The following is a 72,089-nucleotide window of genomic DNA, read 5'->3' as shown; positions in this document are numbered from 1 at the left end:
GTTGGCTAGCTAGCAAGCAAGGGATAAGAACGTTGCCAGCTAGAGCCTTCCGAGTGGGGCAGCGGTATAAGGCACTGCATCGCAGTGCTAGAGGCATCACTACAGACCCGGGTTTGATCCCGGGCTGTATCACAACCGGCCGTGATCGGGAGTTCCATAAGCGGCGAACAATTGGCCCAGCGTCGTCCGGGTTAGGGGAGGGTTTGGCCGGGGAGGCTTTACATTTACATTTTACATTTTAGTCATTTAGCAGACGCTCTTATCCAGAGCGACTTACAGTTAGTGAATACATATTTTTTTATACTGGCCCCCCGTGGGAATCGAACCCACAACCCTGGCGTTGCAAACGCCATGCTCTATCAACTGAGCTACATCCCTGCCGGCCATTCCCTCCCCTACCCTGGACGACGCTGGGCCAATTGTGCGCCGCCCATGAGTCTCCCGGTCGCGGCCGGCTGCGACAGAGCCTGGATTCGAACCAGGATCTCTAGTGGCACAGTTAGCACTGCGATGCAGTGCCTTAGACCACTGCGCCACTCAGGAGACAGGAGGCTTTACTTGACTCATCGCGCTCTAGCGACTCCTTGTGGCGGGCCGGGCGCCTGCAGGCTGACTTCGGTTGCCAGTTTTACGGTGTTTCCTCCGACACATTGGTGTGGCTGGCTTCCGGGTTAAGCGAGCAGTGTGTCAAGAAGCAGTGCGGTTTAGCAGGGTCGTGTTTCGTAGGACGCATGGCTCTTGAACCTTCGCCTCTCCCGAGTCCGTACGGGAGTTGCAGCAATGGGACAAGACTGTAACTGCCAATTGGATATCACGAAATTGGGGACAAAAAGGGGTGAAAAGTTAAAAGAAATTAAACAAAAAAAAGAAAAAGCCAGATGTGGAGGTCCTGGGCTGGCGTGGTTATACATGGTCTGCGGTTGTGAGGCTGGTTGGACGTACTGCCAAATTCTCTAAAACAACGATGCATTATCTTGGCAAAGGATAAATGCTCGCTAACAGGGATGTAAACATTTTTGTGCACAACATTTGAGAGAAATAAACTTTTTGTACATATGGAACATTTTACATGAGTATGTATAAAAAACTCAGCAAAAAAAGAAACTGCCTTTATTTTCAGCAAACTTAACATGTGTAAATATTTGTATGAACATAACAAGATTTAACAACTGAGACATAAACTGAACAAGTTCCACAGACATGTGACTAACAGAAACAACAAAGAGGGGGTCAAAATCTAAAGTAACAGTCAGTATTTGGTGAGGCCACCAGCTGCATTAAGCACTGCAGTGCATCTCCTCCTCATGGACTGCACCAGATTTGCCAGTTCTTGCTGTGAGATGTTACCCCACTCTTCCACCAAGGCACCTGCAAGTTCCCTGACATTTCTGTGGGGAATGGCCCTAGCCCTCACCCTCCGATCCAACAGGTCCCAGATGTGCTCAATGAGATTGAGATCCGGGCTCTTCGCTGTCCATGGCAGAACACTGACACTCCTGTCTTGCAGGAAATCATGCACAGAACGAGCAGTATGGCTGGTGGCATTGTCATGCTGGAGGGTCAGGATGAGCCTGCAGGAAGGGTACCACATGAGGGAGGAGGATGTCTTCCCTGTAATGCACAGCGTTGAGATTGCCTGCAATGACAACAAGCTCAGTCCGATGATGCTGTGACACAACGCCCCAGACAATGACGGACATTCCACCTCCAAATGGATCCCGCTCCAGAGTACAGGCCTCGGTGTAACGCTCATTCCTTCGACGATAAACACGAATCCGACGATCACCCCTGGTGACACAAAACCGCGACTCGTCAGTGAAGAGCACTTTTTGCCAGTTCTGCCTGGTCCAGCGACTGTGGGTTTGTGCCCATAGGCAATGTTGTTGCCAGTGATGTCTGGTGAGGACCTGCCTTACAACAGGCCTACAAGCCCTCAGTCCAGCCTCTCTCAGCCTATTGCGGACAGTCTGAGTACTGATGGAGGGATTGTGCGTTCCTGGTGTAACTTGGGCAGTTGTTGTTGCCATCCTGTACCTGTCCCGCAGGTGTGATGTTCGGATGTACTGATCCTGTGCAGGTGTTGTTACACGTGGTCTGCCACTGCGAGGACGATCAGCTGTCCGTCCTGTCTGCCTGTAGTGCTGTCTTAGGCGTCACACAGTACGGACATTTCAATTTATTGCCCTGGCCACATCTGCAGTCCTCATGCCTCCTTGCAGCACGCATAAGGCACGTTCACGCAGATGAGCAGGGACCCTGGGCATCTTTCTTTTGGTGTTTTTCAGAGTCAGTAGAAATGTCTCTTTAGTGTCCCAAGTTTTCATAACTGTGACCTTAATTGCCTACCGTCTGTAAGCTGTTAGTGTCTTAACGACCGTTCCACAGGTGCATGTTCATTAATTGTTTATGGTTCATTGAACAAGCATGGGAAACAGTGTTTAAACCCTTTACAATGAAGATCTGTGAAGTGATTTGGAGTTTATATGTGATGGGATGTATAGACATTATGGACAGTATGTGGATATACTATATATTCTATCTGAAGAACACGTGGATAGAATAGGATATGTACAGCAAGAGTTGACTAGGATGGACTTGACTAAAATACAGTATATACAGTTCATATGAAATGGGTAAAACAGTATGTAAACATTATTAAAGTGACCAGTGTTCCATTATTAAAGTGACCAGTGTTCCATGTCTATGTACATAGGGTAGCAGCCTCTAAGGTGCAGGAATGAGTAACTGGGTGGTAGCCGGCTAGTGACAGTGACTATGTTCAGGGCAGGGTACTGGGAGGAGGCCGGCTAGTGATGGCTATTTAACAGTCTGATGGCCTTGAGATAGAAGCTGTTTTTCATTCTCTCGGTCCCAGCTTTGATGCACCTGTACTGACCTCGCTTCTGGATGATAGCAGGGTGAAAAGGCAGTGGCTCGGGTGGTTGATGTCCTTGATGATCTTTTTGGCCTTCCTGTGACATCGGGTGCTGTATGTGTCTTGGAGGGCGGGTAGTCAGGAAGTCCAGGACCCAGTTGCACAGGGCGGGGTTCAGATCCAGGGCCTCGAGCTTTATGATAAGCTTGTAAGGTACTATGGTGTTGAATGCTGTGCTATAGTCAATGAACAGTATTCTTACATAGGTATTCCTCTTGTCCAGATGGGATAGGGCAGTGTGCAGTGTGATGGCAATTGCATCGTCTGTGGATCTATTGGGGCGGTAAGCAAATTGAAGTGGGTCTAGGGTGACTGGTAAGGTAGAGGTGATATGATCCTTGACAAGTCTCTCAAAGCACTTCATGATGACAGAGGTGAGTGCTACAGGGCGATAGTCATTTAGTTCAGTTACCTTTGCTTTCTTGGGTACAGGAACAATGGTGGCCATCTTGAAGCATGTGGGAACAGCAGACTGGGAAAGGGAGAGATTGAATATGTGCATGAACACACCAGCCAGCTGGTCTGCGCATGGTCTGAGGACACGGCTAGGGATGCCATAGGGCCGGCAGCCTTACAGGGGTTAACATGCTTAAATGTCTTAATCACGTCGGCCATGGATAAGGAGAGGCCACAGTCCTTGGTAGTGGGCCTCGTCAGTGGCACTGTGTTATCCTCAAAGCAGGCGAAGAAGGTGTTTAGCTTGTCTGGAAGCAAGACGTTGGTGTCGGCAACGTGGCTGGTTTTCATTTTGTAGTCCGTGATTGTCTGTAGACCCTGCCACATACGTCTCGTGTCTGAGCCGTTGAATTGCGACTCCACTTTGTCTCTATACTGATGTTTTGCCAGTTTAATTGCCTTGCAGAGTGAGTAGCTACACTGTTTGTATTCTGCCATATTCCCAGTCACTTTGCCATGGTTGAATGCGGGGGTTCGCGCTTTCAGATTTGCGCGAATGCTGCCGTCTATCCACGGTTTCTGGTTAGGGTAGGTTTTAATAGTCACAGTGGGCACAACATCACCTATACACTTCCTGATAAACTCAGTCACTGTTTCAGTGTATATGTCTAAATTATCTTCGGAAGCTACCTGGAACATATCCCAGTCCGCGTGATCAAAACAATCTTGAAGCGTGTATTCCGATTGCTCAGACCAGCATTGAATAGTCCTTGGCAAGGGTACTTCCTGTTTGAGTTTCTGCCTATAGGAAGGGAGAAGCAAAATGGAGTCGTGGTCAGATTTGCCGAAAGGAGGGCGGGGGAGGGCCTTATAACCATCCCAGAAGTTTGAATAGCAATGGTCGAGGATTTTAGCAGCGCGAGTACAACAGTCGATATGTTGATAGATCTTCGGCAGCCTAATCCTCAAATTTGCTTTGTTAAAATCCCTGGCTACAATAAATGCAGCCACATGATATGTGGTTTCCAGTTTGCATAAGGTCCAGTGAAGTTCTTTGAGGGCCGTCGTGGTATCGGCTTGAGGGGGGATATACATGGCCGTGACTATAACCGAAGAAAATTATCTTGGGAGATAATACGGTCGGCATTTGATTGTGAGATATTCTAGGTCGGGTGAACAGAAGGACTCGAGTTCCTCTATGTTACTACAATTGCACCACGAGTCGTTAATCATGAAACACACACCTCCGCCCTTCTGCTTCCCGGAGAGATATTTATTCCTGTCTGCGCGATGAACTGAGTACCCATCTGGCTGGACCGATTCCGACAGAATATCCCAAGAGAGCCATGTTTCCGTGAAACAGAATATCTTACAGGCCTTGATGTCTCTCTGGAAAGAAATCTTTGCCTGTAGTTCGTCGACTTTGTTAACTAAAGATTGAACATTAGTGAGTAGAATACTTGGAAGTGGTGGGTGGTGTGCGCACCTCCTAAGTCGGACCAGCAGGCCGCTCCGAGTGCCTCTCCTCCGCCGGCGATGTTTTGGGTCAGCCGCTGGAATCAGTTCAGTTGCCCTGGGGAGAGCAAACAAAGGATCTACTTCGGGAAAGTCATTTTCCTGGTCGTAATGCTGGTGAGTTACCGCCGCTCTGATATCCAATAGTTTTTCCCGGCTGTTTGTAATGAAGCAAAACACTTTCTGAGCTAATAATGTAAAAAATAATACATAAAAAAAACAAAATACTGCAAAGTTTCCTAAGAGCAAATCCCTCTACACGAAGAGAGTAGCAAGCTGACTACTTTCATCACCCCTTTTGGGAGATACTGCTTCAAACGTCTCCCAGTCGGGATAACTAGTGCCTCCGAGACTTTTCAAAGGAAAATGACGTCAACTCTGCAAGGGCTCGAGGGTGTGGCTATCTACATGGATGATGTACTAATCTATGCCAACTCTGAGCAGGAACATGACGAGCGTCATTCAAAGTCATTGAATCAACAGGCCTCAAGCTCAACAAGGACAACTGTAACTTCAAACAAAGCCAGCTTCTCTTCCTAGGGCACATCATTGACGCAAACGGCGTCAGGCAATACCCGGAAAAGGTCACAGGGATAAGCAACTTCCCCCAGCCCCAGAACATCAGCGAGCTGAAGCGTTTCCTCGGGATGGTTCAGTATCTGGGAAAATGCATTCCGGAGCTATCCACTGTGGGGCAGCCGCTCTACGAGCTCCTCAAAACAAAGGTAGAGTGGGCCTGGGGACCCACACAGGAGGAAGCATTTCAGAGACTTAAACACTCACTAACCACTGCTCCAGTGTTCACCTATTATGATTCCAGGAAGCCTACAGCAGTGTCAGCTGATGCCAGCAGCTACAGAGTAGGAGGCATCCTACTTCAACAGCATGGTGAGGACTGGAGCAGGCATCTGAGTCGGTTAGAGACAAGGTATGCTCAGATTAAAAAAGAGTGTTTAGCAAGCGTGTGGACTTGCGAACGCTTTGAGAAGTAACTCTATAGACTAGACAGCTTCAGGCTGGTCACCGACCACAAACCCCTTTTGCCCCTCATTAACAGCAAGGACTTGGACAATGTTTCTATCAGGTGTCAAAGACTGTTGATGAGGTTAGTGCCAAGCAGCTAGTGCCAAGCACAATGACACCAGACCAGGTCACAGAGACTGTGCCCATGACCTCTGAGGTGTCTGGTGAGTCAGGGGAGACACAAACTGTTTCTCCTCACAGGGACGTGACTCTTCCACAAACAGGAATAGGGACTAATGTCGCACGTTCAGGACAAGTGAGAAAGCCAGTTGAGAGACTGGACCTGTAAAACAAAGAAAGAGCACCTCTCCTATAGAAAAATCTAAAAAATGGTTAAAAGAGACATTGAATGATGTTTATTTTGTTTATGAGCTTACTTGTTGTTAGCCAAACACAGAACAGTTACGTTTAAGATGAAACTGTGGTGTTTAACGTTATAGTTACAGGTATAGATTTTAGAAGATTAGAAGTGACTTTATGGGTTATGCTCACAGTAAATGTTCACTTGTGATTGTAAATTGTCATCTTGATAGCTACATTATGTAATAACAGTAGACGGTTTGAATGTAAACATACTGTTGATTAACGATTGGGGAATGTTGATAACATTTAAATAAACGTTATTTAACTAGGCAAGTCAGTTAAAAACAAATTCTCCCCTAACCCCGACAACGCTGGGCCAATTGTGCGCCGCCCTATGGGACTCCCGATCACAGCCCGTTGTGATACAGCCCGGGATCGAACCCGGGTCTGTAGTGACGCCTCTAGCACTGCGATGCAGTGCCTTGGACCGCTGTGCCACTTGTTCCTATTAAAGGGTGGAGATGTGATGAATGGGTTAATTCATATTGTAACTTGTGTTAGAGTATGAGGGCAGTTGGGAACATGGCTACTTAGCATGACAGTCGACAGAGAGAGGAAGAGGCGAAGCGAGAGAGCGCTGAACTTTTCGGACGGGTTTGCCAAGAACAAGCTACGAAAATTGAGAGATAGGCAGCGATGCCGGAGTCCCCTGGTGCGAACTAGGAGTACGGTGGAAGTAACTTTAGACAAAGATTCGGTTGGAGAGCCTCGTAAATGGCGTCCCTTGAGAAAGCAAGAACAAGATGTATGTCAGGAGAAGTGCAGTGTTATAATAAGGAGACGTATTCTTGGAATACGGAGGAGGAATGGAGGGAAAAAGAGAGGCAGAGGAGGTCTAAGAGAGAAAGGGAGGAAGACTGTGAGTTTGAGTTGGTAAAAATTGGCGGGAAAAAAGGAGAAGGTTTGTTAAAGAAGAGTGGTAGGAAATGTAAGCAAAGTGAGCTGAAGACAGGAGTAGAAATGGAAGAGGGTGAAGTATCGGAGGTGGTAGGTGTGGTGAAGTGCTCGGAGCCAGAGGCTTGCGCAGAGGGTCAGGATAAAGATGAGTCTGTGATAGTAGGAGTGACGTTTGTGGAAAAAGTGGACCCTTGCCTTTTGGCTGATCCATTTGTGGTTTCAAGATGGGTGAAAAAAGCGTTGGGTATAGTGGAATCGGTGAGGGTAACCAGAAGTGGTCTAGTGATGATTGTTTGTGTTTCTGTTGGGCAGAGGGAGAAGGTGCTCAGAGTTAAACAAATGGGGGAAAGAATTGTGAATTGTTTCGCTCTTAAGAAAAGGGTGCCATTGAGAGGAGTGATTACTGGGGTAGCAGTAAATGTAAAAGTTGACCAACTGAAGGGGAAGATTCCCGGTGTTTGTGATGCTCGTCATTTGGTGCGACGCAAACAGGGTGGCGAGAGTGGGGAAACAGAAGAGTCATTGTCTGTTCTTTTGAGTTTTGAAGTTGAGTCTTTGCCCGAAAAAGTGAAGTTAGGATATATAAGTTATCTTGTACAAGCTTATGTGCCGAATACATTACGTTGTTACAGGTGTCAAACTTATGGGCATGTGGCGCAGTGGTCTAAGGCACTGCTTCGCAGTGCTAGCTTTTGGCTCAGCGTCATCCAGAGTAGGGGAGGGAATGGCCAGCAGGGATGTAGCTCAGTTGGTAGAGCATGGTGTTTGCAACGCCAGGGTTGTGGGTTCGATTCCCACGGGGGGGCCAGTATGAAAAATAAAATAATGTATGCACTAACTGTAAGTCGCTCTGGATAAGAGCGTCTGCTAAAATAACTAAAATGTAAAAAAAAAAAAAAAAAGAGTTACAGGGTGTGTTAAGTGGTGATGTCCCATCCTTTCAGGTTGAGGGCATGAGGTAGGAATAAAGATATTTAAATAGTGGTGTTAATTTTATTGTATAATTTGTTTTGAATTTTTAAGTGTAGTGTTAGATGGTAGGGTATTTCTTATTTTTTGTTATATTTTTTTTTCAAGCAAAATATAAGGGAGTTGTACTCCAGTCTAGTAGGTGGCGGTAATGCAACCTATTGGATGCCAACTGCAGTTAAACCTCATTGAAGAAGAAGAAGCTACTTAGCATACAGTCACATGTCGTTTGTTACTTGGCATTTATGTTATTAAATGTGGTAACATTGAAAATAACCTACGGATAAAAGTATCTTATATTTAGCTATAACCAAGGCCATTACAGTAAATTCATCAGTTATTCTGCACTCTGGCACACAGACGAGAGTGCTCTGAAATCGGAGTAACTTATATAGCCAGAGCGAATTTACTAATGCAAGAGATATGCTAACTAGATAAGTTCAGTACAAACCTATTATGTTTAATCATTAATGCATTCTTTCTAAGCTAGGCATCACATCTAGTTATAAGAAAATAGATCCCCACAATCCCCCTTTTCACACCCACTGGGTGTGAACCCAAAATAAGAAAACCCCAAATAAGAAATTTCTGGGAAATTCAGGAATCCCCCTATTGACACCCTCTAGGGTGTCACTCATTAAAATACAATACAAACAAAAATAATCACACTTTTATTAATAGGCAATAATGATAATAAAAAAGCCTTCAGTCCTTCCATCTACACCCAACTTGTACTAGGTTGGCTACCAGCCACCCAGGAACTTCAAACCTTCACGTAAGGAAAGACGAACATTCACAATGGTTAACTTGATTAATAAAGCATAAAACACAGGATTAATAAAACATAAAATACAAAGATTAATAAAACATAAAACACAAAGATTAATACAATTGTTGCCCCCTTTAGACACCCTCTAGGGTGTCACTCCACCACCTCACCAATAGCAAACCAAGGGTCATCCTTTGTCAACCCCATCTCAGTGTCTGCATCCCCTTCTTGAGCCCCTAGGAAGGGCATCATACCAGCCGTATGCACAACATCTGTAGCATACTTTCTCAGACAAGGAATTACACAGGCAGTACAGCACATTAATATTAGAAACACAACTACTAGGGTCAGAAATCCAGTAACCACCAATAGTTGAATACTTGCCAAACCAATCACCCAACCAGGAGAACAGTCCGTTTCCCTCCATTCCAGCCATGCTCTTCATTTCAGCTGATAGTTTATCTAAACCAACTAGTCAGGACTGGCATTGTTGGGGATAAATGTACAACAATGGCTTAACATTCTATAGACACCACCCCTTTCTGCCTGATCTAGAGCCAACCTCTTTTTACTAAGTCATAGGAATGAGATGGCGGATAATTGTTCAAAAGATCCCTTCTGTTGCATCCCTAGTCCAGCCAATAAATCGTTGTTGGTCGTAATAGATATAATTAATCCAATTCAAAATTGTGTTTATTGTCACCCACCAAAAGAACGTGGTAGTAAACCCTTCCCCTAATTGTTTCATAGCTCGGTATCCATCCGATACCCCCCTTGGTAGCCCAATCGCATCCATCTAAATAGGGCTATTCTCCTTCTTGTTAAAACTCTGTTTAATCATTGGTTCCTGGTGACTAATTCTAACTAGTTGTACCAGTATAACCAGGGCGCATGTATCTAGCCACCCCTTTGGAATTCTCTGCCTTACACTGCCTTTACTGGCACACGCCTACCACACATCGGTTACAGGGGCTGTAAGGTTCAGAATTCTCTCCTGTGCTTCCGAACTTAAGTCTCCAATTGATAATTGGTGATGTCTTTATTTCTCTTTACCCCCCATCTGGATGTTCAGTCCCCCTCGGTCTCATATCCCCATCCCCAAGTGTATTTAAACACTTGAGTCTAGGAACAATCCGCCGTGGGGGCCGAACACGAATATAATAGGATTTTATAATCCCAATTTGCTTATTGACATGTACCCCACCCATTGGCTACGTCCCCAACCCTTATTTTGAATCTGACAGTCTGCCCTTCTCTGACTCCCATTTTGTAGGCCACTCGTCCTTGACGGTCAGTATGTCGGGTCGCTTCTCTTCTCTTTTACTTCTTAACAATGGTAAGGGCATAGCATAATTGGTGGTGGATCTTGACATATCAAGACCATTACCGAGACTATGATGCAACTCAAGTTATCCATATTCCCAAAAACCGCCAACCCTCTCCTGTCCTCAGTCTTTCTGCTTGGTACTACCCCATACTCACACCTCTATAAACACCCCACAGTGATGAAAGGTCGGGGTAGGGTTTCTTCATTAACAGAGTTTACCCCCAGACCCTATTGGTTCCAGTTCTTCTCTTTAACTCTGTGTGTGTTCAACGGTGTTGGCATGTGGGCCTACCTTTTTGCAGTGGGTAACGTTGACCCAAGTGGCTCTCTCAGCTATTCTAATGGCAAAGGCAGTGACCAATATAACCTGATAGGGCCCTTCCCAACAGGCCTGCTTCCAGTTTTTCTTCTTTAGGGACTGGATGCTCACCAGTCACCTGGTTAGATAGAGTGGGTCACCTTCTCCTTTAGTTCACCTGTGGGGCACAAAACCTCTGACATACGGGTGTGGTTAATAAACTATCTTCACACATGTTCAGCTCTCAATTTCTATTTCTGACTTTCTTCTTTTTTCTAGACTGTATCTAAAAAATGTTTTTTAAAGTATTTTGTCCTCTCCTTCGTATATATTTATTATTTAATCCTACCATCTCCTATAATCCAACAATTTATTATTTAATCCTACCATCTCCTATAATCCTACCATCCCCCTTTTGACACATGTTTTGCTCATGTGTCAATATTACCACCTACTTAAACAATCACTTAGGTAATATTGGTAATTTATCATCAAATTGCCATCCCTTATTTATTTTTGAGACTGTCCCTTGCTTCTTTATTACTCCTATCTTCCTCTGACCTATCTTCCTGATCTCATTACTAAATAAATGATCTAGGTAATAGCTGTTTCGCATTAGATTGTGCCTTCCTCTGATTACTGCAGCTCATTGCATTAATTTAGTTTCAAATACCAACTTGTTGTTTATTAAAGCATACTAAAAATGAAATTTAAATGACAACATTTGATAATACCTCAATTTACTTCTATCCCGTAAAAGTAATCCAAGATTAGTACAATTTACTAGCAACAGGTATCCCTCATTCAGGGAAAGCTCTCTCTCTCTTCTGTTATTTTATGGTTCAAATCATATATATTATTACCAAATTATAATCTTCTTCACACTTTTCACAGTATTATAAATTACCCTCAACTTAGTAAAATAAACTATCTTAAAGTCCTCCTCTCATGCCTTTAGAATTTACTAGTGTGGATGATTAATTAACACCAGAAGGTTAAAACAGAGTTCAGAGGCAATTGAAATTATTCAACGAACTGTTCCATCCCATAGTATACCAAACATTACCAACATTAACATTTACCAAACATTATATTATTCTAAATATTTCATAAATGTTACTTATCCCAAGTGTTCATTAAGTCCTCATGACATTCATTCTCATAAGAAATCATATATACCCCAAACTCAGCCAAAACCGAAAAACTCCATAAAATTCACTGTGTGTGCTCCTCTAAGACCTATCACCCTTCACCTGCTGAAACCCCCCCAAAATTGAAACAACAAGGCTTTATAAACATCATACTAGATGTGTTGTTTTTTGTTTGAAACACCCAATTTGAAAAACAACAACCACAAATAGCCAGGCCTCACTTGATTTGGTAGCTCACTTTTATGACCTAAATACTGCCTAACTTCACTACTGCTCCCCCTAGCCCTGGGCAACATTCCAATGAGATAAGCTAATTCTCTTTCTCCTGGTTATAATTTTTGTTAACCTTCAATTACCATCAGTAATCTAAAGATGGTAGTACACACAAAACATGATACAGATATCCCCAGTCCTAACCCATCAATAATTGTTTGTATCAATCTAATTCCTCATAACTAATCCATAAAACCACTCAAAATTCCTAGAGTATACAATGATTATTTAATTGATTACCCTAAATCTGCTACATGTGATCTCATCTCAAATGATCCATTATCAATTATTTGATTAACCCCCTAGGAAAATCTGTCTCCCCTTCTATTGTTCCTGTCCCCCCTGTAAATGTCATTTCATTTTTTTTAGCCAATACAATCACGGTTACATCAAATGTTCCCTCCTTTGGCCATGATAATAACTGTAATAACTATTAATAATAATTGTAATAACTATTTCACATTAAATTGTGCCTTTTTCTGATAATGTTATAATTGTAGCCTATTGCATTACTTTAGTTTAAAATATAAGTTTGTTTATCTAACAAATCCAGAACCCACCACAGGCTGGCGCTATTCCCCCAGCACAACAGCCAAAGCCACTTGCATCCCCTGGTCCCCGTAACGAAAATAAATTATCGTTCTAGAATTCACCAACTATTTGCATACACCACTGGCGTCAAGCAACCCATCGAATAAAGTAATAACAATTAGAATTTATCAAAGCACTGCCTTCCAGTCAAGCATTCAGACCTCCACTTGATATCCCACAGCTCAACCCAACTCGCTTGACTGTCTCTATTTTTTTTTCTCCCGCTAACCAGAGCCATAAATTATTCTCCTTTGTCCTCAACTCAATTTTCACAGCTCTATCGCCATTTCAGTTCGCTATTCAATTTCTTTAACTGTTCTCTCTGATTAGGCCCTAATTAATAAAACAAATACTTGTTATCATTGATAAGCATACATTTAATGATATTCCTATCATTTGAACTATCTCTCACCCCTCCCCTTGCTCCTTCCTACACAACGGGGAAGGCGCGGGGACCCTGCAACACATCCTCAGACCCTTCTAGAACACTTCCACTCAAGCCATCTAATTCAACCTTCCACATCTCTCAATCCATGCAGTAATCTAGGTCTATAGCCCCAATGCGAAAGCTTTACCCACTGTCCCTACCTGGGTTCGAACCAGGGACCCTCTACATACATTGCCAGTCACCCCACACATTCCGCGATGCTTTCAAAGTAAATACTTTCAGTTCATAGAGCAAGTGACGTCACCAAATGAAAACTGCACTAGCTTTCACCTCATTCAGCAACACAAAGTAATGCTCTCTCTCCCTTCACCCATTCCCTTTTGAATAAGTGAGTCTTTCTATTTAACCCCAAAACACGCTACAAATCGTCCATTCAACATCACCAAACCAAACACTCCGTAGTATCCGGTCACCACCCACACCAGCCGTTGAATTCACTCATACACACAGACTTCACCTCATGCCACCGAAATGCCCAACAAAACATAATAGTTCAATGGAGCCCCCTATTGGCTCTCCACTGTTTATACATTACTTCCATACCCACATTAGTTATGGTCCGATTACCCATTAAACCTTATCACATGATCAAACAACAGTACAACCTTAAACTCATATTCTCTACTTTCTCACCCATTACGTACGTCTACGTTCGGGTGAGCAAGTTCATACGTATATATCGTTAGAAAAGTATAGGTACCTCTCAAATAATCGCTTCGTGGTGTTTTTAGCCAATTCTTAATCGACACAAATCACCCCCTAGTCCTTCCTGACTCTCCAAAAGCCACACTCTCGCTGTCTCCAGCCCCTCCCCTCCTGTGTCCAGTCGGAACAGGCTTTGTCTGCTTTTCGTTTTAGCGTTTCCAATATTCTGCCGTTATTTAAAGTACGTTAGTCTATTTATTTAAATCAAATTATTCCCACCTAATTAGTTAAAGTCGGTACATATTTATATTTCAACGATAAACCAAATTATTTCAGTCTAATTATTTAACCAGTATTTTGCAGGGTCAAACATCAAACGTTAAATCAAATAATAAACCAAATTACCTCAACATAATTATTTATAACCAGTATTATGCTATGTTAAACATCAAACGTTAAATCAAATACTAAACCAAATTGCTTCAACAGAATTATTTAAAACCAGTATTATGCTATGTTAAACATCAAACGTTAAATCAAATACTAAACCAAATTGCTTCAACATAATTATTTAAAACCAGTATTATGCTATGTCAAACATCAATCGTTACAGTTCAGTTATATCAGTTCAAACATTTCAGTTTAGTCATACTAGTTATTCAGTATTTTACCTTTATGTTCCCAATTGTTATTAACGGGTTATACGGTTTAAGCAACCACAAACCCAACAGTTATTCACAAATTATACCGTTTGGACAGCCACAGACGTCTTTAATTCCTAATTAGTTTTCTATCAAGGTATACAGGTTTATAAATTTTAGTAACCCGCATTCCCTCTTTTATTTCATCTGCAAACACTCTTTTATTACACTGGGATCATTCACACTCTCATTCATACGACACCCTATACTTTAAAGTGCTCCTCCGATCTGGGCGGTACCCCCAAGTACAGCTCCCTGCCGAAGCGCAACACTATAGTGTACTTTAAAGTGCTCCTACGATCCTAGCCGTACTAGTTACGGACCTTGCCGATAGCGCAACACTATCTAAAATTTCCCGAACCTAGCCGTACCCTCGAAGTTACGGACCTTGCCGGTGTAATTCTTCGAACCTAGCCGTACCCACATAGTTACGAACCTTGCCGATAGCAATTACTTAAGTCAATTATTCCCTGTATCTTCGAACCTAGCCGTACCCTCGCAGTTACGGACCTTGCCGATAGATGTCAGTATTTTCTCCGTACCTAGCCGTACCCCCGCAGTTACGGACCTTGCCGGTAGAACAAATACTCTATGGTACCATGGTTTAACATCACATTCACCACAGGTTTGCATGTCACAATATTGTGCTTATCTACTCATAATAATTTCATAATTTAGTTCACTTACATCAGACAGGTGTTTCACAAAATTAATTTGGATAAAGCCAATGTGCAGAACTTTAGTTATATAACAATAGGTGTCTGCTTACCTGTTTTTAGTAGTCCGGACTCTTTGTGAAACACACCGTTGATGACAGAGATGTCCAATGGGCCGGACAATACCCAGCGAAGTCCCTTCTACCAGATCACAGTCGGAGGTCACCAATTGTTAAGTTGCGTCAATTCAAATCTGGTATTGGAACAAAAAGAGGTCAATACACGTCTTCTAAAATAGACTAGTATTTTAATTAATGCAAACCACTTCAATGGTAAATATGATGTTCGTATATACGGGTCCACTGAAATACCACGCAGGGCAGACAGAGAACTGATCCATTGTTCTAAGTTCTTCTCCAAATACTCTGACAGAGATAGTTCCCGCTCCCTGCTGGCCAATCAGAGTAGAGTCTGAGCGTGGTTTAGACTTACTCAGCCTATCGTTGGCGCACAGGCTGGTCCCAGCCCCTTGGTGCTTCACTGTTGCCAGGTGTCTAGTTGTTTTGCAACTTATCCAGAAAGTCAGCACTTTTGCAGTACACATGTCCTTGAGCGCAGTTTAACAAAGAGGCAGTGTGTATGTGTCTGTGAGAATCACAAGTCTGTCTCACCCTACTCCCTAACAGCTCCTCACATGAATCACAGCTTGTTAAGTTAAACAATTTATATCAGTACAGTACAAACCTATTATGTTTAATCATTAATGCATTCTTTCTAAGCTAGGCATCACATCTAGTTCTAAGAAAATAGAACCCCACAATGTCTAATGTCATACACGGCCTACTGCCATACTCAGCTTCATATATAATGATTAGTGTGCATGTAAACATACTCAATGTTCTACCACGTCTTACCTCATATTCATTTTGGATTTTAATATTTTTATTGAACTTTTTACAAGACGTCAATGTAACCTCAGGGAGTTAGGGAGGGAGAGACCATGTGACAGCTCACATGCTTGCATGGAAAAAGTGGGGGCGGGGAGAAAGGGAAAGGGAGGCCTCCAGTCTACTGGATATCTCTCAGGTCTCATAGGTTCAGCTTTCAGTGCATATATAACAGAATTGAAAGTGCAACTCCAAGAGACCATTAGTCTCAGCACAGTACTACACTGCAATGCACCGCAATGAAACATACTCCTATGTGCATAACTTGTATTATTTTTGTAATCTATTGCTTCCTGTTGGGATGGATCAAAGATTCATTTAATAGCATTAATAGTATTCAAATGTGGGTTATGTACTTGCTCAGGAATATTCTGATATGGAAAATAATATTGATTGGAGACAGACAATTAGAGAAGCTGCCAGCCCCTAAACTAGGGAGAGACTGGACTTACTGCTGTGAGGTGAAATGTGTGTGTGTGTCTGTGAAATATTTGACAATTTGATTGTGTATGGTATTCAATAGCATGTCGTTTTTGTACACATCTGTACTGTAACTTTACCTCTTGAAAATAAAATTACCAAAATATGTGAAAACACTTTAAAAATGTGTCTCTGAGTCAATTCACCCTGATAAGGAACCTTCCAGACCCATTCAGTTGCCCAGGACTGTTCAGTCCTGGAGGGCCCCAAAACTTTTTTTTGTTTCTACCTGGTACTTTATTGCACTCATCTGGTGTCACCTGGTGTTCACCTGGTGAATCTTGGTTAGAAGGAGAGGATGAAAACAAGAAGTAGTCCTTTCTAGGGGCGATGGTTATATCTGGCAAACAGTGTAGAAATGAAACAGGAGATAGTCATTCCACATTACCATGATTTTACTTTAGTTCAGTGACCTGCAACTGTAGGTTTCATTTACCCAATACAAACACAAAACATGGGTTTCAATGATCCATCTATCATTTCATTGTCAGAACATTAAAAGGCAGGTATCTATCGCTCAAAGTTAACCCCATTTTTCTCATGCGTAAAAAAACAGGCATATGTGCCAACATTGTTCAACAGAAGAGGAAAGACAAAATATACAGGTTGTTTTCATATGATAAAAAATAAAGATGTCTTTTTCAAGAAATTATCATATTATATACACTTCTTCGGAACGTAAATATAATCAAATACCCCCAAAAATATAATGATATAAAGCATGCCCATTGTCACACGCTAACAAGAAGGCCAGCAATATTACTTCTGCATCCACTTAATATTGGCAGTAATCTACCCCATAATCCAACCTTCCTCTTTTAACACATATGACCAGAGTTGGGAATGATTTTGGCTTTTGCATTCTATCAGAATTGGTTATCGCGTCAGACCATTGGAAGATTGAGACTTTCGTACATGTCCTTAACATTATTCAACTTATCAAAAGTGTTTGTGATATCTATACCATGCAATGTAAAGCAAGCAGCATATTGTCGATGATAACTTAGTATATCGGTGTGAGACGTTTGTGTGTTGAGAAAGATTACAATTTGGCTTGCAAAGGGCTCATGATGACCGACTTTGTTCAAATTAATTTCTTGCATATAGGATGCAAAATCCACAAACCTAAAGAAATGTTCAACCTCAGAAACAAAAGGAAAATGTATACAATGCACCAGTGAACAGCGTACACATAGCACCACGATAGCATCGCTCCTCGTGACATTGACTAAAAGTTATTTGACTGGAAGCTCATGAAGATTGTTCAGTATGGTTCCTCTTGTAAAAGTTGTTGTCATGGTCTAGTTAGTAGAGGTTCATGATAGTAGACGTTCATGATTTTGATCAAAGATAAAAAAAGATGGGAAACTGCGTCAGTCTTAATTTGGGGCCGGGCTGGAGCTTTTTGAGGCATTGAGTCTCTCTGAGGACAACAGAGAAGTGTACGCATTTCTTCCCAGTGAATCTGTTTACTATCTCGCGGCAGCCATCTTGTCCCCTGTACTTTGTTTCGTTTTGGTGGGGCCCGTGGATTTGGCTCGGATTCTGGCAGGCATAGCGGTGGACGCCTGGGTAAAGGGGTCCTGTGAATTGGCCCGTTTCATAGTGGTAGTAGTAGTATTAGCCCTGGGCCGGAGCGGAGGGGCAGTTGTGGGCCGGACGGAGAGGGACTGTCTAGTTGGACGGACACGCTGGGGGGAGGGGCTGTCTGTCCTGCAGTGGGAGGTGCTTAGGCTGCGTCGGGTCACGAAAACGCAGCGCAGGGGCATGCGGGGGCTGCCGCAGGGCTGGGCGGGGACAGGACAGGGCCTCGGACAGGAGATGGAAGAGGAGGAGCCGGTCTGCAGAGGTTGAGACCGCCTCTGGGTCGGGAGAGTGTTCAGTCCTATTTTCTGAACTTGGAGCCTGAAATGAGAATAGGTGGAATAAGAGTTCATCCTTCCCCCCGGAAACCTTTGATAAGTCATTATTTTCAAGTGTTTTCACAAAAATCATAACAAAACTTTAAAGTAACATGACACCTTTCAACCAATCAAATTAAGTTTAGGTTATAAACTACAGAAATCAGACCGTCTTTGACAGAAATGGCAATGGCTAAACTCTCGTTATTTGGCACCGCAAAGAAGTGTTTTCATAAATTATATTAAAATAATCAAGGGTCTTTGCAATTACTGCGATAACCAATGAGCCATACAATGTTATAATGTTATGTTTGCAAACATGATGTTGTGAAGACTACTTACCCATTATCAAAGGTGGATGCATCTCTACAAATGCCCGATCCTAGCAGCGTGAGAGGGGAGGGCATGGCGGCCACCAGCCACCCCGAGGGCCTCTTGATGGGGGTGACGGGCCTAGGGATCCTGCTGCGCCACTCCGTCTGGCCCTGGTCCCCTCCAGCCCCTGCCCTGGCCTTCAGACATGAGCTCCTCCTGGCCAGGGACTCGTCCGAGGTGTGGGTGTCTTCCTCCGAGCCGGTGGTGGAGAGCGTCTCGGAGGCCCTCCCGTCGCCGGAGGACAGTGAGGAGGATGTCCCCGAGGGCAGCCTCATCCAGCGGCCCTGCTGCTTCTGCACCACCATGCGTGCCAGGTCCAGTTGCCGGGCTCTCTTCCGTAGTCGTGCCCGGGCAGAGAGTGAGGCTGAACGCTCCGAGCCTGTGTCCTCTTCAGACAGTAGAACCGGGATGCGGCTTTTGATCCTCGGCCTGAGGGCAGTATGCGGTAGTTCAGCGTTGGACTCGGCAACACGTTCGGTAGACAATGGCCCATTGTTGGGATCTGCAGAGAGAGTTTTGTGTTCCAGAATGGGCGACATGGCTTCCGGGACAGGCTCCAAGGACTTGACGAAGACCAGCGGTGGGCGGTCGTCCGGTTTGGTGCGCGTGAAACCATTCTCCCAGGTCATGTCTGGGATAGAATGGGCTTGGGGCTCTCTGGAAGGACTCTGGGATTGCTTACCCTGTTCGACATGTCCGGTCTGGTCACGGGTGTCTCCTTTCCATGGTGAGGCCTCCTGGGTAACGTCCGAGAGGTCGCAGCGGTTGCTGCTCTCCTTTGCGGTATGACCTCTGGAAGACATGACATTAAAGTGGGAAGTCTCTGCAATGTGGACAAAGGTGCGCTCGACTTTGGTGAAGGGGGGAGACGCGGGGGCGATAGGAGTGGATGGCCTCAAGTCCGACCTCAGTGTGAAGGAGAGCTCTGGCTGGCTGCCCGCACCCACCAGAGGCATATCGTTCCTAGGGGTAGAGGCAGACGGCGTCCCAAAGTCAACCTCCAGCAGGGCGTGTTCCCCCCCAGTGGATGGAGACTTCCGGGTATCCCCCGGTGAGAACAGAACCAGGGTCTTGGAGCCGTCCTCCAAGTCAGGGTCGGCATCTGCGGCAGAGGCGGGTTCCCGGGGGCCCCTGGGACCGTCCTCGGCCATGAGGGTATCAGGGGCTCCATCCTGGCTCCGCTCTGTGCTTTTTTGGCTGGCCTCGCTGTTTGACTCACTCTTGGTCACATCATCGTCCCGCGGGCCCTGGGGCTCCTGGACCTCGTTCTCTGCCGGCAGAGCCACTGCGAAGGTTCGCCGCTGAGGAAGGGTGCCAGTCAGCATGACGGTGAGGAAGTCGGCCCTCTTGACCTGGAGCTGGGGAAGGATATGGAAATGCTCCTTCTCGTTCATCTGGCCCTTGGTCCTGAAGTCTGGACAGGGCTGAGATAGGCCATTGTGCTCAGTTGGAGACATGATCACCTACAAAAGATGCAATTAAATAATTACTTTTGCACTTGGAACAAGAGGCATGCTGGAAATATGGTCAAGGCAAAAAATATATAACCATAGGTATTTTGGAAGATACAGTGCATTCGGAAAGTATTCAGACCCCTTGACTTTTTCCCAAAAAAAATTACGTTACAGCCTTATTCTAAAAAAGATTCAATTATTTATTTTTCCTCATCAATCTACACACAATACCCCATAATGACAAAGCGAAAACTTGTTTTAGCAAATGTATTAAAAATAAAAAACAGAAATACCTTACATAAGTATTCAGACCCTTTGTTATGAGACTCTAAATTGAGCTCAGGTGCATCTTGTTTCCATTGATCATCCTTGAGATGTTTCTACAACTTGATTGGAGTTCACCTGTGGTAAATTCAATTGATTGGACATGATTTGGAAAGGCACACAACTGTCTATATAAGGTCCCACAGTTGACAGTGCATGTCAGAGCAAAAACCAAGCCATGAGGTCGAAGAAATTGTCCGTAGAGCTCAGAGACAGGATTGTGTCGAGGCATAGATCTGGGGAAGGGTGCCAAAAACTATCTGCAGCATTGAAGGTCCCCAAGAACACAGTGGCCTCCATCATTCTTAAATGGAAGAAGCTGGGAACCACCAAGACTCTTCCTAGAGCTTGACGCCCGGACAAACTGTGCAATCGGGGGAGAAGGGCCTTGGTCAGAGAGGTGACCAAGAACCCAATGGTCACTTTGACAGAGCTCCAGAGTTCCTCTGTGGAGATGGGAGAACCTTCCAGAAGGACTCTGCAGCATAGTAGTGGCCAGACGGAAGCCACTCCTCAGTAAAAAGCAGCCCGCTTGGAGTTTGCCAAAAGGCACCTAAAGGACTGATACCATGAGAAACAAGATTCTCTGGTCTGATGAAACCAAGATTGAACTCTTTGGCCTGAATGCCAAGCGTCACGTCTGGAGGAAACCTGGAACCATCCCTACGGTGAAGCATGGTTGTGGCAGCCTCATTCTGTGGATATGTTTTTCAGCGGCAGGGACTGGGAGACTAGTCAGGATCAAAGGAAAGATTAACGGAGCAAAGTACAGAGAGATCCTTGATGAAAACCTACTCCAGAGCGCTCAGGACCTCAGACTGGGGCAAAGGTTCACCTTCCAACAGGACAACGACCCTAAGCACACAGCCAAGACAACGCAGGAGTGGCTTTGGGACAAGTCTCTGAATGTCCTTGAGTGGCCAAGCCAGAGCCCGGACTTGAACCCGATCGAACATCTCTGGAGAGACCTGACAGAGCTTGAGAGGATCTGCAGAGAAGAATGGGAGAAACTCCCCAAATGCAGGTTTACCAAGCTTGTAGCGTCATACCCAAGAAGACTCGAGGCTGTAATCATTGCCAAAGGTACTTCAACAAAGTACTGAGTAAAAGGTCTGAATACTTATGTACATTTGATATTTCTTTTTTTATAAACATTTTCAAAAATGTCTAAAAACCTGATTTTGCTTTGTCATTATGGGGTATTTTGTAGTGATTGATGAGGGAAAAAAAACTATTTAATCAATTTTAGAAAAAGGCTTTAACGTAATTTTTTTGGGGAAAAAGTCAAGGGCTCTGAATACTTTCCGAAAGCACTGTATGGCTCGCGTCACATGATGTAAATGGGGACAAAACTGGGAAAACATACATACCTAAGATAACTTCATAAAGAATGAAACGAGGGACAAAATTGTTTCCCCAAACAATTTAATGTTGTTTTGGTTATACACAGGCTTTTAAAGATTGTCTAGATTACATACATTGATAGAAAAGGCACAAAAATGCATTGAAGAGTTTTCCCTTTTAGAGACACAATCCAATATCTTGTGATTTTCAAGTGTTTCCCTTCATAAAGATTTGACATACAGTACTGTAGTATATACACACTAAAACCAACTATCTTGCATGCTACTACAGATTAACTGAAAATCAGCAGGCAAACTGATTAAAATGATGTATTTTCAACCAGTTTTAATGTAAAAAAATACATAATTTCAACCAGTTTTGCCCACTGGGAATGGAATATTTATTGAATTGTATGTATATATGTACATATGTTTTGTTGATTTACAAAAAGTTTAAAATACATGCTTTTTACCTGTAAATATTACAAGCAGACTGTACAATTGTATTGTGATACAAAAAATGCTTACACATGTATATACAGTATATCGTACATCTAAAAGACACTCACGGATCACGCTTGACAAATACTGCAGTTATATTCACTACTATTTTTTTATTTCACAATTCTATCATACAGTACCTTCTACTATCTCATGAGCCCTCTGTTTTTATTGCAAGTATGTTCAAGTGCTGACAAACACAGACAATGAATAGGTCAGTGTCTCCAAATATGAAGATGAATGCTAATTAATTTCCAACATTTGACAGAAATCTATCAATCTATTTCTTTAGGTTGTGAATGTGAATGTACTGAAATGGAGATGACGATTGTTTTTTGAGGGACACCAAATTAAAAAACATTCAGACATAAAGAAACTTAATAGATCATCCAAAATGGTCATTGCAGCTTCATTGAACAAATTCATATCTCTACAAATACATCATTCATGTAATGCACTATACCCTATTTAAACAAAAATATGAATGGCTATCCACTTTTCAAATCTGGTCAGATGAACAGTTTGCAGTCAAAAAAACTATGTACTGTAAAACTTCAATTAATAGCCCAGGCGTTTATTTTCCTACATTAGAGCCCTGCACGGGCTTACATTTTTTATGGCCATTTTAAGCCCAAACCCTACCCAGGCCCGTTTGCTTCTGGCAAATTTCAGGCCTTACCTGAACCCAAAATAAGAAATAACTTCCTCCGTTAGTATCCATTAGCTGCTCGTCTTTCTGTCCCTCGCTCCCTGCGCTGCTGCATGCACTCAGTGCATGCACTCTGCTTGTGCGCATATCCATAGCAATGCCTCTGCTTGTTGTCCTGCTCAACGACGAGACAGAGAGCAGTTAGATGTTCACAAGCTACTTTTCGTCACTCTAAACTCCGACAAAACTCAAGGAACATTATTATTTTCAGGAAAATAATCTCGCCTGTAGACTCGAACAATGTTCTTGTCTTATATTTGACGAGGTTGAAGCACTTCTGACACCATGATATGTACTGTGCAGCAGAGCACAAGCAAATGGCTCAGCTTCAAAATGTTAATGATCAATTTAGTGATACCCGAGCCCTACCCTTACCCTAGTTATTGATGAAAAAACAGGCCCTACCCGGCACTAACCCAACGTATAATGTCAGGGCCCTCGGGCTCGGGTCGGGTAGCAGAGCATCTAGCTTACATCACTGAACACAACAGGCGCATTTTGTTCAATTTATTCATTTCCTGCACTATTGTCTTATCATTTACACACTGTCACGCTTCTTTTGTCTTAGAATGCCTCTATTTAAAAATAAAAATACAACTTTTCCTTGACAGAATGATTATTATCCTTTGACTGTGCATTTTCGTTAGTTCTTACTTTTGCCACTAGCGGTTGATCTGCCAATCTCTGGGGGTCTGTACTCCCGATGTTGTTGACTGTTTTTGTGCTTGCCAGTTAGCTAGCAGTACTCATCTGTTAGCGGCCAACGGCTAGCAGTTTCTTACTGGCGATAAAAATTGATGATTGCCATAATTTGTTGGAGTCATTACTGAATGATTTAATGTAACAAATCAAACATTAAACCTCGTAAACAATTCATGGTAATTCATGGTAACCTTAAACAATTCATTTAGACCCGGCGTTCATTTGAAACAGGCGTTTACTTGCTGAAATGTGTGCCGTTGCCCGGCTATTAAAAGGGTCAGGCGGCTATTTGAGACTGCATTTAAGTGTTACGGTACATCTTCATTTTCAGTAAATTTTCCTTAAGGAGATGCATAAAATATTAAAATCATTCAACACTTAATATTTATAGACTGAACACACTCTTTCAAATTCTAGGCTATCGTTGACAAATAGAACTCTGCAATTCAAGGTAATAATTCTATACAAGACAACGTCATGCTTTTATCTTAACTCAACTTGAAAGCCTAAGGGTTAGGGGGCTTTCTGAGCATACAGTGTACTTTATAGGTGCAGTGGATTTGTGTAGTGTTATATGTGATATGTTACATGTTACACATGTATCACATCTATGGCATTTTCAATCACTCTTAGTCCATGGCTAAAAGGGATTTCTGCCGCAGTAAACAGTTGACAATATTTCACAACAGACACTTTGATTTCGCAGCAGATCTCTCAACCTATACTGCTATCCATTTACAATAGGTTGGACACGGAGCCTTGCGGAAACAAGTAATTTTTCAGACTATAGGACAGGATATGCAAAACATATGGAAGATATGTTCATGTATCAGTGACGTGAACTGAATATGTTTAACTTGCAATCTGATAAATTAAAATAAGGTGTGAATCACATAGTTGTTTGTTAACTGAAAATGCAAGTACCTCTTCGCTGCAACTTGAAATACATATTTGATCCGTGAGTATACTCTGAGTCAATATTCACATAATAATAAGGAATTCCACGCCCACAAATTGGGGAAAACAAACATTCTTTCCCATTGACCCCCATTATAAAAGAGCCAACTTCGTCGTTGATTTTTAGTTATACGGAAATAACAAAACATGCCGAAAAGCTGCTGTGTTGTTCAATGTACATGTAACCAGGTAAAAAATCCCAACCTACAGTTCGCAATGCTCCCACGTAGGGAAATAGATCCTGCGAGTAGAGCCCTGTGGCTTCAGGCTATTTGGCGTGGGAAATGTGGGGAGCCGGTGTCCAAGTATGCTACACATAGCTATGTGCGTGGAAAACATTTAATCACAGGTAAGACAGTTAACTTGTTAAGTATAGTCTGTTTGTAACTCCACTCACTACTTGTACTGTAGCTGTATAGTCTGTTTGTTTGTGTTGTTGGTCTTGGCTAGCTTAATGTTGCGGTCGGTAGCTAGCTAGCACCGTCATGAAAAGGGGCACTGAAAACGCAGGCAATGTTGAAAAGTCATCTTTAGACATATTTTACTTTTCTTAAATGTAATTTTGTAAATGACTAAAACAAGCAGACAACAAGAACATTTTGTTTGAAAAAGGTCACATTTTTGCTGTGAGCCAATGGGGTAACCTAGGTAACCACAGGTTGTTTTCCCCACAGGCGAGCGGGGCCAGGACATTCTATCTAATACCAACTGGGACTATCCCTTTACCAGTGGTAATATACAGAAGTATATTATTACTGTGTTGTTCCACCAATTGGGTGCCCTTTGAGTAGTACAACTTGGTCAAACAAAACTTTGGATTTCACCTAATTTATAACAGGGTTGACGTGTTATGCGCGACACCCTCAGTTTTCCACCACAAAACACCATAAAATTGCCAAAAAGACTAGAACCAGCTCACCTGCTTTCACACTAGGATTGGACTTTTAGATGTTCAATAGAATTAATAGTTTCACCATATCAAAATGAGAGTTTGGTTAACAGGGTTGACCTTAAAATGAGGGACAGACGTAAATTAATCACTAATCACATGAAATCTATAATAATCTTTCAGAAATGACTTTGTCAAAGCAACGATGTAACTATAGCTTTACAATGATGGTGAAGATTTTTTTGGGTTAACAGTTTTTTTTGTTAAGTCTGAAAAAACGTGAGGAGGGAGCTGTCAAAATGCTGGCACTTTAGCAAGTCTTTATTCATATTATAAAAATGTGGTCTATATTAAAGGGTACTTCATTTAACATAACAGGCTTTTAGAATTCAATATTGGTGCACAATATCTTCTTAAAATATCAAAGGGACGCAAAAGACACTCATTTCATAGAACGACCCTCCTATACATTTATAGCCAGAGGTTTGATCTTTTATATATCATGCAAATTGTGTTAGAAGTATGAAAACAGTCTTGTACAATACAATTTCAAAATTGCCTGTGTTATTTTCAGAGTTCAGTGACAACGTTCAACATCCTGTTTTGATTGAGAGTATTATGGCGAGATTTGTTTTACCGAGAACAACGGACAAAAAAGTACAAAAAACATAATATTTTTTTAATAGCAGTGCCAATAATGTCAAGGAACAGTTTGCATGTGTTAGCAGCCAACCACTCTCAGGACATTCACTGAGTAGTGCTCGTTACATGGTGCTATACACAAAACGACTAGCATGATTTGCAGAAAATCGTTGAACCAAGCAGCGAGAAATGAACTGACGGAACAGTTATCTTTTCTAATCAGGCGACATTCAGAGAGGGATGCTTGCTGGCTTCTTAGTGCTGTTAAGTAAATGCAAACGTCTTAAATGCAAAGCTTGGCAAAAGTAAAAGTGGTGCATATTTTTGTAAGCCCTTTAGCGCATTCACAAAAGCAATCATAAAAGAAACATAAGATCCTACTCATTGAGAAGACCAAATAAGAAGGCTGTATGTGGTTATGCCATTTCAGAAATACAGTAGTATCGTTCCTCTTCACAATGGTTTCAGCAAAACAGGGAACACAAAGCCAAGAGATACATGGTTGTTACAAGAAGACATCAGTAAAATAACAGCATAAAACGTTCATTAAATGTTGAAAAGACATCCAAAAAACCTTGGCGTGTAACAACATCAGCTTACAGTGCAGCGTGAAGCCTGTGATGTCACGGGTCAAGTATTCCTAAACTGGAGGTGCAATTCTATACAATTCATTTCTATACTGTACATTATTTCACTTGGCTACATCTACAATGCCCTTTACATTATAACTGCTACCCACAATACCTCATTGGTTGGGGATGGAGAGAAAGTGGCGTAAAATGAGTGTGGAAATAACCAATCCTCTCCTCCTTTCCTCTTAACCTTGTTTCTCCAAAATGGCATAAAACAATTTTCCCCAAGCACCCTTAGCATATCCGATTTATTGCGTTTCTCATATTTTGCATCAATATTTTCTACCTGGGCCCAACAGTGACCATGTTCTCCTGTTATGTCCTTTATAAAGTGCAACAGTGAGGTACAGTACTCAAGGGACAACAATGGAGAAAGAAGCGCCAATACTGTATATGTTGATGACTTATCTACACAAATATACTGCCACATACAACAGTCGATCCTGATATACAGTATGTAGCTCACTTCACTGCAAAAATACACACCAAAACCCACAGAATTCCAATGGCATTTTTGGCTAACTTTGGCTAATTGGATGAATGGTTATGCCATTCGAATGAATGGTTATGCTATTCTGCTGGAAGATAGATAACGCAAAGCCCCCCAGTGCAATCCAAACCCTAGCATTATCTATCTATAACAATGATGGAGTGAAGAGCTGAGCCAATGCAATGGCAGAGATGTCATTCTATGGAGCTTAAACTTATAGTGGGGGAAAAAAGTATTTAGTCAGCCACCAATTGTGCAAGTTCTCCCACTTAAAAAGATGAGAGAGGCCTGTAATTTTCATCATAGGTACACGTCAACTATGACAGACAAAATGAGAAAAAAATATCCAGAAAATCACATTGTAGGATTTTTAATGAATTTATTTGCAAATTATGGTGGAAAATAAGTATTTGGTCAATAACAAAAGTTTCTCAATACTTTGTTATATACCCTTTGTTGGCAATGACACAGGTCAAACGTTTTCTGTAAGTCTTCACAAGGTTTTCACACACTGTTGCTGGTATTTTGGCCCATTCCTCCATGCAGATCTCCTCTAGAGCAGTGATGTTTTGGGGCTGTCGCTGGGCAACACGGACTTTCGTCCTGGTCCCTTTGCAGAAAAACAGCCCCAAAGCATGATATTTCCACCCCCATGCTTCACAGTAGGTATGGTGTTCTTTGGATGCAACTCAGCATTCTTTGTCCTCCAAACACGACGAGTTGAGTTTTTACCAAAAAGTTATATTTTGGTTTCATCTGACCATATGACATTCTCCCAATCCTCTTCTGGATCATCCAAATGCACTCTAGCAAACTTCAGACGGGCCTGGACATGTACTGGCTTAAGCAGGGGGACACGTCTGGCACTGCAGGATTTGAGTCCCTGGCGGCGTAGTGTGTTACTGATGGTAGGCTTTGTTACTTTGGTCCCAGCTCTCTGCAGGTCATTCACTAGGTCCCCCCGTGTGGTTCTGGGATTTTTGCTCACCGTTCTTGTGATAATTTTGACCCCACGGGGTGAGATCTTGCGTGGAGCCCCAGATCGAGGGAGATTATCAGTGGTCTTGTATGTCTTCCATTTCCTAATAATTGCTCCCACAGTTGATTTCTTCAAACCAAGCTGCTTACCTATTGCAGATTCAGTCTTCCCAGCCTGGTGCAGGTCTACAATTTAGTTTCTGGTGTCCTTTGACAGCTCTTTGGTCTTGGCCATAGTGGAGTTTGGAGTGTGACTGTTTGAGGTTGTGGACAGGTGTCTTTTATACTGATAACAAGTTCAAACAGGTGCCATTAATACAGGTAACGAGTGGAGGACAGGGGAGCCTCTTAAAGAAGTTACAGGTCTGTGAGAGCCAGAAATCTTGCTTGTTTGTAGGTGACCAAATACTTATTTTCCACCATAATTTGCAAATAAAATCATTAAAAATCCTACAATGTGATTTTCTGGATTTTTTTTCCTCAATTTGTCTGTCATAGTTGACGTGTACCTATGATGAAAATTACAGGCCTCTCTCATCTTTTTAAGTGGGAGAACTTGCACAATTGGTGGCTGACTGTAAATACTTTGGAACCAGAATATTTTGCTTCATGATAGCCTCAGCTGTTTTACAAAACAAGTGGCAGGGTGATTGCCATTTTAAAAAGAGATGAATCTTACATGCACTGTAAGTGCCTGAAATACTTTGGAACCAGATTTCAATTCATAAAACACAGCTGTTTGCATAATACCTGTCTGACACCACAGCTCCTCTAGTCCACCCTAACCACTGGTCCAGGGTCTACCCTCCTTATGGTTAAGGATAGGATTCAGGGTTGGGTGATCTTATCCTAGATCTGTGGTTAGAGGCAACTTCTATATCAAGCAGGAAAATACACAGTCTCTCTGGGTAGAACTTGATACGTGCAAGTTTTCCTCCGTCAACATTCACACATAGCAGCTTTGCTACCGATTCCAGACAGTGATGTGATTTCACATTACGACCAAACGAACTTCAGACAACTGTGAAATAACTACTAGGGTGAGCTGAAGCTGGAAACTGAAGTTGGAAGCTGGAAGCAACGTCAGCACAAGAACTGTTCGTCAGGAGCTTAATGAAATGGGTTTCCATGGCTGAGCAGCCGCACACAAGCCTAAGATCACCATGCACAATGCCAAGCGTCAGCTGGAGCGGTGTAAAGCTCGCCGCCATTGGACTCTGGAAACGCGTTCTCTGGAGTAATGAATCACACTTCACCATCTGGCAGTCCGACAGACGAATGTGGGTTTGGCGGATGCCAGGAGAACGCTACCTGCCCATATGTATAGTGCCAACTGTAAAGTTTGGTGGAGGAGGAATAATGGCCTGGGTCTGTTTTTCATGGTTCGGACTAAGCCCCTTAGTTCCAGTGAAGGGAAATCTTAACGCTACAGCATACAATTACATTCTAGACGATTCTGTGCTTCCAACTTTGTGGCAACAGTTTGGGGAAGGCCCTTTCCTGTTTCAGCATGACAATGCCCCATTGCACAAAGCGAGGTCCATACAGAAATGGTTTGTTGAAATTGGTGTGAAAGAACTTGACTGGCCTGCACAGAGCCCTGACCTCAACCCCATCAAACACCTTTGGAATGAATTGGAACACTGACTGCCAGCCAGGCCTAATCGCCCAACATCAGTGCCCGACCTCACTAATGCTCTTGTGGCTGGATGGAAGCAAGTCCCCGCAGCAATGTTCCAACATCTAGTTGAAAGCCTTCCCAGAAGAGTGGAGGCTGTTATAGCAGCAAATGGGGGACCAACTCCATATTAATGCACATGATTTTGGAATGAGATGTTCGACGAGCAGGTGTCCACATACTATTGGTCATGTAGTGTAGCACATGTCATTAAATGCTATGTCACGTAACTGAATTAAGTACAGTTATTTGAGAGTAGGTTTCACCATTTCCTGCATCATACCATTTGAATCATGTTACTGTGGCAACAGTAAGTTGTCATAAACTGTCACAACATGTTATAACAACATGATTTGGACACTGGTACAGTAAGTGTTATTACATTTGCAATACCTCAAGCCAAAGAGAACCATATAGAATTATACTAAAGCTGTCTGTATGGGACAACTGATACTGCCTATAATTTCTATAGTTCAAGACTCCATTGTGGTCACAGTAGCCATAATGAAAATACAGTACAGATGTATGATCTTAATTTTAGCCAGTTTGCTACAGCATGAAAATAATCCTGCAGCAACAGGACATGCAAATTATTATGTGTATTATAATTAATGGACATTTTTGTAGGGGTTGATAAATTTTTTGTTAAGAGCATTCAAGTCTGAAATTTCAAAGCCTTTTTAAAAACTCAAACACATTACACGTTTAAATTCTCAGCAACAAAAGAGTAATCAAATTAAGATCGTACATCTGTACAGTACATTGAAGTCAACCACGATAACGCTTGTCGTAAAACATGACACTGAATGCTAGAGAACAGGAACCCCACACCTAAAATCCTCACCCTTCAGAGGCCTGCCTAATTCATTGCTCCAGCATTTTAACGCATGGAAAGGACGGAGATGCAAGCAAACCGACACACAAAAATCACCTCTAGAAAGTACACCAAAAGCAAGATAAGACAGACTGCTGAAAGATTTCTGTTTACACTCCACAAGAACTAGCCTGGTCCCAGATCTGTTTGTGCTGTCTTGCCAACTCCTATGGTCATTGTTATGGTTATGGACGTGACAATGACCACAAGTGTTGGCAAGACGGCACAAACAGATCTGGGACCAAGCTATACAAGATCAGCGTGAAGACTGCAGAGCACTGATAGTAGCACCCTAGCATCACCTGCTCTGGGGAATAATTTAACTCTAATGCTCTGTCACAAGACCCTCGTAACACTGTCAGGAGCATGACATAACTGATGCCTTGGGATAAACAAGGATAACTTATGACTCTACATTGTTATGACACAGTTTCTTTTACGACTGCTTAAAGTCAGCTATCATTAGAGGCCGTAACTGCTTATGACATCTGTATGTCATTATCATGACAGTGCACATAGGTCTTATGAGGAAATATTATTTAAGGAAAGTGTGGTAACACTTAACTTAATGCTTGCAGGTATAAAGCTTTATTACCTGTTATAAGCATGTATGAGCCATTATAATGACTTACATTGGGTTATAACCTCATCATAATGCATTATACCCATGGCAATCTGCGATTGGTACATCAATTTTAATATATACCCATTTATTCTTAAAGAATATAACTTAGAAATGCCTAATGAGCTTAGTTCAACTGTCGTAACCCATCAGAAGCCAAAATATAAGCTTGGTTTACTCCATTGTTTGTAAACAATGCATCAAAAAATGGTTACAACTATAAGTTTGATATCATGGATCTTCATTCCTTGCATCCATAGCTCTGTCTATGAATTCAAGAATAGCTCTCCATCCCCATCCCTCAGCTGTTTACCAAAACAGTGGTGGGATCTCCACCTTGTTATTGTTTGAACTACAGATTGCCCCTTTAAGTAAAGTGTTACCGAAAGCGTTATTGAATTCCTTTACGTACGCATCACCGACATGACCTGCAGTCGACGACAATCCCTCAAGCCTTCAGCAAGAATGGAAAAAGAAGAACGCGATGTAGTTGAACAGCCTCTTAACAGTCCCGGTATTGTGACTCCTCCTCCTCACGGCACCATTAAATTATGAAGAAACCTCAAGTTTCCACTTCCACCCCTTTTTACTCAAATTGTGTATATTTTTGTGGCACGTGCAACTCTGACTGTGCAAGGAGCAGGCTTTAAAGAGTTTACTGCGTGAAAAATGTTTTGCCCTCAGCACTTTTCTTCTCTTGCTATTCACTTTTTCAAAGTGAGTTACATTAAAGTGAGTTGTTTGAACGATGTGTTTTAGTTCAGCATGTTTGCGTGTGTCTGAAAGAGAGAAGGTGTGTATGTGTGTGCAAGCGTGCATGTGTTTGTGTTCTAACCAACCCGCCAAAATATGGCTCTTTGGGTTACAAACTGCGTGTGTGTACATGAGTATGTCCCTGTGTATGTACATAATGGGTGTGTACGAGTATACGCTAATGCATTTTAGCATGCAGAGTGCCCCTCCCTCAGCTCGCGTTCTTGTTCATGAGCTTCGCCAGCAATTGCTGGATTTGCGTGCGCGACACGTTCAGGACTGAGTGCCTGCTCCGCGGGCTGCCCGGGCACTGCAGGGGAGCGTGGCGCCTGTGCGTGGAAGTGTTCATGTGGGCGGGGCTGCTCTCGGCCGAGCGGCTCCGCTGGATGAAGGACCCTCCGGGGTGCGGGTACTGCTCCGTCTCCAGCGTGGATGATGAGAAGACGTAGGAGGCCAGCCTCCGCAGCTGATTGGGCCTCGGGTGGTGCCTGTCATCCTCCAGCTGCAGAAGAGACCAATCAGAAAACAGAAGGAGGGGCATTAGGATGGAAGAGGGAGGGACAACCAGGTCATGCTAACAGACTATAGACTAGTATTGGACCACGTCCCAATACTACTGAAACAGCTTCATTTCCTCGTCTTCTTACCCTTCCTCACCAGTGATCTAAAAGGATTAGATAGTTGAGAGTTATAGGCTTGGGCTCTCAACTATCCAGTACCATTCAGGTCAGTTGATAAGAGGGAAAAGAAGGAGACAAGGAAAGGGATCCATATAGAGTATTGGAACATATATTGTCATACATCTCTCCTTCCCTGTGTGCATGCTATAAGGGTTCTCTGATGTAGTCCAGAGAGAAACAGGGAGAGGAAGACTCTCTATGGTTGTAGCTAGGGTTGCCATTACAGCAGAGGTGTTACAGTATGTTAAAATGATAGAAGACAGTATTCTACAAAACACTTAAGTGGGTTGCCAGATTGGAAGCAAATGACAGTAGGTTTCCGTCTATCTCATAATCGAGGCACAGTGCACACATTCCCCAACAATACCGTTAAAAAACACACAAGTACTGCACATGTTCTTCTAGTATGTAAACACATTGAACCTGGGAAAATGCCTGGACACGATCAAAGTTCATTACACCATTGGAAAATGCTAAATGAATAACACAAAATATAGATGGTGTCATCAAGCACACGAAAACACAAACACACGACGAAGAAAAACGGGATAGATATGGCTCAACAAAAAAAGGAGTTCGGAACAGAAACGAATTAGGAAAAAAACAACAGAAGTAAGGACTATCCTAAACTGTGCTTACCCCAAAACACCACTTTATTTCTTCGCTTGTTGTTCCCATGGCACCCCTCGCTTTTCTCCTCAGGTGAGTGCAACTTGACATACTGTACTTTTAAGTGATAGGTTGAGCAAATGCATCAGTTATGTCAAGGAAGAGGTCGCAAGGCAAATAAAACGAGGGTCCTTGATCATGTTTGCGATAGCGAGGCCTGCCGTACTAGGCACTTGCGGTGAAATCACAAATAAGGCTGGTAAAACGTGATTGGTGAGGTAAGAAAATCAACATTTTTGTTTTCTTTTACAGTAATCCATGACAAGGAAATACAATTGGCACAGGGAATGGGTGAACTGGCCTTGTGGTTTTGAAGGCCCCTTGTGTATGCAGGTTTTTATTTGTACCAAACTCCTGTGCAAAACATATTCTTTAAAATATTTCATGGACATACTGTAACAGTCAGAAAAATACACTTACAAAACCTATTTGAAGGTTAAATAGGCATAAAATGTAAACTTGATTAGATGGTACGCAGACCTGCATAATACAAGAGTGCTTCAGGACTGGTTTCTAATTGATGCAGTGCTAAAGGACCCTAGTGGTACATGGATGGTGGGTAATGTGTATTAATGAAACAATCTGTAAGATTTCTTGTTCAAAGGTTTTTAGGCAGGGCAACAAGGTCAACAATATTTTAAATTGTAATCTAAGCCAGTGGGAAAAACTAGTTGACGTCAAGTTGTGTTCTGATTATAAATGTTTTTAGACATATTTTTAACGTCTTTAAATAGTTGAAATCATCTGACCAGATAACAACCAAATTATGGTGCCTTTCCCAGGGCCGGATTACCGAACGGGCATGCAGGGCACATGCCCTGGGGCCCCAACCTCCAGGGGGTCCCCCACAAAAAAACATATGAACACGTCGGTTGGGGCCCCCCAGATAGCATTTTATGAACACGTCAGTTGGGGCCCCCCCCCCCAGATAGCATATAAACACGTCCTAAACCATGGCAAAATGTGTAGAATTGCCGAAAATTAGCTTTAAAACAGGAAAATGTTCTCTCAGCCTCATGGGAAAATGTATAGAATAGAATTACATTTGTTATAAAACTGCAAATGTTTCAGTCTGCCCCATGGTAGAATTGCAGGAAATTAGCTTTTAATCAGTTTTGATATGATCTGAGCTAGTTGATGTCTTTTTATTCCAATTGAAGAGATTGCAGTGGGTATAATTGGTTGAAAAGACATCAGACTAAAGGATTTTGAGACATTATGGTCAGGTTTTTATTACATGTCTTTTTGCACCTGGTTGTAATCTGATGTTGGTTCAACAAAACCTAAATAGGCTGCATTTTTCCCAGGGTTGTTGATGTCACCATGACAAAGATGCGGTTGAAATCTGATTATCTGACTTCGCTTTAACCAGAAAACCAAATTTTAACAAAAGGAAACCTTACAAAAGGTGACTTTAATTAAGCCTGTTGTGTGAAGTTTTGGATTTGTACACAAAATAGTTTGGGTGTGCGTATTATGTTCAATAAAAATAATAAAAACAACGTTGATTTCCGTTTTCAAAGAACAAGGATTTGCTCCATCCTTGGGTGGGTCAAATGCATGTTCAAGTATCTCCAAAATTAAAACAAAATATTTGAAAAGGCATTCTTCCACAGCGCATTTAAACTCTATTTCAATTCTACTCAATTGAGGTAATGAAATTCCATGAAATTAGTCACTTTTGGGTAGTGTAACTTAGTGAAAGTTTTACTTTACCTAATTTTAACATTATGTTATGATGAGCAACTTAATAAAAAAGAGCCTTATTCTAAAATGTATTAAATTGTTTTTTCCAAGTCATCGATCTACACACAATACCCCATAATGTCAAAGCAAAAACTGTTTTTTAGACATTTTTGCTAATTTATAAAAAAAAAAAAACTGAGCTGTGCTAAAGGCGTCACTACAGATCCGTGTTCGATCCCGGGCTGTGTCGCAGCCGGCCGCGACCGGGAGACCCATGAGGCGGCGCACAATTGGCCCAGTGTCGTCCAGGTTATGAGAGCATTTGGCCAGCTGGGATGTCCTTGTCCCATCGCGCCCTAGGGAAGTTTCTCCCATTCTTCTCTGCAGATCCTCTCAAGCTCTGTCAGGTTGGGCGATTAGGCCTGACTGGCAGTTGGCGTTCCAATTCATCCTAAAGGTGTTTGATGGGGTTGAGGTCAGGGCTCTGTGCAGGCCAGTCAAGTTCTTCCACACCGATCTCGACAAACCATTTCTGTATGGACCTCGATTGTGCATGGGGGCATTGTCATGCTGAAACAGGAAAAGCCCTTCCCCAAACTGTTGCCACAAAGTTGAAAGCACAGAAATGTCTAGAAAGTAATTGTATGCTGTAGCGTTAAGATTTCCCTTCACTGGAACTAAGGGGCCTGCCAGATGGTGAAGCGTGATTCGTCACTCCAGAGAACGTGTTTCCACTGCTCCAGAGTCCAATGGCGGCGAGCTTTACACCACTCCAGCCCATACTTGGCATTGCGCATGGTGATCTTAGGCTTGTGTGCGGCTGCGCCCGACACACAGTTATTGTGGTGACGTTGCTTCCAGAGGCAGTTTGGAACTCGGTAGTGAGTGTTGCAACCGAGGACAGTTGATTTTTACGTGCTACGCGCTTCAGCACTCTGCGGTCCCGTTCTGTGAGCTTGTGTGGCCTACCACTTCGTGGCTGAGCCGTTGTTGCTCCTAGACGCTTCCACTTCACAATAATAGCACTTACAGTTGACCGGGACAGCTCTAGCAGGGCAGAAATTTGACGAACTGACTTGTTGGAAAGGTGGCATCTTATGACGGTGCCACGTTGAAAGTCACTGATCTCTTCAGTAAGGCCATTCTACTGCCAGTGTTTGTCTATGGAGATTGCATGGCTGCGTACTCGATTTTATACACCTGTCACCAATGGGTGTGGCTGAAATAGCCAAATCCACTAATTTGAAGGGGTGTCCACATGCTTTTTTTTATATATAGTGTACATACTCTGCTCTGAGTTAGGATGTTTTGAGCACAGGGATGAGTTGTGGCACCCTCTAGTGTTGGGCGCAGGGAAATAAAAAAAACTGTGTTACTGTCCTTACAGTATGTGTGTGGGCCTCCCACTAGACATATACAGTAGGACTTAGTAAGCAATGTATGACACGTTCATAATCATTGCATAAACATTCACACGTTATGTTTTCTTTTCAGCATGCACAGTTTGTTATGTAAATCAGGGTTCTCCAACTCTAGGGAGCTACTGGATGTGCAGGCGTTTTCCCCAACCCAGCACTAACATACCTGTTTCCAATAATCAACTCATCATGATCTTCATTCAACCAGGGGTGTCAAACTCAAAACATAGTCATCTATCCATCATTTTGGTACTTTTCGATGCTCCCTGACTGTCTAGCTTTCAATTAGATGATTATTAGTGAGTTGGACACAGTCAAGAACATTTATAAATGTAGGTCCATTACCACCCGCGGGCCGGATTGGACCTCCTTGCAGGCCGGATCCGGCCTGTGGGCGGTATGTTTGACACCTGTGCTATATGCCAACCAGTGATTGTTTTCAAAAGCTCAAAGCATTTATGAATCTCTTTGAAATGCTCATGTCTGTGTATTTGGTTCATACTTAAATGCCTGTTTCTTGACACATATTTGTCTAGAAAACTGTATTTCAGAGTTTAAAGTGTAACATGTGACAAAAAATAAATAAATATATCCCTGTTGGGCAAAATATGTGTATGATTGCACGTTTTCATACTGAGAATGACAGAACATTCTCACCTATAAGACCCCTAAAGAACTGAAACCCTAATGGAAGCTACGGGCTGAAACGCACTGGTTTTAACAATAAATAAACATTTTATCAACTTCAATTTTTCTCCAAGAATTGCTGAATTTCCTCTATATTTCACCTAAAAAACTTGATCAGTCCCCATATTTTATTTTGTGTATGAGGTAACGGCCAGCTTAATCACATTTGGTGGCAGCGGTGGGATATGTGTCATCATGTATGCGTATATTTTGTTTCATCAGTCAGTATGTCATAACGAGGGCATCAAATGCAGTGCAACCCTGACAAATGTAAACCCGAATACAGGGACGGACTGGGAACAGGAATCTGCCAGGTGTATGGACCAGCCCATCGGGCATTTGCCAGAACTGCACTATGAGAAAATGCTCTTGTGGACTAATTGAGAAATCTATTGAGAAAATATTGTAGAAATACATTGGGGATGACTGTCAAAATGACCCTACTCATGCCACCATCTCACCCAAAAAGCATAAACTGTTCAATAATTATAATATGTAATGCTACATCAAGCCACGTCTCCCATTCATACCTTAGCATTACAAATACAATGGTTAAAACCAAAAGTCATGGAAAGGAACAATTTGGGCCTACTGACACAGAAAAATGCACTTTTTCTCTCTTTACACTGGCATTAGGCTATGTTACACCAATGACAGTGTGAATGACACTAAAATGGCTGCGTTAATAATGGTTGCTCCCCGTCAAGGTATTCACTTCCCACTGGTTTGCAAAATTCTAGGGTTGCAAAATTCCAAGGTTTCCCAGAAAGATTCCTGGAATTAGAAAGAAATAAGCAGGAAATCTGGGAATCTTCCAACTGAGATTTCTGGAAAAACTGGTAATTTTGGGAGAGTTATCAGTATTTTGCAACCCTAGGCTTAACCCTACCCCCAGGTTTAGCACTGCATGTTAATGGACATCCCGACCAGAGGGGGCACCGAACTGCTCATCTTTACATAATCTGGATAGATCAACAACAACACCCACCGCTTAGGTGGGTCTCATCCATATCATCTAAAGATCAGTTGCACTGTGCAGCAGGCGACCCAGCTCTGAGCCGACTCCCATGAACATGCAAGGAGAGAAGCCTCCCTCCACCGATAGGTCGGCCCGGTCTCTTACCGGTCTTTGGGGTCCAATGAGACGGCCCGACGGGAGTGAGTGACAGGGCGACATGGCGGGGCTTCCCCCACTTCGTCTGGAGGCTTCCTCCTCGGTGAGCGTGAGCATGCCCCGGCTGCTGTTGGTTGTGTGGGTCGTCTTGGGCCGCACCACCATCTCCGCCCCTAGAACAAAGGATTGGTTAGGAATCTAGTACCCTTTTCACACGACCCGTGCCAACCCGAACCAAACTGTGATGGCTTGAATATTACATTTTCACATTGTCCTTTTCAGCACGGTTCCAGCAAATGTGGTGGATGCATAACCAGGTCAGCTCAGTACAAATGGTTTGGTTCTGCTCAATAGTGTGAAAAGCTTTTGCCGGTTTAAGTCAAACGTCAAACAATATTTTAATGTCAGAGGAGAGATGAGCAGCATCGTCAACACAACTTGTACAGAATAAAACAGAACTGAATACAACAGAACTTAACAAAGTAGAACTGACTGAAATTGCACATTTACATTTTAGTCATTTAGCAGACGCTCCTATCCAGAGTGAGTGCATACATTATTTTTTTATTTTTCATACTGGCCCCCCGTGGGAATTAAACCCACAACCCTGGCGTTGCAAACGCCATGCTCTACCAACTGAGCTACATCCCTGCCGGCCATTCCCTACCCTACCCTGGACGACGCTGGGCCAATTGTGCGACAGAGCCTGGATTCGAACCAGGATCTCTAGTGGCACAGCTAGCACTGCGATGCAGTGCCTTAGACCACTGCGCCACTCGGAACTGCACTTCATTGAATGTACATAAAACCTCCAGGCCCACCTCCTCCCCGCAGCCTCCTCCTCTCCTCTCCCTCCTCCAGGGGCCTCAGCTCCTCAGGCTCCTCATCGGTGGTGCCCGACGTGGTGGGCTGGAAGTCCCTCAGCTCCGTCTCCTTGTCGATGATCACCCACTCCTTGCTATCAAAGTCTTCCTCCTCTGCCAGCGGCACCGATCTGATAAAGGCGTTACTGTGGGCTTCCTGGTCCACGGACGCCACCGAGCCCTCGCCGTGCCGCCCGCGCTGCAGGCCGCCGTCCACAGACAGCATCATGGCCGGTTGGGACGAGTACAGGTGGCGCGAGGGCGAGCCCAGGATGTCCATGCGGGACCTGATACTGTGGCACACAGATATGTACACACACACACACAGGTACAAGCACGAGAACGTACAAGTGCACATAGACACACAAGCACGCACAAACAAATGAACACACATATTGAGTATTGAAGCATAATATAAAGTGGAGGTCTATAATAGATAGGCTTATAGCAGTTTCACAGACCCTAACCAATGGGACTTTCCTGGAACGCCCAAGAGACTTTAATGTAGTTAAGTACAATACTAAATGTATTTTAGTACAAATGTACTTTCTGGTTAACTACTATACTTAAATACTACTATACTAAAAGCTAGTACAGGTCTGTAACTAATACTAGAGCTGGTTTGTAGTGGTCACCTTTGGCAGTAGCCGTCGACGCCCCTCCCATCAGCGGCCGACATGCGGTCTGACTCGGGACTGTTGATGCGGCGGTACCGGAGGGAGCGCACCTGGCCACTGGGGGACTCGTGGGCCCCTCCGGCCCGGCACGGAGACATGGGACAGGCCCCTCTACTGGGTTCATCCCCCTCCTGGGCCCCCTGCAGACACAGAGTGGAGAGGAGGGGAAGAGACGGGAAAGGAGAGACAGTAATTCATTCTAAAGTGTGTCTATTACCACTGCTAGGAGTTCAAAGGGTAGGCCTTCTGTCTAGTGTACACATCGTCTGTCTGGATGTCTATCTCTGTCTGTGTATCTGTCTGTCCGTCTATCATCCTCTACCCAGCCAACCAGCCCATATTTTTCATACTAAACATACTGTATCAACAAACAGTTTAAGCTACGCTAGAACAACATCTACATCAAGGCCATTCATCCATCTACGGGCCATTGTGGTGAGACCAGGCCATACAGTACAATTTTGTGTCCTCCTTCCCCTCATTCCTCCCCCTCCTCCCCTACCCACCTTGCCCAGGCTGATCCTGAGTTTGTTGCGGTTGAAGTCGGTGTCCTCCCATCCCTCACCCTTTGCGGGTGTCTGGCCACCGCCCCCTCCTCCGCCCTCGCCCCCCTGGCGGCTCCCACCAGGGGGCAGGGCCGGAGGGGCGTTCTCCTGGTCGCTGAGGTGCTCGTCCTGGAGCACGTTCTCCGTGTTCTCCCTCTGGAGGTCTCCGGGCACCGGGGTGTTGAGGGCTCTGGTGGAGAAGATGGGTGGGAGTGGGGGGATGGGTTCAGGTTAAATCAGTTGATTAAGAGCAGCGGTGGCCCAATGATGTACATAATGTATGTAATAATATAAATGTATATTATAAATACATGTATATAACACCTATGTCCACTGGGTGTGCAGGTTTTTGTTGCAGCCCTACTCTATTTTTTATTTTCTTTGCATTTCCTGAATTATGCATGCACTTAATTAATGCACTTTTTACAGGCAACCCTCAATGTTCAGTAAACATCTATTTACATATTTATTTATTCAGTGAGACATTAATTGTAAACTGGTATATCAAATGCCTTTTACAGCCTAGTTTAGAATTCAATATCATGCATTTCAAAGGGTTTGGATGAGCAGTGTAGCAGTAGTCTCGAGGTGTGACAGCAATACTGATGGACACAAAACCTGTTATCGCTCTCTGTTCATTTGCCCTATTCCTTACATAGTGCACTACCTTTGACGAGAGGCCTATGGGTCCTGGTCAAAGTGCACTACATAGGGAATAGGGTGCCATTATGGACAGAGTCTCAGTGTGTGACAACGACCAAAACACTAATGATGTCTCCAGAGATAAGGATGTTGTGTTCGCAGGGAAGTCATGCAGCTGTGTGTAGTGTGTATGTGTGTGTGTGTCTGAAAGTGTGTGTGTGTCTAGGCGGGCTGAACAGTAAAGAGCTTCAAACAAGACAGTCATCAGAGAGAGAGAGAGAGCGAGCGAGAGAGAACTTCAAAAGGATACATTTGGGTGAGTGAGTCAAATAATAGCTCCCACGAAAGATGTATAAAAGACTGAGATTAAAAATAGAGCACTGTAACTGCACCCTATTTTATCACGTTGTGGAACATTCAGGATCTAATATATTGTACCAATCCCTTGTGTATTGATACTGTAAATGTCAAGGGTCAAAGACAGCCAACTGGTGAAAAAGACTCTAGGATTAAAGGGAGACGCAGAAATATGACATCCTCATACACAATGGGGAAATGTTCTGCTTACAAAAATCAACAACTACAAAATGTGAATCTGCCAAGACTGCCTCTATTGGCTCTTCCCATGTGGGCAGGCCTCAAGGGAGGGCAATTCAGCTGGCACATTTACATTGATGTGAACACTGAAATGTTGATTAATGGGCACTGTCCCTGTTAACACTAGAACTGCTAAAGCAGTCATTTTGACTGCTCATTAATATACTTTTTGTATTACGCTGCCATTTTTAAAGCCATGCCCCCCTCCGTCCTTCACTTTTCCTAAATAAGTCTATATAACACACTGCCGTTGTTAGAATGTTCATATCACAAACAGAACTGGAGTTATAACCCGTTTTAGGAGGGCATCACATTTTTTGAATGGTTTTCCCTGTTGCCCCTCCTTCTCTCGACAGTGGAAGGTGCCGTGCCCAGTTGATAATCACCCCGATAACTGTCTCGAAATTGAACCTAACCTATACCGAACGAAACTAATTTCACACTTATACCAACAGATTAAATAAATTAGGTAAATGATGATGGGGGAGAAAGGGGGAGAATGGGTGAGTTGATGAGTGAAGGGAAGTGAACGAACCATAATTATGTAATTACCAATTGTGAATGAAGAACAGGGCGGGCCATTCTATTGTATTGGTATATTCTAATTATATAATCTGAAAATGGTATGTACCCTTATCAGTCCACCAAATCCAAGCAGTCTCATAAGTCTACTCTGGCCTACTTGGAGTACACAGTGAGAGCGTGCGTAATTTACAATGGCAAGAAGACAAAGACGAATGGATGCACATGCTGCGTAAGCACTGCTACTAGATCTGAATGAAAATGACTCAGATGGTGGGGAAGAAATGTATCATGACATTTCTAATTATTCTTCAGATTCTTAGCCTCAGCGTGAAGCTACACGCCTAAGTGCAAAAAAGCCAGAATGATGCGCACTCAGCAGGTGCCCGCGCCACCATTAAATGAAACGTGAGACAGGAGAGAGGAAGGAACGGCACCGTTTGGATACAACAAGCCAGTGACAATGCTACAGGCTGATTATCACCACAAAATGTCATCACTGAGAGATCAGGCCCTAGGGGCGTAGCCAGAAATTCGCTGGTGGGTGGGCCTGCTGAAATTTGGATGGGCAGGGGTGGGTGCTGAGGAGTATTTTTTTTATAATACTCCTTTTTGTTTTTGCTCAATCTGATTGGGTGGGCTTGGCAGGGCCTGGCACCCCAGTGGGTGGGCCTGTGTCCACCAAGGCCCACCCATGTTTACACCCCATGGAATTGCTTCAGAGAAATCATGCGTTACATCTGTTTTGATGATAAAGAAACTAGAATGCGATGCCTGGAAACAAATTCGCCATGGTATCCGATGTATAAATAATTGACAATTTTTTACTGCTGTCATATCGACACTTACAGTGGGGAAAAAAGTATTTAGTCAGCCACCAATTGTGCAAGTTCTCCCACTTAAAAAGATGAGAGAGGCCTGTAATTTTCATCATAGGTACACGTCAACTATGACAGACAAATTGAGGAAAAAAAATCCAGAAAATCACATTGTAGGATTTTTTATGGATTTATTTGCAAATTATGGTGGAAAATAAGTATTTGGTCACCTACAAACAAGCAAGATTTCTGGCTCTCACAGACCTGTAACTTCTTCTTTAAGAGGCTCCTCTGTCCTCCACTCGTTACCTGTATTAATGGCACCTGTTTGAACTTGTTATCAGTATAAAAGACACCTGTCCACAACCTCAAACAGTCACACTCCAAACTCCACTATGGCCAAGACCAAAGAGCTGTCAATGGACACCAGAAACAAAATTGTAGACCTGCACCAGGCTGTGAAGACTGAATCTGCAATAGGTAAGCAGCTTGGTTTGAAGAAATCAACTGTGGGAGCAATTATTAGGAAATGGAAGACATACAAGACCACTGATAATCTCCCTCGATCTGGGGCTCCACGCAATATCTCACCCCGTGGGGTCAAAATGATCACAAGAACGGTGAGCAAAAATCCCAGATCCACACGGGGGGACCTAGTGAATGACCTGCAGAGAGCTGAGACCAAAGTAACAAAGTCTACCATCAGTAACACACTACGCCGCCAGGGACTCAAATCCTGCAGTGCCAGACGTGTCCCCCTGCTTAAGCCAGTACATGTCCAGGCCCGTCTGAAGTTTGCTAGAGTGCATTTGGATGATCCAGAAGAGGATTAGGAGAATGTCATATGGTCAGATGAAACCAAAATAGAACTTTTTGGTAAAAACTCAACTCGTCGTGTTTGGAAGACAAAGAATGCTGAGTTGCATCCAAAGAACACCATACCTACTGTGAAGCATGGGGGTGGAAATATCATGCTTTGGGGCTGTTTTTCTGCAAAGGGACCAGGACGACTGATCCGTGTAAAGGAAAGAATGAATTGGGCCATGTATCGTGAGATTTTGAGTGAAAACCTCCTTCCATCAGCAAGGGCATTGAAGATGAAACGTGGCTGGGTCTTTCAGCATGACAATGATCCCAAACACACCGCCCGGGCAACGAAGGAGTGGCTTCGTAAGAAGCATTTCAAGGTCCTGGAGTGGCCTAGCCAGATCTCAACCCCATAGAAAATCTTTGGAGGGAGTTGAAAGTCCGTGTTGCCCAGCGACAGCCCCAAAACATCACTGCTCTAGAGGAGATCTGCATGGAGGAATGGGCCAAAATACCAGCAACAGTGTGTGAAAACCTTGTGAAGACTTACAGAAAACGTTTGACCTGTGTCATTGCCAACAAAGGGTATATAACAAAGTATTGAGAAACTTTTGTTATTGACCAAATACTTATTTTCCACCATAATTTGCAAATAAATTCATAAAAAATCCTACAATGTGATTTTCTGGATTCTTTTTCCTCATTTTGTCTGTCATAGTTGACGTGTACCTATGATGAAAATTACAGGCCTCTCTCATCTTTTTAAGTGGGAGAACTTGCACAATTGGTGGCTGACTAAATATGTTTTCCCCCACTGTATGTTCATTACAATGCCATTATTACTTTTGTGCAGATTTTCACTATTTATCAAGTACACTTGGTGCTTATAATGATGTTTAGGCTACTGATGTTTTCATCATTTGACCGTGTCTTGCTGACCAAAACTTATGAAAATGCTATTGTGTTATTCGATTTTGTATTTTGTATTTCATTTTATAAACACAACCATATTACTATATTACATATTACAAATTATAATTTTTACGATATCATATATGAAATGTATGAATTACACTGGTAGAGTGTTGCAGTCAGAATGACTGCTCATTATCTTGAAGGGGGATCCCTCGAGGCCCAGCGGTTCTAGTGTTAAATAAATTGCAAGCAGAAAGTTGCCCTGCAGTGTATGATCATGTAAAATTGTGGACTCTCCTTTTAATGCTAATGGTAAATATATCAGGCTCCTTACCCCACCATGGCGACGGTGGGCCGTGTGTTGTGCTGTGGTTGGGTGGAGGCGCTGGTTGACTGTGTGGAGTCTGTCCCTCCTTTCTCCCAATCAAACGGCTCATTTTCCGTAATGATGCGCTCCTTCATGCTGTTCTCAAACACCGACATCAGCAGCTGGGAAATAAAGGAAATCAGACTTAGGTTGCATCCAAAATGGCACCCTAATCCTTAAATACACCCTATTCCCTTGACCAGACCAGCATATAGAAAACAACTCCAAATGAGACTCTGGTTGTGTCCAAATGGCACCCTATTTCCTCTCTGGTCAAAGAAGTGCAGTATATAAGAAATAGGGTGTCATTTTAGATGCAATTTTGTTATTCCCGTGTAGCTCAGTTGGTAGAGCATGGCGTTTGCAACGCCAGGGTTGTGGGTTCGATTCCCACGGGAGGCCAGTTTGAAAACAAATGTATAGACTCACTAACTGTAAGTCGCTCTGGATAAGAGCGTCTGCTAAATGACTAAAATGTTATTGGAAATAGCATAGGGAGAACTAGGAAGCATTGATGAAGTCAACATATCAGTTTGTATGAGCATACAAAAAAATCCCAGCAATAGTGAGATGGTGGCCAGTCAAAAAATTGACGTTTGTGGGATTATTTCAAAACACTTCCAAAGTACTTTCCTTATTCTCTATACTGCGAAGGTACCTGATAATCCGGCTTGGTGTAGTAGTCAAGGCCCAATACATGGTCGAGGAAGATATGGAACTCTGAAGGCATGTGTTTCAGCAGCATCCTATGGTCATATCGCTCTTTTATCTGCCCAACTTGCTCCTGCGCAAAACAGAATAAAACATTGTATATTTGTTTTACTTTATTTAATTGTCATTCAGTGGCTGAAACCAAACCAGTCCCTTCCTCTTCCATTTGCCCATTGCCCATATGCACAAATGGCCGAAAACTGATGGAGTGAAAATGATCAAGGGTGTAGGGGCAAATTAGACCATCCTACATGCCACTTCGACGGAGCCAACACACACTGTGATATTTTTGCACAATTTCATACAAAGAATCGAGAGGCGTACCAAATGATATGCCACATGCATTTATTTCTATCTGATTCCGAGGCGCTACTCATATTACAAATGAAATACCTACTAAATTAAATGTTTAATTGTTACTAACATTGTCAAGAGTTGAAAGAAAATGCTTGTTTTTTGTTCAGCTTGCGTATTATTTGATTATTTGACTTTAACGATTCGCTAGAAATACAGTTGGTCTGTCGTGGACAAGCGAAGTGACTCTACCTTGTCCTTGATTTTCCGCCATGGTAGCTGTCCAACTGCAAATTCCACCAACATGTAAAATAAAGACCATAGGTCATCATGGCGGCCCATTTCCTGGGGAGAGAAAAAATTAAAATAGAGATTATGAATGATATCGTCCTCCATGCTATATCGTTTAATTAGTACAGCATACCCTTAATAGTGCCAAACCTACGGTTGCCCCCATAGAGGTCCTATTAAATTACTAGAGGGGGTATGTATTGTAATTCCTTATTCTATGATTGCCCGACAGTACAACAACACAATAAACAAGTTGTACGTTTATTTCAAAGAGCAGATTTGGCAGAATACATTTTCCAGCATATCATTTGGACAACATGAACATTGTTGTTTACTTTGTTTTTATGTGCATTGACTGAGGCATATCGGACAGTTCCTCGAAACCCTGCGACAGTTCTCGGCTGAAAGGAAACAAAAGGGAACAGTATTAGTGACGGACTAATATCAAGTTGCACATACTTCAACATCTTGGAAAAATAACTACTCTAACACATCTTCCTTCTAGGTTTATCCCTACTGTTCACTCTCCAAAATCTGATTGGTTTAAAACAAATTAACTATTCCGATCTAAGAAACACTAAAACACTTTTTAGTATTTTACATAAATGGGAAGTAAATAATAAGGAAAACAAATAGAACAAAATAAATTACTGGTAACGATGAACATTTACACTACACTAGCATTCATCCCATAGCCATTAGCGCCAAACAAACATGACACAACAGCTACATAGAGGATACATGCAATACAAGTCATCTTAAGACCCAAAAGCACATCATCCAACATGCTAAATTTGACCTTGCAAATTCGATCTGACATTCGCCATAAGATGCCGAAGTCAAATATAGGTAATATTAATGCTTTTGTTGCCGCCATGTAGTGCCGTAGAGGAGTTATGGATGCTTGTTGTAAACACAGTGAATCTAAATAGTAAAAAAATTAAAATATATATATAATAAATAATAAAGTACACAGAAACATAAGTGAGGGGTCACACCAGGCATCCGTACACTAATCCTACTAAAAGCTCGTGAATGCATGTGTGTTCGGCTCAGTAAGCGACTTGGGTAAAACCATAATGGTATTATGCTGTAATTGAGCTCAATTCCATTTTAATCCAGTCAATATAAATAATTAATATTTCAATGAACTTGTATTGAAATAATTCAATAACTCATTTTTTCCTTAGAACTTTTTCCTTAATGTCGATTCATCTCTTGAACTGACAATCTGAAAACATCAAAATAGAATTGCGCCCCTCTAGCTTAGTTTAGTAACTCAATCTCTTGTGTGTTTGGCTTGGGGTGGTAGCATCAGTGACGCGGCACATGCCGTTCGTTCCCACGTTACCCTCGTTGTATGCTGCCGCTATGACCTTAGCTCCGGGGGAGCAAACTGAACGCTCACGGTCGAGTCCCACGGTCGTTTCTCGAACACTGAGTACTGAGCCCTCTGAGGTAGACACTGGGGCTGCATCCCGAATGTCACTATTTGGGAGGGATGCCCCGTTATTGTCAACAATAACACCACCTGTGCTCTCAGCTGGTTATTACAGAGAGGAGGCTGCCTGTATGCCGATTCACTCTGTCCTAAACAAGCAATTAACTAAATGCTTCTTCGGCGACAAGGAGAAGCCGCTTCAGACTCAATTAGAGTGTACAGCTCGCTGTTTGTAAGTACCTTAAGGGAAACTCTGAGCCTCTACCTTGTGATTCATGTCATTGCTTATACAGTATGTCAGTTGACGTACTGTATGTACAGTTGAAGTCAGAAGTTTACATACACCTTAGACATACACCTCAGTCTTTCACAATTCCTGACATTTAATCCTAGTAAAACTTCCCTGTCTTAAGTCAGTTAGAATCACCACTTTATTTTAAGAATGTGAAATGTCAGAATAATAGTAGAGAGAATGATTTATTTCAGCTTTTATATCTTTCATCACATTCCCAGTGGGTCAGAAGTTTACATACACTCAATTAGTATTTGGTAGCATTGCCTTTAAATTGTTTAACTTGGGTCAAACGTTTCGGGTAGCCTTCCACAAGCTTCCCACAATAAGTTGGGTGAATTTTGGCCCATTCCTCCTGACAGAGCTGGTGTAACTGAATCAGGTTTGTAGGCCTCCTTCCTCGCACACGCTTTTTCAGTTCTGCCCACAAATGTTCTATAGGATTGAGGTCAGGGCTTTGTGATTGCAACTCCAATACCTTGACTTTGTTGTACTTAAGCCCCTTTACCACAACTTTGGAAGTATGCTTGGGGTCATTGTCCATTTGGAAGACCCATTTGTGACCAGGCTTTAACTTCCTGACTGATGTCTTGAGATGTTGCTTCAATATATCCACATTATTTTCCTTCCTCATGATGCCATCTATTTTGTGAAGTGCACCAGTCCCTCCTGCAGCAAAGCACCCCCACAGCATGATGCTGCCACCCCCGTGCTTCACGGTTGGGATGGTGTTCTTCGGCTTGCAAGCTATCCCCTTTTTCCTCCAAACATAACAATGGTCATTATGGCCAAACAGTTCTATTTTTGTTTCATCAGACCAGAGGACATTTCTCCAAAAAGTACAATCTTTGTCCCCATGTGCAGTTGCAAACCGTAGTCTGGCTTTTTTATGGTGGTTTTGGAGCAGTGGCTTCTTCCTTGCTGAGCGGCCTTTCAGGTTATGTCGATATAGGACTCGTTTTACTGTGGATATAGATACTTTTGTACCTGTTTCCTCCAGCATCTTCACAAGGTCCTTTGCTGTTGTTCTGGGATTGATTTGCACTTTTCGCACCAAAGTACGTTCATCTCTAGGAGACAGAACGCGTCTCCTTCCTGAGAGGTATGACGGCTGCGTGGTCCCATGGTGTTTATACTTGCGTACTATTGTTTGTACAGATGAACGTGGTACCTTCAGGCATTTGGAAATTGCTCCCAAGGATGAACCAGACTTGTGGAGGTCTCCAATCTTTTTACTGAGGTCTTGGCTGATTTCTTTTGATTTTCCCATGATGTCGAGCAAAGAGGCACTGAGTTTGAAGGTAGGCCTTGAAATACATCCACAGGTACACCTCCAATTGACTCAAATGATGTCAATTAGCCTATCAGAAGCTTCTAAAGCCATGACATAATTTTCTGGAATTTTCCAAGCTGTTTAAAGGCACCGTCAACTTAGTGTATGTAAACTTCTGACCCACTGGAATTGTGATAAAGTGAATTATAAGTGAAATAATCTGTCTGTAAACAATTGTTGGAAAAATTACTTGTGTCATGCACAAAGTAGATGTCCTAACCGACTTGCCAAAACTATAGTTTGTAAACAAGTGGTTGAAAAACGAGTTTTAATGACTCCAACCTAAATGTATGTAAACTTCCGACCCAACATGTGGCTGTTATAGACTGTCAGAAACATGAGAAACTTCCACATTGCTCTAACTTACGCTTAGATAGTCTGTTGCTTTCAAGTTTCTGTTGCTTTTCAACTGCGTATGCATCAGAATAGGGCCCTGAACTCTGACACATAGATATTCTGTTTCTTTTAGGTTTTAGCTAAGTGTAAGTTAGAGAGAGTTTAAGTTAGAGAGAGAGCGAGCAATAATGTACAAATGTCTCACATCCGATTATGGCTCTAATTATATTGCTATGTAGATACACTACCGGTCAAAAGTTCATTCAAGGGTTTTTCTTTTTTCTACATTGTAGAATAATATTGAATAAATCAAAACTATGAAATAACACATATGGAATCATGTAGTAACCAAAAAAGTGTTAAACAAATCAAAATATATTTTATATTTGAGATTCTTCAAATAGCCACCCTTTGCCTTGATGACAGTTTTGCACAATCTTGGCATTCTCTCAACCAGCTTCATGAAGTAGTCACCTGGAATGCATTTCAATTAACAGGTGTGCCTCGTACAAATTTTATTTGTTGAAATTCTATCCTTCTTAATGCATTTGAGCCAATCAGTTGTGTTGTGACAAGGTAGGGGGATTATACAGAAGATAGCCCTATTTGGTAAAAGACCAAGTCCCTATTATGGCAAGAACAGCTCAAATAAGCAAAGAGAAATGACAGTCCATCATTACTTTAAGACATGAAGGTCAGTCAATACGGAAAATGTCAAGAATGTTTCAGTCGCAAAAATCATCAAGCGCTATGATGAAACTGGCTCTCATGAGGACCGCCACAGGAATGGAAGACCCAGAGTTACCTCTGCTGCAGATGATAAGTTCATTAGAGTTACCAGCCTCAGAAATTGCAGCCCAAATAAATGCTTCAAAGAGTTCAAGTAACAGACACATCTCAACATGAACTGTTCAGAGGAGACTGTGAATCAGGCCTTCATGGTCAAATTGCTGCAAAGAAACCACTACTAAAGGACACAAATAAGAAGAAGAGACTTGCTTGGGCCAAGAAACACGAGCAATGGACATTAGACCGGAGGAAACTTGTCCTTTGGTCTGCAATTGGAGATTTTTGGCTCCAACCGCCGTGTATTTGTGAGACGCATGTGTATTTCCCACCGTAAAGCATGGAGAAGGAGGTGTTATGGTGTGGGTGTGCTTTGCTGGTAACACTGTTTGTGATTGATTTAGAATTCACACTTAACCAGCATGGCTACCACAGCATTCTGCAGCAATACGCCCTCCCATTTGGTTTGGGCTTAGTGGGACTATAATTTGTTTTTCAACAGGACAATGACCCAACACACCTCCAGGCTGTGTAAGGGCTATTTTACCAAGAAGGAGAGTGATGGAGTGCTGCATCAGATGACCTGGCCTCCACAATCCCCCGACCTCAACCAAATTGTGATGGTTTGGGATGAGTCGGACCGCACAGTGAAGGAAAAGCAGCCAACAAGTGCTCAGCATATGTGGGAACTCCTTCAAGAGTGTTGGAAAAGCATTCCAGGTGAAGCTGGTTGAGAGAATGCCAAGAGTGTGCAAAGCTGTCATCAAGGCAAAGGGTGGCTACTTTGAAGAATCTCAGATATAAAATATATTTTGATTTGTTTAACAATTTTTGGGTTACTACAGTTTTGATGTCTTCACTATTATTCTACAATGTAGAAAATAGTAAAAATAAAGAAGAACCCTTGAATGAGTGTAGATCTATTTATAGCTGTTGCTATGTAAAATAGCTGCAAGCAGCAATAACGGGGTCCTAGCAATAGAAACAGCACCACTTTGTTAACCATTGATATGAGTATAACAGAAAGGTCAAAAGTGGTTGTCCTTAGTGTGACCCCTCTGCTATGAGGAGAACAGAAAGCTTGGTGACCACACTCACGTCACTCTGTCACCATGCACGTGACAGCCATGGCAGAGCAAGGATCTGATGGAGAAACGGGTTGGAGCATGCACTTCAAAATCAAATGTCCAAAGGAACTGTAAAAAACAAAACAAAGGCAAGCACTGAAACAAAAGGAATGAATAAATGTAAGGATATGTAACAGAAATAGGCACATATCACATAAAAAAACAATGCCATTCATAAGGTCCAAATTACACATGGTAATGGTAGTAACTTGTCAAACATTTTCTATTGGCTTTTATGTAATAGAAACATAACTATATATACTTAATGAGTTGATAATAAATAATGTCCTTGCTCACCATCAATGGCCACAATTCTGGCTGATTTAAAAATAAAATGTATGCAAATGTGTATCAAATTCCTGTAACAATCACATTCTGGCTTACAACATCACACATTCAGAAAACGTTTCAGTTTGATTTGTGGGAACTGCTGGTGAGTGGGGACCTTACTTTTTTCAACTGGCTGTTTTCAAGTTTAAAAACACTGCATCCCTTTTATCACCTACTGTAGGTATGCAAGTGGATTGAGTGTTATCCTATCCATGAGGCATGAAACATCCTTAATAATACCTATATAATGGTGTTATATAGTCTGTAATAACATGATAGATGTAATACGTATAGGGCCGGTTTCCCAGACACAGATTAGGGCTAGTCTTGAACTAAGAAGCACTTTGAATAGTGAATGCGTTTTAGTCTAGAAATAGGCTTAATCTGTTTACACATACAACTCCCTGAAATGTGGCCTAATCCTGCAGCATTATTTACTCAAGATAGTAAACCAGCTTCAATCGAATAAAAATGTGTTAAAGCCATACATTTTGTCAGCTGATATGTACAGTAATTTGTAATTTGATGGATGCCTCAAGATAAAGCTAACTCTGAAAGCATTTTTTTCCAGCAGCATCTGATATATTAATATGTCAATATATGAATATGAGAACACCCCAAGAGTTTACAAAACCCATCAATATTTAACACGCCCCTAAACCTGCTACTCAGCTTCTGCATAAAGGACAGAGACATGTTATAGAAAATAAATTAGCATGCCAAAATCTCTACATAGATAGTATGTAATGAGACATTTATTTTCCACTTTTCAGCAGCAGTCATGGAAAACAAGGTTTCTGATAAACGCCTGATGCGTGCCACGACAGGAAAAATAGCTCTGCCATTTATTACCCACAATGATTTATTCAGTTATCAGGGAGGGAAAGTGAGGGAGGATCCCTCTTCATTGCGGAGAGAACACTAAAGTATGTAGCAGCTGGTAGGTCCTTCATTGTACAAGCACTGGATGCTAAAGGCTGCGTGCTAACAAATATGCTTTGTGGCTAATGGCTGGGGGCTAACGGCTATGTGCTAACAAATATGCTGTGTGGCTACTGGCTGGGGGCTAATGGCTATGTGCTATCAAATGTGCTTTGTGGCTACTGGCTGGGGGCTAACGGCTATGTGCTAACAAATATGCTTGATGGCTAATGGCTAAGGGGCTGACATAGTGGCAAGGTGAAGGTAATTTGGACTGGAGAGGCCCCTGACACTTGCTTCCCTGGAGACCTGGCTGCCTAGGGGTAGGAGGGAGGCATACACTGCTAATGGGCAGGGACTGGGGGAAGAGGGAGATGAAGAGAGGGAGGGGAGATGGAATGAGAGAGGGAGAGATAGAGGGAGGAAAGCAGGGGTAAAGAACGAGAGACAGACATGGAAGGGGAGATAAATAAAGCGAGATGGAGAGACAAACAGGGAGGGAGAGAGGTAGACAGAAAGAGGGAGAGGCAAACAGGAGGGAGAGAGGTAGACAGAAAGAGGGAGAGGCGATAACAACACAGAGAGAGAGAGCGAGAGCGGGAGCCAGAGCCTCGCATTCATCACGAATCAATGAGCTGAAGCTGACTCAGCTGTGCTGGCTAGAAGAAGAAAAAAATCAGAGAGCAAGAGAAGGGGAAAAGGAGAAGGGGAGCGGGGGATGGGGGGTAGAGGGGGGAGCGAGAGGCGATGCCTGGGGGCATCGCACACTGACGCATGCAAGCAACTTAAATATTCATCTCACGCTGCTGCACTCACAGAGCTCCGAGAGAGAGAGAGAGCGAGAGAGAGAGAGCGAGACAGAGAGAGACAGAGACAGAGACAGAGACAGAGAGAGAGAGAGAGAGAGAGAGAGAGAGAGAGAGAGAGAGAGAGAGAGGAGGAGGGGCTGCATGAGAACACAGAGTGGTAGAGCCAGAGATATGAAAGGAGAGGAGAGAGGGGAGGGAGGGAGGGAGTGGAGGGAGGGAGGGAGGGAGGGAGTAGAGGGGTAGAGAGAAATAGAGGAGTGCAGATAGTGACTGAGTCAAAGAGATGAGCGGAGAGAAAGAGAGAGATGGAGGAGATGAGAGTAGGAAAGTGGAGGGAAGGGAGAGCGGTGCCTAAGAGATGGGAGGCAAAAGGAGGGGAGAGGAGGGGAGAGAAATGGAACGAGTGGATGGAAAGGGAGAGGAGCCGAAAGAGAAATGGAGTGGATGAGAGAAATGAAGAAGAGGCAAGAGGGGAAAGGAGAGAAGATAGAAGTTACTTGAGAGAGTCTAGTGAAAAAGAGGGGAGAGGAGAAGAGGAAAGAGGGGAGGGGAGGAAAAGGGAGAGAGATAAAGGGGGAGAAGAGTCCAGGGGAGAGGAGGACCAATGCATAAGCAATTGATGAGGGAGAAGAAAGGAGAAGAGGTGAAAGTTCTAGAAGAGATTAAAGGAGATATAAGGAGAGAGGGAGAAGTTGGGAGAGGAGAGGAAATGAGAGGATGGAAGTGGAGGAGAAAATAAGAAAAGGGAAGATCAAAGGGGGGAAGAAGATGCAGTCAATAAGAGGGGATGGGAAAGGAGGAATGGGAGGGGGTAGAGGAGGAATGGGAAGGGGGAGTAAAGGGGGGAGGGTTACTGTAAGAGTGGACAACTCATACTTGGAGTGCGCTAAAATAAGACAAGACACCAAAGACTGAGAGAAAGCACTTTGGATACCTCACTCTGGGATGAAGGTGTGTGTGTGTGTGTGTGTGTGTGTGTGTGTGGGTGTGTGGTGTGTGGTGTGTGTGTGTGGTGTGTGTGTGTGTGCATTTGCTTGTGAGAATGTGTTTGTGAGAGTGAGAGAGAGAGAGAGAAAGAGGGAGATAGACAGCAACACTGAGAAAAAGAGAGAGCGAGAAAAAAAAAGAGATTTGAGTGGTAAGTGAGTGAGGGAAAAGGGAGAGAGAGTGCGGTAGACAGAGAGGAGGAGATAGAGAGAAAGGCGGAGGTTAGTCTTTCTTCGGCTTAGTTCCAGTCACATATCCCCTAAAACTTTGATTAGCATTTTGATTAGCATGTAAACCAAGGATTACTGTGTATGATGTGAATGACAACGGGATGAACGTTTCAATGAACTTCAATGTATCAATAATAACTCAATATGAAAATGATTTAGAGGCTGTCACTTGACACCCAAATGATTAAATAAGACTATGATATTCTAAATAAAAAGTGTTTTCTGGGTCATTTAAAAGGCAGATAAAAATAACCATAGCCTGCAGGAAATCACATACAAAAAAATAAAAGTGTCTGCTAAGTGGCATATTTTACAGTATATATTATACTGTATATTAGCCAAACCATTGACTGGGCACAAATATAACCAATATGATCCATCAATTTTTAAGATGTCACTTTGAAGATGTCACTGTACTATCATTAGCTAATGCAACGAAACCGATGTCATAAGCAGTCACTGGCTAATGCATTTTAACTGTCATCTGTTTGATCTTACCAACAGGCTGCCCTGACCCAGATTAAGCCTATTCCTGGACATCAAAGCACTTTCAATGGCGATTGTCCATTGAGCATACATTTTAGTCCGGTAATAGGTTTAATCTGGGCCCGGGAAACCGGTCCTAAGTGCTTAAAAAAGGTGATATCGCCAGGCATATTGGACAGCTACCCATGTAAACAATGAACAGCAAAACAAGGATTCAGATATTGGACTCCATCTTATCCAGTGTACAGTGAATGAGCTCACTTTTGAATAAATTAAACTGCAATGCACCAAACCCAGTGTCTGAATGAAAACAAAACAGTACCAACGATGATAATATAGTCCAGTGATCCTCAAACTTCCGTATTGTGACCCACAACCTAGTCATGGGTCGTATTCATTATGGAAAACGTTTTAAAATGTTTTGTAACACAAACTGAAAATGTGTGTTTGTTACTGGACAAATCCAGGTAATCCTTCCTTGTTTCAGTCTGTTTTCTTCTGTTTGCTGCCTGATGAGCATGACCCGGTCCTGAGCTAGGAGCTAAGAGGATCTTAAAGCTCAGACACACTGGTAGGATTATCAAACTTTTGCCTGCCGACAGCATAGGCAGTCAATCAATTTTGTGTTCACGCAGCAAAGACCTTGGAAGTCGTCAGCCACTCAACCATGTTAAAATATTCCAAATCATTAGGGGGAAGTAGCATTGTTTGGCAATGCATATTCGTGCAAAATTGCTTATGGTCTAGAGTCCAAGCTTTCTGTGCTAATCTTGCTATAAAAAAAAAAAAAGCCCTTGTTGATACTAGCCAGATGACCACAGCTAGATAACTACCTAGCAAGATGACGAATAAACTATTTAATTCACTCTCCATAATCCCATACTGCCAGTGCCAGCCCATAACCAAATGTTTAGCTAGCTAGCTAATGTTAGCATATTCGGTAGCTAGCGCAATATAGCTAGATAGCTAAGGACACTGCCCTAACTCGGTAGCTAACACAGGCAGCTGTTTAATGGAAACTAGCTAATACATTATGATTTTAATTATGTATGTCAGTACTAGTGGTTCGCTAGCTTGGAGGAAGTATTTAGTGTTGTGTGCATTGCCTCTGTGCACTTAGCTAGCTACCATCCCATAGCCTATGAAGTGTGACTGGCTCTTCTGTGGATGTACGGAGAAAATGCACTACTTTTTTCTCATGCTCTTTGATTGGCTCAAAGTCAAGTTGTTGCCACTGACGAGCGTTGCGATTCTACAAGTAGAATCGGTAGGTTCGTCGCAACTGGGTCAGCACGCAGCAGGTACCGCTTTTGTTCTAGCAAGAGAAGGAATGGCCTCCCACTGTGATAAGTACCTATCGGCAGTCTATCGGCAGTGAGATTCTTGGTGTGTTACATGCTTTAGGGTGGGTCATGTGACGTCATTGATCCTGACCCACCATTTGGGGAACACTGGGCGCGTTCCAGGTCTTCTTCATTTCTGTCGCGCTGCACATCGCAGAACACAGTTATATCGTATTACCATTTCATAAAGAGTCTCAGAGTAGGATGCTAAGGTAGAATCACGTTTGCCTTTTAGATCATAATAAATGGACAGGAGGACCTGATTTTAGATCAGCACTCCTACTCTGAGATGGTTTATAAATACAGGCCCAGATGTTGGAATCCCAGACCTACTAATCTGTGCAGCCTCACCATTGCAATAAAGATGACCTGGAACTTACTCACGAGCTGGACATTATTCTAATAACATCACAATAACATTGAACTGGGCGGCAGGTAGCCTAATGGTTAGAGCGTTGGGCCAGTAACTTAAAGGTTGCTGGTTTGAATCCCCAAGCCGACAAGGCTCTGTCGATGTGCCCTTTAGCAAGGACTTAACCCTAATTGCTCCTATAAGTCGCTCTGGATAAGAATGTCTGCTAAATGACTCAAATGTAAACTAACATTTCGTAGGACAAACCAAAGCAAAGGAACAAAAGAGGATACTTACAGGGCGGACTTCTCCAGTGGTATTGGTGTACTGCCGCGCGAGGCCGAAGTCTAACATGTAACACTTCCTTAAGGTTGAAGGCAGCCTTCCCATGGCGAAGTTTGACTGCAGAGAAAATACATGATTATTCAGTGCATTACAGATATGGTCGTGTGGCTCAGTTGGTAAGAGCTACTGTAGCAACACCAAGGAACCATCACTGTGCCATTAGAGCCAGTCAGAAGGGGTGCTTGTTCTTAAGGGGGGCATTGTTTGATGAAACATTGGCTATAGGACCATGTAAGATGCCACAGATTACTGTTGTGCCCTTAAGCAAAGCACTTAACCCCTAACCTGCTCCAGAGTCGCTGTTCTGCTGCTCACCCAATGCTGCGTGTCTGGGATTGGGAATGAAACGAACCGAAGGCAAAAAGACACATTTCCTTTTTGATATACAGATGCAGACTTTTTTGCATGCGTCATGGCACAGCACAACATGCCACAGCATTATGGAAGGTTATCAGTGCCAATTCCAAAATGCAATGGTTAAATGGTAAATTGGAATGTGAAAATGACATACATTTGCATTTAAGCATTGTATTTTAGAATTAGCACTGATAACCCTTCATAAAGCTTTGGCATGCTGTTCCTTGACACGTGCAACAAAAAAAGTCTGCATCTGTATGTTACGTTATGTATGATACGTACCGGTTTGATATCTCGATGCAGGAAGCCAACAGAGTGGATGGCCTCTATAGACTCCAGGATCTGTTTCCCCAGGCGGAGCGTGGTGCTCATGGTGAAGGTCCCCCGAGGCTGGCTCCTCCTCAGGTCCGCCAAATTGCGTCCCTGCTCCACCCCCCAAAACAAAACAACGCTCTGGGGTGAAGTTCTCTCTAGGTCCAGATCTAAGATCAGCTTCCCTCCCCCAATCCTAACCTTAACCTTTGTGGGGAAAATACTAATCTGACCCAAAATCAGCATGTAATCATAGAATTACCGGTACATATAAAATCCCCATAAATTTCATATATGATGTCTGTGGGCCAAGTAGCCTAGACCTAGTATAAATTTGCCATATCACTTTTAACATAGGCGGCGCGTGGGTTTCAAGTTTGGGGAACCTAATTTTCACCATAAACATGCACCTATATAATAAAGCATTCCATGCATCCTCGCATTTGCAGACTTATGTAAGATAGCCTACTATTCCTAATGTGATGATTAGATTGGATAGTCATAATTTAGGCTAATGATATAACTCAATCACTGTTCGCAGAAAAGACTGTTCAATGCAGCGCGTAGTGGCGAAGAGTAGACCTAGGCTACAAAAACACAAGATTGTATTTTTAAATATTGCGATATGCTGGCTGGGTCTCTCTGCTTTTCACTGTCAGTCGCAACTCAATAATCATCTATTTGCCGCGCGAGCTGCCCATATTGCAGGCCTTTCCAAATATAGGCTATGCAATTGAAAACAATCCACAGCTTTTTTTTTTAAGAAGCTAATGATACTCTGTGGCCAAATCATGCTTTCTGGTTTGTAGCCTATTTTGAATGATTTAATTTATTTCTGTATAGACAGGAGTAAGCTAATTAGACTATATCATTTTGGCTATTTAATTACATTTACTTTAGGGAAAGCTTCCCCTAGTCTTATGGACGCACTGCCTATCCCCTTTAATGCGGCATAAACACAACCAGTTATGATGTTTTCATCTGATTGTCAATCACTTAAAAAAGGCGCTCCTGTAGGCTACGTTCATCCACTCACAAAATAATTCCAGGATCCAAACACTAACAGTGCACTGTGCACCCGCAATTTGTTGAATGCAAAGAGACATCAGTTACAAAACACCTACTGTACATGTATTGTAATGACATTCTGCAATTGTCATTAGGCCTACACTGAGCCTGAACTGATTTGTCCACTGTTGTCCACGCGCGCCTCTGTCTCGGCCACTCATCTCCTCCTTGGCAAAATGTAAGTCGAACCACAACACAATTTGGAGCGTATACCACCCGGTTTCAAGTCAATTCGCTAATTTTTCATGCGGCTGACATGCAGTAATGTTAAATAATGGTGTAATAGTTTATAGTTTTTGGCCATTTTGTGTTAATTGTGATAGGCTCAGGTTTTACCGGCACAGCGTACCCCCACTAGCCTATTTATTTAGCAGGGTCTCAGTACTGGACCGTACCAGCTTACTTTCCCGCCTGATTAGGGCATGCAATGTTTTAAACCATTTTGCAACGGAAAACTAAAATGAACGTTTCGTATTGGACCAGTTAGTCCAGGTAGTCAGCCCCTGTTTCAGTATGTTTTCTTCCGTTTCATGCCTTATGAGTATGACCCTGAGTTCCAATTTAACTTAATTAATTTAAGAAGTATCAAATGTAATTTAATTGGAACTTGGGCATTGGCTTGGCTAAGTCATCACAGCATATCAACATATGAAGTCAATTCTGTACAGCACAGAGTTTTTTTGTATTCAAAGCTGATTTCAGCCTTGTCAATAAGTCATACAGTATCAAAAGTTTGGTCATGATGGATTTTTACACCCAAGTAATAATAATAATAATAATAATATGCCATTTAGCAGACGCTTTTATCCAAAGCGACTTACAGTCATGCGTGCATAAATTTTTGCGTATGGGTGGTCCCGGGGATCGAACCCACTACCTTGGCATTACAAGCGCCGTGCTCTACCAGCTGAGCTACAGAGGATCACAAGTACCATGACATAACAGCTTTATAGGCTGTGTCTCAATTGACAATGGATTGGATTAAGACAGCCATAGACTCTCCATAAGATACTTTCATATTATAGAAGGAGTGAAATGACATGTACTGGTTGCTAGCATAGCTGACAATGCTATGCTGGATCATGTGACATATGACATTTGCATTATTATCCTTCATCAGTATGTGCTTTGTCAGCCTCTAACTAACCGCTGCTTATGAATAATTTATTCAGTTAATATGGCCTATTTGCAAAGACTTCACATTTCACAATGCCTTATGCAGGCTTGATCAATTGCACTTCTTTAGAAAAACATGTTTTTGTTGAAGTGTGGTCAGATTCTCACAGAAGGCTTTTGGGGGATGGTGGTCAATCTTTATAAAAAGCAAATGTCAGCTTCTTACCTGAAGTTGCATGACCACGTAGTTGAATTTGTCATTTCTCCCACAGCCAATAAACTTGCACACATGGTTTTTACCTAAACAAAAAGGAAGGCATATTTTAAGAATCGTAGTTCAAATATCACTTCAACTTGATGATTGGATTGGTTTTCATTGGTTACACCAGGGAGATGAGAGTGGTGGCAGGGCCTAGGTAAGATCCAATTCAAATTCCCATATCACCAAAATCAATGCAAATTCAGCAGAACCACTCATGTTGACACTCAATGGCTGAAGAAAGGATAATGCAAGCTTTTCTTTCCAGGTTTTCTTCTGAAAACATCTGTATCAGGACTGTTATTTTCAGAGCTTCTCTCTCTCTCTCTAGGACCTGGCCTTGTGTTAAATATTCTATAAAAGATAACTTTAGATAAAATATTGCCAGACAAATAAAACTGGACAAATTAATGAGCTGGCCAGTCCATGTTTCCTGGTCTTCATTTTATTCACATATAATCCCAATTAAGGATGATCAGTTGGGCATAAATCATTGCACCATTAATCTTTTGATGGAGCACCCTGTTAATGTGACTCAGTTAGTACCGAACATTTTGGAATCTCAGACTTTGAAATTCTGATCTCATTGTTTTGGTTGTTTGATATTCCTTAAAGGTAGAGTCCGTAATATGACATTACCATACACCAAAGGGTGTTGTTCTGCTTACAGTCCTGCTTACAACAACAACAGTATTGGCACCTCCTGATATGAGCATGCTGGGAAGAGACAATAGTAGCAGTCTTGGCAGATTTGAATTTGTTTGTTGTATGCCGCATTCTTCCTTTAATATGTACATAGCAATACCAACATACACACAAACACAAACATTAGGTTCTTCAAAGACATAGTACATGTTGTAAATCGATCATGTGTCAAACGTGTCGCATTGGGTGACAGTCACACACGGTGACTGACATGTGACAGCTTCCGAGGTTACTTTTTTCCTCATATTGTGATGATGACTCGTAGCAAAGTGAGTCACTTGTTACCATGACACATTGACATGCATACTCCAGGAGAGAGTTGCTCTCCTTCTATGTGCCACGTGATCGCCATCACGTTTAACACATTACTGCTGCCCCACCCAACATGCAAAAACATGCTGTGAGTCACAACAGTTCATCTACATAAAAACATATAGGAGGGCCTGTTATCGCAGAATGAAAGGCACAGTCTAAGCCAAAAGATTTGCTCTAGTTTGTTAACTGTTTTGGAAATGCTGTTGGGACCATGCAATCAAGCATCAATGAAGTGCTGTTAGGATGCATGTTTGGCTTTAAGGGCACAATAGTAAGATATTAGATTTTTGGGACCTCTCTACTTCCTACCGATGTACATACAACCATTTAGAAAGGCCTTTTTATCATGGGTGAAGTATTTTTCACTCCAGCTGTCATAATGGCCTTGTAGACATTTTACCTACACTGAATTTCAAGGAGATCAAAGGCCCCTTAATCAATAACAACATGAGCAATGGATGTGGAGTAGTTTAGTAGGTTACCTATTGATTCATTAGGTCTAAGCTATTCTTAGCCAGTCTTCCGTGAAGCTACTATGGGTGTAGTAAGCGAGTGAGACATCTGTTTCCACATTTGCTTGAACCTCGAGCAAAATATTCAAGCGCCATAATTCAAGCAGCACACCAAAATGCAAAAAGCGAAACAGATATGCTTAAATAGTGCATCGGTGACCCACTAAATAAGGCCAGGCGGAAGAGAAGGCTCCATGAAATAAGCTTAGTGCAAGGCAGGCTGAGCCATTGTAGCTCTCCCTAGCCACTTGGACTAAAGCTCTATTCAAAGTCCACAGCCACCTAGTCACAATAGTCTGGCGGCCCATTATTACATATAGACTGCATGGCTCTGCAGCTTTTAACTCTGTAGGATGCTTAAGGGTGGTCATGACAATGTGAGAGGAAATTCTGCTTCCTTTTGCGTCACTCTCTGACAGGATATCTCAAAGGACACCCAAAGCGGTAACACTTTACCTGGTTCTACTGTCCCGAAACCTATGTTGTGCTGTCATGAGAAGAGGTGGTTACACTTTTCACTAGACCTTGGTTCAAGTCAAGTGACATCAACAAAGAATGCCATTTACTGTAAGAATGACAAGTAATGGAAGAATGGCTGAGCAGCACAGACACCTTCATACTCATTGACTAAGCAGAACGGTAAACACAAAATGGCCGCCGCAGTGGCACCGCCAGGCTCATTGACAAAACTAGCAGAAAGGCCCAAAATGGCCGCTGCGGTGGGCCCTTACCCTGCAGTTTCTTCAGGACTGCCACCTCCATCTTCAGGACCTGTTTGGGCTGCTGGGCCGACTCCACCTTCAATGCCACGTTCTCCCGCGTCAACAGGTCCAGCGCTTCGTAGATCTCCCCGAAACCTCCCCCTCCGATTTTCTTTAGCTAGAAAGGTGTCGAGGATAAAAAGCGTATCAAACAACAATCTTCTAGTGCTGTTAGAATGCTGACTTGTACTGTCCTAATCAAAAAGAAGCTCAACTTAACAAACCCTTTCGCATGAGGAACACTAGTTTTGATGGAAGAGTACAGAGAGGTTAGCCTGGTCCCAGATCTGTTTGTGCTGTCTTACCAACTGCTATGGTCATTGTCATTGTTTGGCATGACAACGACCAAACTGATCTGGGACCAAGCGATAGAGAGGTGTGTCTTAATGATCAAACAGTAATTGAGTGAATTCATTTTTGCTGAGTGACTAGATAGATCCCACCCCTCTTTCTCCAGCCTCACTTCCTCAACTCCTCTATTGCCTTTTTTCTTTCTTTCACCAAGTACTTAAGTGCTTTGAACAACCCTATTATAGTTTATGGCTTGATCATGACAGCCAAGTGCCGAAGACAAATATTGACCAGCCATGTGCAAACACCCTCTACTTTCTTCCTCAGCTCTTTGGCAGAGGGATCTGTCGATCCGTGATTGGTTCTGACAGGGTCGTCCAAGTGATCGCCATCAGAAGCCCAGTAATTGTGGCTGTTACGCAATCACTTCCTTACTTCAGTGGGCCGAATGAGTGGAGCTGCGTATAAGATACCACCATTAAAGGCACATTTCACCCCCCAAAAAAACGTTTGTCCAATGATTTAACACCCCAAAAGCAGTATTGAGTCAATTCTACATTCTGTTCTGTAGATCCAGGAGTAGAGTTAAGGACAAAATCTCGTGGTCCCAAATGACTAGGAATAAATGCTGCTGTGAATTAATTAGCTATAATCTTTCCCATTCAGGCTGGATGGAGGCCTGCAGAATTCTGTAATCTGCTTGACTTAAAGGTATGAAAACACCTGACAAACTGATTTTAGATTTATTTGCTCAACTTCAATGTCTGAAAACACAGATTTTCGAGTACAATATCCCTTTAATTCTAGTGAGACACGGAGAGCCTTGGTGATGGGGAGTCAAATCTGTGTGTGTGAAGGTAACCTTGTACTTAGGGATATACTGATATAGAGAGACTATACACCAAGACAAAACCACCACTAGATCTACTATGTAGCGTACTCACCACTTTCCATCGGTCCTTGACCAAGCAGTTAGGCGGCAGTATGTCTGCCGTCTCCCCAGTCCCATTCATGTTGGCGTGGTCCTGGAGGGCTGGCACTAGGCACTGCATCTGCCAGCCCGACAGAACGCGAGCAGCACCCAACTTAAACGAGCCATTTATCTGGAAAAGGATATTCAATAGGACATAAGTCAGTCTTATTCCCTTTCCTTTAACCCAATACCCAAGACCAGGCATCACACAGCGCACTCAAAGCAAAAGGCATAAGTCAGGCTTGTCTTATAAAGCCATTCGTTTTGTTAGCTCGGGCCAAAGTGGAGGAGAAAACAAAATGGTATTTGCCGTTGTCCGTGCAAATACCATGGTGATACAGAAAGCTTGCTGGTATTGACGGTTGTATTTTGACATCTAGACTGTCTTGAAAGAACAAGGGGGACAGACACTACATACTCTGCATTTCTTGCCTCAAGTGAACAATGGAAAATAAGGCCTTAGGTATACTGTATGTTGGAGGTACATCAACGACAGCAACTACATCTGTCCATGGATGTTAAATGTCCTTCATATCTGAATAACATCAAGCCCAATAAGGAGATGCACTTTCCTTAGGGTGTGGCCAAGTCAAATTTCTAATTACTTTTGGCACTTGAAGCACAATACATCACACTGCTTGAGCGCTAAGTTAATAGTTTTGTAAAAAAGCTTGATTATGTAACAATGTATTCCAACAGTGTACCTACAATATATGTAATTCGTATGTGATACATGGTTTTAGTGACACCTACTATAAAGCGGGATCATAACCATTCTCAAACAACAAATTGACAATAGATCTATGTAATGAATAGTAATGGAAATATTATTTGGCCTCAAATTTTCTGGTTATAAACTCATTTTTGGGGGTTAAGAAGACGTCATATAACTAGATTACAACCAACTGATCTCTGTTACAGTCAGGTAAAGACGTCCTCTTCATGACGAGATCAAGGCATCACCAGATAATCAGATTTGGTTGCTAAAAAGACTTCAGCAAAACTTCATTATACAACCACTATACAACCTGACCATGACATCATTGCAACCAGTTTTGCCCGATGAGATAGACATTTCTTTAATGTGACTTTATAAAACAATAGTTTTATAATCTCTGACATATCAAATCTGTTTTTACATTGCAATATCTGGTCAATCGCCATTAGCCCTCTAAACTATTACAGACATTATATGTATTGGGTTCGAACTGATATCTATCAACTTTTATTTTCTAGATGCTTATGATTATTCTTGGTAAACAATATCTGGATAAGAGTGATGCATGTAAGTAGGTTAGTACCAAAACCATGCTATTCTGCATGCAGGGCCATGGACCATTAGTTATGCATGCACAGCTCAGCTCCATTGGGGGGTTACAGGGGGGGTGTACTTAGTCATGCCTAGGCTGATGCCAGTAGAGAGACTGTGTACATTATGTAGCAGATTAGTCAGCTACAACACATACAATAGGTTTAGACAGAGGGTGTGAGCCTATGAGGGTGGTGTTGCCAGTGCTTATGGCTTTGAAGCAAGGTTTGTCAATACACCTGGGTCGGTTCCCAACATTTGCATTGCTACGGCGGGAAGCGTGTGAATGGATGCTGTGTCATTGAACGTCAACGTGCCAATAACTGGAAAATTATGTTGTCGTGGTTGTTATTTCAAGCACTCTCTTAGCACAGCAAGATTACAGGCCGGTAACACTGCAAATGTAGCAAGACCTGGGTCATGTTCAGTAGGCAAATGTTGTGGAACCTTGCAGATAGAAATGTCATGAATAGAGCTTACGTGACTCCTTATTCTACATGTCAGAGGTGCATGTTCGTTCTACGTAACATTTTCTATCTGAATGTCCCATAAACATTGCACCATGCTGAATGCGGCCCTAGTGCTCTCATCAGACTTGCTCTAAAACCCACAAGAGCAGGCAATATTGTAAGTAGTTCAAGTGAATGTAGGACCAGGCAGAAGTACTGAATTGAACCAGTAAGCATTCAGAGTTCTAGAACGGGGCAGAAAGGTGTTCAGGGAGTATTTCCTCACTTAGCGTCCTCTACACAACCTCCATATTAACTCCCACATACTACAGCCATGGAATTGGAATTCATATTTTACTTTAACCATAAATCATTAAAGGGATCATTCACCCAATTTACAAAACATATTGGTTTCCTTGTCCATAGACTGATTAAAGGGTAAGGAAATTAATGTGTCATTTTGTAATTTGGGTGAACTAACCCTTTAAGCTTATTTTATACTTTCATAAGTATGACTGAATAATAATTAATCAATCGAGAAAATTGCTGATTAGCAGTTATAGTGACTGCTCATCATGATGCCACCCTATAAGTTCGTTAAAAGTAGGCTTCATGTTGTATGGTTTAAGATAATATATAATACTCCGTCTAACTATTATAATATTATGGCCATCTTGCCAGGTGTTATGACAGATTCTGCTCATGTAGGGAAACACTGCAAGCCTGTTCCCCCCTTTGGGTGTAGAATAATAATCTTGGAAAAGGAAAATCATAGTAGCATCACCATAGTCTCATTTTCACTGGGCTGTGATAGGTCAGGGTACAGTTGCCATAGCGAACAGCAAAACATAGGGGCAGTGCATCAGTGAGGATAGTGAGAGACTTGATAGACTCCTTTCAATAATAACACACAACTAGATGTGTATTTGCTTTCCTATACTATCAATAGTGTGAGGGGATCTACTTTGCGAAAAGCCAAGGGTTTTGCATTCAAGTTTCCCAGAACGATGAAGCGAAATCATGAAATTTCCTTGAAATCCGCGAAGGAAGCCGCGACAGCCATTTTGTGTTCAAACTGGTGGGTAAAAGTGCAGCCGCATTTCCAAGGGAACTTTGAAGAATACATTAACATCTCACCATGTTTACAACCTCTTCAAAAACCTTACGTCTGAGAAAAAAATCCTGAACTTGCCCAATTTAGTCGATGCCAAAACCCTCCTTTGTTAGCCTACAAGCCAAAAAAAATAAAAAGATGTTTGTTACAACTGCCTCCACAACCAAAGCAATGATGTTTAGAGATATTTAGATAAATATTTATATAGAAAAATAATATTTATGAGAATGGCAGTTTAATTTGAATGAGTAGACAATGAAATTAAGACAAATAATACTATAATGGACAACAATACACACACACACAATACAATGCAATAATTTAGCATAACATTAATATAAAACAATGATTAGAACTACGAGATATACTGTATATAGCAATGGACAGTTGAAATTTAAAGAAAAAACATTTAAAAAAATATCACAATCTATTAATGACATCTATTTTATAGGTCATCTATTTTATATATTACTTTATAGGTCCCAGATCTATATTTGGCAGTATAAATGTTGTAAATAGGGCCTGATCCAAGCCACTGTTGAACCTGTATCATTAAATGTAACATTGGCAAGTAAAAAGTTGGAACAATTACACAAATCTGACATCTCATCCTAAAGTAATTTACAATAGACTAACAATTAGACAACAGCCCCAGAGGCAGAAGTCATACAGTTACTTTTTCCAAATTTTGTTACGTTACAGCCTTATTCTAAAATTGATTAAATTGTTTGTTTTCTTCATCAATCTACACACAATACCCCATAATGACAAAGCAAAAACAGGCATTTTTGCTAATTTATAAAAAATAAATAACTTAAATATCAAGTATTCAGACCCTTTACTCAGTACTTTTTTGAAGCACCTTTGGCAGCGATTACAGCCTTGTGTCTTCATGGGTATGACACTACAAGTTTGGCACACCTGTATTTGGGGAGTTTCTCCTTTCTTCTCTGCAGATCCTCTCAAGCGCTGTCAGGTTGGATGGGGAGCATCGCTGCACAGCTATTTTCAGGTCTCTTCAGAGATGTTCGATCGGGTTCAAGTCCGGGCTCTGGCTGGGCCACTCAAGGACATTCAGAGACTTGTCCTGAAGCCACTCCTGCATTGTCTTGGCTGTGTGCTTAGGGTTGTTGTCTTGTTGGAAGGTGAACATTCGCCCCAGTCTGAGGTCCTGAGCGCTCTGGAGCAGGTTTTCATCAAGGATCTCTCTGTACTTTGATCCGTTCATCTTTCCCTCGATCCTGACTAGTCTCCCAATACCTGCCGCTGAAAATGCTGCCACCACCGTGCTTCACCGTAGGGATAGTGCCAGGTTTCCTCCAGACGTGACGCTTGGCATTCAGGCCAAAAAGTTAAATCTTGGTTTTATCAGACCAGAGAATCTTGTTTCTCATGGTCTGAGAGTACTTTAGGTGCCTTTATGCAAACTCCAAGCGGGCTGTCATGTGCCTTTTACTGAGGAGTGGCTTCCGTCTGGCCAGTCTACCATAAAGGCCTGATTGGTGGAGTGCTGCAGAGATGGTTGTCCTTCTGGAAGGTTCTCCCATCTCCACAGAGGATCTCTGGAGCTCTGTCAGAGTGACCATCGGGTTCTTGGTCACCTCCCTGACCAAGGCCTTTTCCCCCGATTGCTCAGTTTGGCCGGGCGGCCAGCTCTAAGAAGAGCCTTAGTGATTCCAAACTTCTTCCATTTAAGAATGATGGAGAACACTGTGTTCTTGGGGACATTCAATGCTGCAGAAATGTTTTGGTACCCTTCCCCAAATCTGGCCTCGACACAATCCTGTCTACGGACAATTTCTTTGACCTCATGGTTTGGTTTTTGCTCTGACATAGAATGTCAACTATGGGACCTTATATAGACAGGTGTGTGCCTTTCCAAATCATGTCCAATCAATTGAATTTACCACAGGTGGACTCCAATCAAGTTGTAGAAACACCTCAAAGATGTTCAATGGAAACATGATGCACCTGAGCTCAATTTCGAGTATCATAGCAAAGGATCTGAATACTTATGTAAATAAGGTATTTCTGTTTCTATTTTTAATACATTTGCAAACATTTCTAAAAACCTGTTTTCGCTTCGTCATTATGGGGTATTGTGTGTAGATTGATGAGGACATTTATTTTATTTTATCCATTTTAGAATAAGGCTCTAACGTAACAAAATGTGGAAAAAGTCAAGGGGTCTGGATACTTTCCGAATGCATTGTATATAGCCTCTTTAATAAAGCACCAAGCAAGTCCCATTCATGCCCGATAGGCCTAGGCCTACTTATATATACATTAGGTGAAAGTTATTATCCAAACTGAGATGTCATGAAGAATATTACCTGGCGCAGAGACGGCACGTTAGTCTTTTCCGTCTTTTTGGAATCTTCATTTGGGATTTTAAGGTGGCAGAAGACTTCCTCTGACAAACAGTAGCCCTACTGCTACAGCTATACACTCAATAATAGCATCATTTTCCCATGTATGACCAAATCCATTGCGATAACTTTTGAAAGGTCAATTTCTACTCCGATATCCGACGCTAAAATGAAACGTACTCTTATGCATTTAGCTGGCAATTATCCCAAGCGAAACCTCCAATAAATTCAATCAAACAACAATTGTGTATTGGCCTAACACTAAAAAAAGATGTGCATTTTTCTACATTAGGTTGTCAAGTTATTTAAACTAGAATAATGTCCCATTTATAAGTCGCTCTGGATAAGAGCGTCTGCTAAATGACTAAAATGTAAATGTAAAACGTATTCGACAAACGTGTCAGGCAAGCAGATTCCTATGCTTACAAACTGCAGTGTACAGGTGTAGGCTTTGCATGAATGCACAATTAAAATACATTGTCGACGACTAAAATCCAGGTAAGCAGTGGGTCCAATTCCGATAAACTAGTCCTATACAATGCTTTGTCTTAATAATTTATTTATCGGTTTAAAATACGGTTAATTGCTCTGCAACGCCACGGCTCTCGGTCCATCCCACTCCACTGTTTTTGTCCGCACTGCAGCGTAGACTCATGCTTGACAAGAGACCCACCTATTACTACCGTCTTTATGGCGACAGGTGGCGCACAACACCCCATAAAGATTATGCAAGAAATCACAAAGCTTGTCCCACCTTACAAATATTCTACCCCAATAACAGTCAGTTTCTTCTCCTCGCACGTAATGGACAGAGAGTTGGCAATTGTACGTCAGCCTTTCTAATCATACAATAATATTGCATATTCTAATGGAATTGTTTGATATAGGTAGACCTACCATTAAGAAACATAATACCGAATGCAATTTAGCATAAATGAGAGCAAAAACACCGGACTACAATTCCCTACGTGAACCAATCACTGGAAAAGGCCAGCGCTAAACCTTATCATACTAAAATACGTACAATAACAGATATAAGTCTATAATAACCGATTGGCACTAATGGATTGGGATCAAACTGTATTGCTATATTTTAACTACATTCCACGGCCATTAGTACATTCTACCGCAACTCAAATCCAAATTCCAAATTTCTATTCATTAAGACAGTATAATTCCTTACATCAGCCACCTGGGCCTTCCGTGCACAAACATACAGCGATATTTGCATAACCCTTCAAAACTGGGGGATGGGGATAGTAATAGGAGAATAAAGCTTTTCTTCTTACCTAATTCTCTTTAGCCGTGATGACATGAAAGCATTGAGGACTTTGAAGAGGCGCATTGTTTCGCCTCTACGGTCAAAACCATTTCAGGAGGTTCGCCCCACGTACCACCATTTCTACGGCAGCATCCTCCTCCCTGCCTATATTCGCGTCCTCAGCATCAGCATCATTTAGCAACCACAACGCTGTTCCTCTGTGTTTTCCTCAGAGCGTTGTGTATAGCCTACACGGCACATACCGCCGCCTACTGAAGCGGAGAAGAACATTTGAGATCTGGACACACAATTAGGCATATAATTATGTTTTGTTAGTGAGGATGACGGATGACGGATGAAAAGGATTTTGAGCAAGACGTTTGGATTGTTTTTATTTGTATTTATTTTATAAATAGCCCTATCTATATAATTTTGGGAGTTCTCAAAGTAATTTCGAGGAGGACCTTTCTCCCACAGACATTTCAGTATAGGCTTGACTGAGTATACAGCAGCCTAAAATAGTATTACAGTAGTTTTACAGTCCAAGGTACCTCTCAACCCGCCTGCACATAGGCTGTGCTGTGCAGAGCCTTTTGTAGGCTGCACACTCTTGTTTTCAGTGCTTGTGAGTGCAGTTTATGTCAGGCAAATGGAAAAGGAAAGCTGTTCTGGGCTTCATGTCCTCACTATTGGGAGACTTAATGTTAATGTGCAAGAATGGATGTGTGTGTACATCACAATTCAATAGGCTTTATTTGTCACACCCTGATCTGTTTCACCTGTCTTTGTGATTGTCTCCACCCCCCTCCAGGTGTCGCCCATCTTCCCCATTATCCCCAGTGTATTTATACCTGTGTTCTCTGTTTGTCTGTTGCCAGTTCATTTTGTTTCATCAAGCCTACCAGTGGTTTTCCCCTTGCGCCTGGCTTTCTCAAGTTCCTGTTTTGACCATTCTGTCTGCCCTGACCCTGCCTGCTGTTCTGTACCTTGTCACACCACCCTGGATTATTGACCTCTGCCTGCCCTGACCCTGAGACTGCCTGCCGTTCTGTACCTTTTGGACTCTGATCTGGATTACTGACCTCTGCATGCCCTTGACCTGTCGTTTGCCTGCCCCCTGTTTTTTTAATAAACTTTTGTTACTGTGAGACTGACTGTAGCTCCAATGGCCAAACAGAAGGATTTCCAGACAGCAGAGGTAAACTGAGGACCACGGTCAGAAACTATGTCACTGGGCAACCCGTGGACCCTGAAAACCTCCCTAACAAGGATCTCGGACGTCTCAGAGG

At 42.5% G+C, this 72,089-nt stretch overlaps 1 protein-coding gene across 1 annotated transcript; it reads right to left on the bottom strand.

The window, feature by feature from the left end:
• Positions 1–16,389: 16,389 nt before the first annotated feature.
• Positions 16,390–70,983, bottom strand: LOC123493116 (tau-tubulin kinase 1-like). The gene is made up of 16 exons (XM_045227044.1): positions 70,829–70,983; positions 64,270–64,428; positions 63,005–63,152; positions 60,709–60,782; positions 58,269–58,409; positions 57,582–57,686; positions 46,847–46,912; positions 46,473–46,565; positions 45,874–45,999; positions 45,183–45,337; positions 40,509–40,737; positions 39,961–40,142; positions 39,284–39,618; positions 38,472–38,635; positions 18,628–20,123; positions 16,390–18,289 (listed from the first exon to the last, which is right to left on the bottom strand). Exons 2-16 carry the CDS (start codon positions 64,375–64,377, stop codon positions 17,857–17,859), a joined length of 3,855 nt encoding a protein of 1,284 aa, XP_045082979.1. The 5' UTR covers positions 64,378–64,428; positions 70,829–70,983; the 3' UTR covers positions 16,390–17,856.
• Positions 70,984–72,089: the final 1,106 nt, after the last annotated feature.

The sequence above is a fragment of the Coregonus clupeaformis genome, chromosome 18 (genome assembly GCF_020615455.1).
Source record: "Coregonus clupeaformis isolate EN_2021a chromosome 18, ASM2061545v1, whole genome shotgun sequence".
In the NCBI taxonomy this organism is placed as follows: domain Eukaryota; kingdom Metazoa; phylum Chordata; class Actinopteri; order Salmoniformes; family Salmonidae; genus Coregonus; species Coregonus clupeaformis.
Note: the sequence above shows the minus strand (reverse complement) of the source record. Positions and strands in the feature narration are given on the sequence as shown.

Excerpts from the sequence above, each read along its gene's own strand:
- LOC123493116 (XM_045227044.1), bottom strand. The coding sequence starts at position 64,377 with ATGCAGTGCCTAGTGCCAGCCCTCCAGGACCACGCCAACATGAATGGG. Across the intron at positions 46,566-46,846 it reads TCAATGCACATAAAAACAAA|GAAATGGGCCGCCATGATGA; the intron begins GTAAACAACAAT and ends TTCTCTCCCCAG. Across the intron at positions 18,290-18,627 it reads GCATCCACCTTTGATAATGG|GCTCCAAGTTCAGAAAATAG; the intron begins GTAAGTAGTCTT and ends TTCTCATTTCAG.